Source organism: Pecten maximus, unplaced genomic scaffold, assembly GCF_902652985.1.
Source record: "Pecten maximus unplaced genomic scaffold, xPecMax1.1, whole genome shotgun sequence".
Lineage (NCBI taxonomy): Eukaryota > Metazoa > Mollusca > Bivalvia > Pectinida > Pectinidae > Pecten > Pecten maximus.
In genome coordinates, this window is record NW_022979503.1 from 140,295 (window position 1) to 211,721 (window position 71,427).

The following is a 71,427-nucleotide window of genomic DNA, read 5'->3' on the forward strand; positions in this document are numbered from 1 at the left end:
ATACTTACCGAACGTCAAAAAAGAAATGTAGCGACAGCAAATAATTTTATACATGTAAGGAGGTGAGAATTACATAGATACGGCTTTAAATCTGTCTGTATCTTTGTATAGAAAAAATAACACTCTCACAAAAAACAAGTCAAGTCACATGGTCCATCGATCTTAGTGTAATAAAAAATGGCGGGTCCTAGTAGTAGTCGACGCATTACGATGGAAACCAAGATGAAGATCGTGTTAAATAAACAATATTACCTTTACTGTGCTATAGTCTAACCTTTAAAACAGTTTCATATAATATGCACTGGTCAGGCTACATGTATAGGGTACAAATGCTCCAGACAGTATCACACAGGTAAACTAGGGTAGTTAGACTTAATTGTCAGCAATGATACAAACAACACAGCATGTTGTATACAGGTAAACTAAAGGTAAGGTATTTTGTGGACCAAGTGATATAGGTGTGAAAGGTAGAACAATAAGAGATAATTATAGCCTACAGGTAAGGCTATAGACTGATTCATAAAACGTACAACTTTAATGAGAATGTCATCGTGATCTTTGGAGTTATGCATTATTTATTTCAATTTTAAAACCCAAATGTCTAATCACAGAATTGATAACAAATTGATAAAATCAGAGACGTATATATTACATGTGTGATATATATATATATGTCTCTGATAAAGTATAACAAGAGTAAATTCATTACATAGTAAGAGCAAATACGGTATATAAAGTGCATACACATGTGAAATAGAACTGATGTCCAAAATAGAAATCATCCAGACAATCAAGTAAGTCTTGTTATGAACAGTAAACAAGAGACCTAATTCTGAAAACAAATCTTCGTTCGACATAAATCTCTCAAGTGAAACGTTAAAAAACTGTCGGGAACATGACGAAGGTAGTTAAAATTAATTAGGACTCTTTTAAGAACATTACAATTTCTTACAATAATCCAGCATTTACAGGGATAAAGCAAGGTTGAGATACTCGACCTAGTCAAAAAAAAAGATGTGGAACTAAAAAGTAGTATCTTGTAAAAGTTCGATTAAGCAGACTATGTACAGATTTGAATAAATATATATGTATTAATGCCTTCATACCAGACTAGGTAAGTTGAATTGTGTACAAATCTACATGTAATATAGACTATTATCGTTTAATTTTGATTTAAAACATAGAAATAAAAAAAATAATAAAATAAGAAATAAAACCTGTACAACTTCAATCTGGTTTACGAGTGTTTCTTGCTATGGTGACCATATTTCAGAGCAGTAATCTAACTGACTGCACTAATGTACAGAGAGCGAATAACATTTTGAAAATCCAAATATGTAGATTGGCATGACCTTACCAACCACTTATCTAACATGAAATAAAAAGTTAAGATTCGGAGTGACCCATACACCTAAGTCTTTAGCATGTGTTTCTTTCTTTAGAGATTCCTCACCCAAGCTGTCGGGATACTCAGTTGTATATCTTTTGTTGCTAAACGTTATATAACAATATATTTCTTTATATAAAACGTACATTTTAAAGTTTTACACCCGTCGTAGACTCTGTCAATATCGGATAGAAGTCTTAAATATAACGTGCTGCTTTACAAAATTTACCATCATCGGCAAAAAGGAAAGTTTTGAAAAAAAAAAATGTAAGTAAGAACAGGCTACTGCTATAGTTTAAACTCACTCAGGTGTAAAATTTGACATGTTGGCCTGGTAATACAGGTAAATTTCTATATGTTGGCTCAGTGAGAATGAGCCATAATAGGACCCCGGGGGTTAATTGGGGACAGGTCACCTGGCCAGGTATACCATGTGCCAGACACAAAAGAGCTAGACTGATCAGCATCTTACAGGTAAGGTGTGATAGGATGCATGTCCTCAAGGCTGTAGGGTTGCATATTGCGCCCAGTTGGCCATTGGCAACAGGCCTTTCCCAGATGTTTGGCTTCAATGTAATGTACATGTAGCCTGGACATGTACATTTATTTGTACATGTCTCAAGATCTGTCGACAGAACATACAATGTATAAATCATATAGATGACATGTACTGTAAAAGAAACTTTCAAGTTTCGAATCACAATGTAAAAGCCAAAACTTTAGTGAATTAACATTCAATAAAAAATTAAATATTAATATTTTGTCCGACAAAATATTTACAGTACATGTACACCTGAGTAAGCCATTATTAGGCCTCTGACACAAACTGATGTGTTTTAATAGAAGCATGTAAATGATTAAAATGATCGCATACAACATCAAATTAATTTCAAAGGTAGATTCTTCACTCTACACTGTTGAAGTCTTTATATATTGAAACAATGTATTACCTGGTTATGTCCTTTGTGACAATAAGTTAAAAAAAAAAAAAACAGTTGTGAACTAATTATCGTGCACTCCTCACTTCTCCTTGATTGCAAATGTTTACTGATTGTCAATCAACTGAAGGTTAGATCACAACACAAGTCCATTAATAAAGATTTTCAGAGTGTTATCCATTATCAAGTAAACACAGTACAGAGTCCGCTCCATTGCAGACGTGTGATATACACGTATCTGATTGCACATGTACATTGTATATTCTTAAGTATATAATTATTGATGTCTTGTTTTTATCCCTCCCTTGCCAGAGTTTCCTCTGATCCGACATCAGACTTTTAAACAAATCGTCAATGCATACACACCAGTAATATGTACCAGTGATTGTTATATATAGACTTGCCAGACATGTACATGTACTTCACTTAATTGTCCCCCTAACCTGTTGCCATGGGTACTAATCTCCCTCGCCACCACCGTCAACTTCACCTGATGGCCATGGATATACACTTGATTAGAAGTCATCGGGCTCAGGTGTATAAGTCATCACCACACCTGGTCAGTTTCTCCTTTTTACAATTTGCCCTATAGGGGGTCTATTCTTAGCCTGGTCAATCTGTATTCAGAAATCTTGATCTGTTTACCTGTACCTAAATTAACACTTTGATACAAGTTTTTCAATTCAATTAGTTGATTTCTTAAACCTTACGGTTTATCAGTACAAATGCAGTGAATAAATGCAGTGAAAATATAGTTAAATACATAAAAACAAAACAATAAAGTTCGGACACACAGAGACAACACATACGCGACCGCAGCGCTAGTGTAGAGAGTGATTTTATTTTAAAATTAAATACTATCGTCTTTTGTTGTCGAGAATAATAAATTTTCCTAAATTTGGAAGATCCTTATATGACCTTAATATTTCCGGTTTCTAAAAGTTGTGAAGTTTTTTGCATACGGAGGTTTTCTATAGTAGTACAATTTGATAAAACGTTCTTCCACTTCCCGATACAACATTCACTCCATCAAACACCATTGCACTGTCGTTTCTACGTGTTCGCTTCGTCTAGGATCCGCTTTTTATAAGAACCAGATAATTTATTCAGAAACGGTCGATTATTTGTGAGCGTCAACCGTAGCATTTCCGTAGCATTACCGTAGCATTTCCGTAGCACTTCCGTAGCATTACCGTACCATTTCCGTACCATTTCCGTAGCATTACCGTAGCATTTCCGTAGCACTTCCGTAGCATTACCGTACCATTTCCGTAGCACTTCCGTAGCGTTTGCGTTTAAGACGGAACAGCGAACGTACACGGGTCTGTAGCTCAACAGGGATTATGATGGATTTTCTGAGAAAAAGTAATCCTAAAGCTTTTTACAGTAAATTCAGGAAAAAGAAAAATATTGTTCATGGTAATCTTAACGAACAAGATTTTTACAATTATTTTAGTGAATTATCAACAACAGAACCTGTGGATAATCCAATGGTCAATGATTTTTTAAATGATTATGACATAAATGTACCAAATAATATGTTTCATGAATTAGATAATCAGATATCTGATAGTGAAGTTCTTAAAGCTATCAGAAACTTGAATAATTCTAAGGCTTGTGGGCCAGACTTCATATTAAATGAGTATTTTATTAAAGGAAAAGAGGTACTTTTGCCTTGCTTAGTCAAATTGTTCAATAATATCTTTAAATCTGGCTTTTATCCTTCATCATGGTCATCAGGCAATATTATACCTATCTTCAAGAAAGGTGATAAAAATGATACCAATAATTACAGGGGCATCACACTAGTTTGTTGTTTAGGTAAAATTTTTACATCAATCTTAAATGAGCGCCTAATGAAATTTGATAGTGATTATTCTAAATTAAATGACGCTCAGTTTGTTTTTAAGAAAAACTAACCTACTGTAGACGCCATTTTTGTTTTACAAACTTTAATAAGTAAAATTTTAAAAAAACTAGGAAAAGACTATATTGCTGTTTTATTGATTAAAAGAAAGCTTTTGATTTTATAAATAGACACAATTTGTGGTACAAACTTATTAAAGAAGGTGTTGAAGGGAAAATGTTGAATATTATAAGAGCACTGTATAAAAATGTGAAATGTTGTGTCAAATATAATAATAATATGTCCGATTTTTTAAAATGTCAAAATGTGTTATTCCAAGGTGAAATAATATCACCATTATTGTTTTCCATGTATGTCAACGACTGTGAAATGAATTTCCTAACAGAAGGATGTCCATCAATTGAGTTATATACTATTAACTTGTTTTTAATTATGTATGCTGATGATATGGTTTTACTGGCAGAAACTCCCGAGGGACTGCAAAAAATGTTAGTTACTTTATTACTTTACACAAAGAAATGGAACCTTACTGTAAACACTACCAAAACTAAAGTAATGGTTTTCCGAAACGGTGGTAAATTTAGAAAAGAAGAAAAGTGGTTATATGACGGAGGTGTATTAAAAACCGTAGATGAATTTAATTATCTGGGATACAAATGAATTTTAATGGTAAATTTAAGAAAACTCAACAAAAAATTGCTGAACAAGGAAGAAAAGCATTATTTTCAATTTCTGGAGTATCAAAGAAAACTTTTTTTAACGTTGAAACCCAACTACATTATTTTGATACATACGTCGGTAGTATATTTAACTATGGGGCTGAAATTTGGGATTTTCATAAAGCACCGGATATAGAGAAAATCCACTTACAGTTTTTAAAAAGATTATTGGGGGCTAAGAAAAGTACTTCTAATTGTATGATTTACCCAGAATTAGGGAGATTACCTTTTGTAATAGTGAGGAAATTTAGAATTTTTAAATATTGGTTGAAATTAAAACAAACCGATAACTGTGTGTTAAATGCTTGTTATCAAGATATGTTAGAAAACGGGAATGAATGGTTGAATGAAGTTAAAAAACTGTATAGAATGGGTGTTGGGTATATATGGCAAAATGGGGATATTTATACAGCTGATTATATTATGAATATTGTTAAATGTAGACCATGTGATATATTTATACAAGAATGTAAAGAAAAAATCAATTCATCTTCCAAGTGTTCACTGTACAAGTTTATTAGTGAAAAGTTCTACTTACAGCCATATTTATCAAAACCAATAGGTACTGCTAATTTAAAAATAGCTAGAATTAGATTGTCATCACATAAATTAAATATTGAAATTGGCAGATTTAATAACTTAGAAAGAAATCAAAGAATTTGTTCCTATTGTAACAGTGGAGACATTGAAGATTGAATTTCATTTTATTATTAAATGTGAATTTCATTTAGACCTAAGAAAACGTTTTATTAAGAAATATTATTATAATAAACCTAGTATGTACAAATTTATTCAACTTCTAGAAACAGTTAACAAACAAACCCTTTATCTTTATAAATTTAGCAAAATATATTAAATACAGTAATAAACAAAGAACAGATTTTTTATTAGTATAAAAAAATGTCCTTCTACACTCTACCTGTTGTACAATGTATGTGTTAGTCCGGTTGTGTGTGTGTGTATGCGAGTGTGTGGTTTTGTATTGTATCATTTCTGTACATGTATATATTTGTTGAACCGATGAGCCGTAAGGCTCAAGGAAATAAAGAACTTGAACTTGAACTCGGGTTTTGAGCCGGTGTTTCAACCGACATGCAAACCTGTGCGTGGAAGGGATTAGACCTCGCCACTGTGGCGGTGATTGGGGACCATACCACCTGACGCGTACTGTATAATTGATTTGTATCATCGTATCTTCATACACTGGTCTATCATCTTTTAAATACGTAAAGGTTGGAACACAACCATTTAAGAAATGATAGGATGGTTTCATTAGTGATGTCCGTTTACAAAAATTCTTTAAACACGTGTAAATCATTTTCATGTATATTTGTTTGTATTTCATTGGCGCCGAGACACGTTGTAAACCGGATACAGGTTTGAAGTTTTAGAAATATTTTTTTCGTTATTCAGAGTTTGTTGTTGGAAGGTGTATTAGTTAAACAGATTCCTGGGAAATATATACAGGCTCTGATGATAAACGCTAATAATGATCTTAATGATAATCGTACTGGAAAGGCTGAAAGGTAAGAATGCTTTCATTTTAATGTAGCAAACAAAGTTCTCACTTAAAACTGTTACGTAACTTGTACATGTATGTCCTGATGCTTGAATGATCAATAAAAATATTTTAAAATCTGTTCGGGAGTAATGCTATTCCGCGCACACTATGTGTATCTGTGAGTATTAGGATATGAATCTACCACATTGAGAGATACGCCCCGCTTTGAATGAAAATGTCATTAGTGATGCATATATCTACATTTTACTTCAAACATTGGGCGTTATTGTAGATTTTGTCTGGAGCTCTAAGTGTAGACTGACAATGACTCCTTTCAACGGATTAACACCTAGCCCGAGTTTCCTCTGGCCCTGACATCATGCCTTCACCAGGCATGGTGACAGGGCCAGAGAAAACTCGGGCTAATTAACACCCAGTGTCATTTCAAACCGAAATATTTTAATATTGACATCCTGTGAGACCTCCAACGTATGATGTTTTGTGTCATATCTACAATGACATAGTTTATAGCGCGCGTTTAGACTCGTGAAACCAGAAGTGTGAACGAAAAATATTTTTTCTCTGTGTCCCATGGCAAGGAAAAGCTTACTCCACTCCTTTTCCATATAATGTATAAATACCTTAAATGCTGCGAGCTTTGTTTGCTTTATATACGTACAGATGACAATGACACATAATCGTGGCAAAATATTTGGTCTCACCTCTGTGGGTGGCCTTCAATATTATTTTATTGAAATGAACTTAAAAACACATAAATATACATATAAAAAGCAAAGGTGAGCGGCAAAATTATGCCAAAATGACCGATATGTTCGCATATCGGTCATTCGCCACCCGAGATATCTAACATGCTTCAGCCCAATGTAGACAGAGTATCGCGTATCAATTGAAACATTGTTTCGTTTACATTTTGAACACATCCACAGTCAACCTGCATGCCTTTCATAAAATATCTGAAATGATGCAAGTCTAATCAAGCCAAGTCCAGTCTTTTTACCGGTCTGTATCCCAACAGGGGTCAAATGTGTTTAGTACGATGAACGTGTTATTTAAGAAAGCCATAGAACAGAGCTTCGTGAGTCGACGGTGAATAAAGAAACTGAGATAGTTTACAGCAGACCTCGGGTGGAAGAAGTATGGAAATTTACACGAAGTTCAACATTTCTAAACATACCTATTTCAAATTGTATCCACATTTTGTGAATCTGTTAAGTGTTGCGAAGTTACTACAGACTACTTTACGCGGTTGTTATGCACAGTTTCGCATACCCAATGACGATATTGGTTTAGTATTTTGTTTAACGTCCTATTAACAGCCATGGTCATTTAAGGACATGCCAGATTTTCACAGCGGGCAATGGAAATAACATATATTTGGTCAAACTCAGAGAGAAAATCAGACCAACATCGTCCGCCAGAATGGATTCCCAGGCTGAGGGAAGAAAAAACAACCGATGAAGACGTGATCTGATATTGTCTGATACATGATATATATTTAATACAAAAGGCATTTGGGCCTAAACGGTCACCTCAGTTTGGATATATTAAACACCTTTGGCCCCTGTGACCTTGAATGAAGGTCAAGGTCATCCATATGAACTAACTTGGTAGCCCATCATCATAGCATGCTGAGGACCTAATAATGGGTCTCTGAGCCTTTTGGTTATCAAGAAGTTGTTTAAAGATTTTAGCAAATGTGACCCGTGACCTTAAATGAAAGTCATGGTCATCTATTTGAACAAACTTGGAAGACCTCCATCCCAGCATGCTACAGACCTAGTATTCGTTTTCTAGACCTTTTTGTTATGAAGAAGTCGTTTAAAGATTTTAGAATATTTGACCCCTGTGACATTAAATAAAGGTCCAGGTCATCCATTTGAACAAACGTGGTAGCACTTTATACCAGCATGCTACAGACGTAATATTGGGTCTCTGGGCCTTTTGATTATCAATTAGTCATTTAAAGATTTTAGAATATATGACCCTTGTTACCTTGAATGAATGTCAAGGTCATCTATTCGAACAAACTTTGTAGCCCTTTATCCCAGCATGCTAAATACCTAATATTGGGTCTCTGGGCATTTGTTGCCTTTTGGTTATGAAGACGTCGTTGAAAGATTTTAGCATATTTATTTCCTGTGACCTTGAATGAAAATCAAGGTCATCTATCTAAACAAACTTGGAAACCCTCCATCCCAGCATGCTACGGGCCTAATATGGTTCTCTAGGCCTTTTTGCTATCAAGAAGTCGTTTAAAGATTTTAGCATATGTGACCCTGTGACATTGAATAAAGTCAAGGTCATCTATTTGAACAAACTTGGAAGCCCTCCATCCCAGCATGCTATGAACCTAGTATTGATTCTCTAGGCCTTTTTGTTAACAAGAAGAAGTAATTTAATTTGTTTACATATTTGACCCCTGTGACCTTAAATGGAGGTCAAAATCATCCATTTGAACAAACTTGGTAACCCTTCACCATAGCATGCTACGGACCTAATATTGGGTCTCTGGGCCTTTTGATTATCAATTAGTCATTTAAAGATTTTAGAATATATGACCCTTGTTACCTTGAATGAATGTCAAGGTCATCTATTCGAACAAACTTTGTAGCCCTTTATCCCAGCATGCTAAATACCTAATATTGGGTCTCTGGGCATTTGTTGCCTTTTGGTTATGAAGACGTCGTTGAAAGATTTTAGCATATTTATTTCCTGTGACCTTGAATGAAAATCAAGGTCATCTATCTAAACAAACTTGGAAGCCCTCCATCCCAGCATGCTACGGGCCTAATATGGTTCTCTAGGCCTTTTTGCTATCAAGAAGTCGTTTAAAGATTTTAGCATATGTGACCCTGTGACATTGAATAAAGTCAAGGTCATCTATTTGAACAAACTTGGAAGCCCTCCATCCCAGCATGCTATGAACCTAATATTGATTCTCTAGGCCTTTTTGTTAACAAGAAGAAGTAATTTAATTTGTTTACATATTTGACCCCTGTGACCTTAAATGGAGGTCAAAATCATCCATTTGAACAAACTTGGTAACCCTTCACCATAGCATGCTACGGACCTAATATTGGGTCTCTGGGCCTTTTGATTATCAAGAAGAAGTCATTTAAATATTTTTAGCATATGCGACCCCTGTGACCTTGAATCAAGGTCAATGTCATCCATTTGTACAAAATTTGTAGCCCTTCATCCCAGCATGTTAAATACCCATTATCATGTCTCGAGCCTGTTTGTAATTGAGAAGAAGATGAAAATGTAAATTGTTTATGACGCACGACGGACGACGCCGGACAAAAGGCGTTTGCAATAGGTCAACTGAGACTTCGTCTCAGGTGACCTAATGAAAATGCATGCAGATTCAAAATAATATGTATGGTAAGCTTGAGGTTTCCATTACCCAACAGCTAATTTTCCATTTCTAGAAAGTAACACTCCTGCATCCCATACCTACTTGTCTTTACATGTACTAGTTGATTTGATATTCAAGGGCATGTTCATGTTATCACGATTTCCATGACAGATGTCAAATACTGACTAAGTAACTAACAACAAAAGGTTTTAAGAGAAGCAGGTTGATGGCGACCGTTTGGAAGTTTTATGATCTACATCGTGATCTCATCTAGAATTGGTCTTTTTCCTTATGCGATATGAAGTCAGACGTGTTCGATGATTGTTAGTTTACCTAGTAGTCCGTTGTCACCACCCTAGTTATCATTTAGAGAATATCACGTAACTAGGATTTGACATAGATTTGTATTACGGGTGTCGTGCCAAAATCAGAAGACGCTTACTTCTCCGGAACACCTTGTCTTATTATCCTTGCAATCTTTAAAGGGTCTCTGTTAAATGTTTATATATTATTTTGCTCCCCCTTTGTCCTCAGCTTATCAATTTTAGATCGATTTATTACCCTCCGTAAAACATCTATGTCAAATCGGTGTTATGTTACAATGAGGAACTGACCAGGTGTTCCGGAAGGTAAACGTCTTCTGCTGTGTCGATGACATCCGCCGAAAAGTATTCATTTTGTCACATTGCGCAAGTGTCGCACTTCTGATAACGGGGGCGCCAATTCGTCGCTACGATATGGCCGACTTCAGCCACCATACCCTACACGCCTTTTTCGTTCGTTGACGATATGAAATAGGAAATATACGAGACGTCTCTGTTGAAAAAAATAATCTTTATTCTGTATGTTATAAACCTTCTCACATATTGATAGCTAACAGGTATATTTAGGTACAGACGTATATTACGTAATTTGTCAGACATTTGCAATTACCTGTCATTATTTATGATTTTTTCAGTTTTCAATAAAATGAATAAAGGTCCTCTTTCACGAACAATATAATTTTGCACAGGAACCAATTTAAGCAAAACCAGTCAATTGAAGCACCATTAGTGAATACTTGAAATAGCTTTGAAAAATTCAAAAGGTCCCAGGGGCCTGTGGTATGCCCAAAATAAAGTTGCCCACAAGAGGTAAGTTTTTTTATACAAAACTGTATCAAAAGATTATCTTTTGTTGTCTAATGATTTTATTTTCTAAGAAGTATGATTAACTGCAAATTATGAACAAAAATATGTAGAGAAAGTAAACGAAATGAAGAAGCAACATCAATTTTTAGTAATATTTTTAGCCGTGTCTGATTTCTACGGAAACGATATACCCACTTCCAGTTCTTGTGTACCAAAACTTATTATAATAAAATATTTGGAAAAATCTGGGACAGCTGAATTTGTCCTTTAAAGGTCAAGTTGTCAGATGGTATATCACGTGGATAGCATAACTGTAGTGTAGGAGAGCGGCGATGTATCTCAGAATTAATAAGGAAGATGACCACTTAATTATATATACAATTTATTTACTACTTTACTACAAATATACACAATATACACTCTACCCATTACAAACAAAACTCTTTCACTCACTCGGATGGTATTTACACTGAACATATATATGACCCAAGAAGGTTGATGGTTATTCCTGGCCGGCACGAATAATGTCTATTCCATAAGGTCATCATGTGATATCTCCTCGAAGACACAATGATTGAACGTGGTCGTTCCTCAGTCCATGGTTACGCTAAAACAAAAGGGCGTTCAAATCCCTGTATCATCTGATGATGACATATAAACTTTGCTGTTGGAGCCGCAGCCTGCATCCAGCGAGCCACTCCGACCTCTATGTGCTAAAGCCGCTGCACCTATACTGTAGAAGTTCCGGCGAATGCGCCGCTCTGCGGAACCAACATATTATCATCAGCTGTCTTTTCCACAAATCCATCCACCTCAGGTCATGTATGTTTGGGTCCATGTTCCAAAGTGAAAACCAGACATTTGTAACGTACAGACGTATAAAATCATAGAAACGCGCCATACGAACTTTTACACACCAAACATAAACCATTCATATTGGTATGATAATACTTACAACTCCTAACAGCATTATTTAAGCTACCATTAAACAACAAAACAATACATCTTCTGATGACCTAGTGTGTATGTCGATCATATAAAGTATATATATAATGGACAAAATAACATAGATAAATGAATCAGCATAGATCAAATAGTTACTAACTGTATACGTATGACAAATTCTGCGCAGTAGAATATATTATGATGATTTATACAACCTTTATAGTATTACATACAGTTAGACGATAGTAGTATGATCTAAAATTACTATAACGTGTGCTGGAGATCTTTGGTTTGGTTTGTTTTGTTTAACATCCTATTAACAGCCAGGGCCATTTAAGGACGTGCCATGTTTTGGAGGTGGAGGAAAGCGGGAGTACCGGGAGAAAAACCACCGGCGTACGGTCAGTGTCGAGTGACACCTTAACCACTCGGCCACCGCAGCTCCAATTTGTCTACTGCATGTACACTGTAATTGATCTACAACCTCTTATAATAGAAACATTTAGTCATTCAGGTTTGACCAACAGAAATGTGTTCGGTTTATTTTTGTTTAACGTCCTATTAACAGCCAGTGACATTTAAGGACGTGCCAGGTATTAAAAAGATACAGAAATGCGTAATGAACATGTGAACAAGTTACGCCTGTACCTTGTATCGTGTTTACTGTACCGTGAATCGTATATCTCGTAATCTCTATAGTGTTTACTGTACCCTGTATCTCTTACCTTGTATCGTGTTATCTGTACCCTGTATCTCGTACCTTGTATCGTATTTACTGTACCGTGAATCGTATATCTCGTAATCTGTATCGTGTTTACTGTATCTCGTACCTTGTATCGAGTTATCTGTACCCTGTATCTCGTACCTTGCATCGTGTTTACTGAACCGTGAATCGTGTATCTCGTACCTTGTATCGTGTTAACTGTACCCTGTATCTCGTACCTTGCATCGTGTTTACTGAACCGTGAATCGTTTATCTCGTACCTTGTATCTTGTTTACAATACCGCGTATCTCGTACCGTTTATTGTTTACTGAACCGTGAATCGTGCATCTCGTACCTTTTATCGTGTTTACTGAACCGTGAATCGTGTATCTCGTACCTTGTTTCGTGTTTACTGTATTGTGTATCCTGTTCCATGTATCGTGCATCCCGTATTGTATCATGTATCCAGTAACATGTATCATCTATCCCGTACCGTGTATCGTGTATCCCCTAATGTGTATACCGTACATTGTACCTTGTATCGTGTTTACTGTATCGTAAATCGTGTATCCCATACAACGTATCGTGTATCCCGTAACGTGTATTGTGTATACTGTACCGTGTATTTTATACCAAGTATCGTGTATACCGTACCGTGTATCCCGTACCGTGTACCGTGTATTTCATACCAAGTATCGTGTATACCGTACCGTGTTTTGTGTTTACTGTATCGTACATTGTGTATCCCGTAAAAATATCGTGAGTCATTTACCGTGTATCGTGTATACCTTACCGTGTATCGTGTATACCATATCGTTATCTTCGTTTTTTATGATTTAACCTTGAAACGTTTCATATATCTTCATAAGAGCATATTCTTCTATAGAGGATCAAAATAAAAAAAAATTAAAATAATATGAAATTTTCGATTTTTGACCATTTGACCTCTGTGACCTTGAACGAAGATCAAGGTAAATGAAAAACAATCAAGTTTGTAGCTCTCCGTACAAGCTATCACTGTGCCAAATATAAAATCTATATGTGTAAAGATATAGGAGTAGAATGAAATTAAGTGCATTTTTTTGTACAAATTTGAATTTTGGCGGGAAAACAAACAGTTTTCAAAGTGCCATTTCTACGTCATTTTGTAACGCAGGACCATAAAACTTGCACCGTTCTTCTTGATTAATCATGCACTTTTGAATGCATTAAAAAATAAACTCATGTTGAATTTTAAATTTTTGACTTTGATTTGACCTCGTGCTTAGACCTTGACCTTGACATATTTTGCGATAACATGTTAGAGAGGAAAGTTAGCCCCAACCATGAACTTTAAGATACACTGATAGTTCAAGGAAAAAAACGAACGGACAAAGAACCTGATTCAAAAGAATTTCTTTTTAATCTTTTTTTTTCGATTAGTGACCTTGAATGAAGGTCAAGGTCAATGAAAAGTGATAATTTGTTTAGTCATATCTCCATCATTTCTCTTCCGATAATAAAAAAGCACCCATCGACTCAGTGGATCATGATCATTCTTACGATATGAAAGAATATCTCAAGAAGAGACTTTCGTTTTTGACCTAATTTTGACCTTGTAGCGAGGCCTTGACCTTGACACATTCTCTGAAAACATGTAATGGACAAAAGTTAGCCCCGACCATGATCTACATGATACACTGAACACGAATGTAATAGAACGATTGTTTACGAAGATATGGTCGTTCAAATAAAATTCTATATTTAGATCTGTGACCTTGACCTTTGAAATTATGATTACCAAAATGTTAAGGTGAACTGCAGCTCCCATGTCTCTATCATATACTAAAATATGAACGTTCTATTTGTTTACGTTTTTGAATGAAAGTGTTTACATGAGGTGTTAAGAATAATAATTAAATAAGTATTTATATAATAATCCGAAGTAGTGACTAAACAACAACTGTTCTGAATACATAATGAAAAAATTAGATGATCTGACCACACGGGGACATTGTACGATGTTTACTTGCCGAAATATACGCATTTTAATTCCAATCCAAACCGTCTCACAGCTTCAGGTCGCCATCTTTGCTCAAATCAAAGCATCTGTGCGTTTGAAAGAGTCAGTACTGTAAAGCTTCTAAACGATCTTGTGATGCAAATTTTAAGATTACAATAGAAACGAAATATGGATTTTAAAATAATTTGATTTTAATTACTTATGCTTTAGGCAAGCAAATCGTAGCAATTTTTACAGTGAAAATTTAATGTTGCACTAAATACTGATCACAATATCTTTATTTAGACATTTTTTATTTCTTTCACTTCATTTCATTGTAAGTGTTAATTAAGATTTCCCAATAAATTCGCGGGAAATGAATTTGATGACGTAACCGGAAGCCCACATGCTATTAGAACGTGACCCGGAAAACCTGCATGACGATAATAAAAATAGAAGATCATTGAACGTTATACCGGATTATTTTCTCATTGTTTGAGACACCAATGTGCTAAAATACAACGGAAGGTAACACTGATTTTGTTTATTGCTATCGTATCAAGTAAAATGAACAGTTATAATACATATTGCGAAAATAGCAGTATTTGCTTCACCTAGTAGTTTGGCTAGACCTATTTTCGTTTTACAGTTTACAGATATGATCATATAAATAATTCATCTTCTCAACCATAATCATCTAATTACGTATCCGCTAAATTTTTCTATTAAGAATATTTGTACTTCTCATGTACAGTGCATCTTTGTTTACAAGTGACTGGTCTAGATCTGCAGATCTTATCTGACTACCCTCAGCTGACCCTGACCACAGGGTCACGTTACTACGTATTCCTTTGTAGAAACGGCATATTCATCTGTATCACTACAATTATCTACCTTCTGGCAGAGACGTGTATATGATATACACGTCTCTGCTTCTGGAACGTTTTGACTCCACTCCCCACCCACCCCCTGTATTGACTTCATACTTCTGTTTACCCACAGGGACAGGAGAATTAGTTAGAGTCTACATGTAATTTGAGACGTTTTGGGGGGGCTTGATTAAAATTTGGCAAAAATGACATCCCCGGTCGGTGGTCATATATAAAAGAATTCGAAAGGGGGGGGGGGGGGGGGACCCTATGACTCGAGAGTTCATACAATAGTAACCTGTCTTTGTACTCTTTGACTCATAACCTGTCACAGTAACAGACATACATATACATGTATCAAGTACGTGTGTCACATGTTATAACAGGCGAAAGAGAAAAGTTAGTAGCAAGACACTCTACCACTGAGCTACCTGGTCTCCGATGATCAACCCAGTCCAGTTCTGCAACATACCTCCCTCCTTTTATCAAATCTTCACCCACAAAGATAGCAGGTTCGGATATCCCGTTGCTTTAGCATCCTCCCAAAGGATCTGCAAGCTCGCTAAATATGTAACAGGAGAAAGGTAGTAGCCAGACAGGGGTTCGAACACGAGACTCTGCAAACTCTAGGCTTACACTTCACCACTGAGCTACCTGGTCACTGGTGCACTTAATACATGTTTCAAGAGTCTGCGGTATGTTCGTGTTTGTCTCCTTGTGGTATATATAACCTGTAATGTGGAAAACTTTAAAAAAAAATTAAAGATTGTCCCAGCACTGGCAACCTATGTCTTTCCCTTGGTTGTCATTTAGATGAAGAAGATATTCATCAATTTAATCTCTTTCATTTGATCATATAAAAACAAAGAATATTTCCCCAAATATTAAGTGTAATCGCTTTACACATACCTTGTACTATTGACCAGGATTGATGTTTAAATAGGAATGGACTACACATTCTTATCAAATATTTGCATGACCAAAAACACTGATTTTTTGGGGGAAAAAAGTATGCAAGAATTTTTTTTAGAGTCAGTCGGGTTAGTAGAGACAAAGTTTTTACTGTATTTGGCATATTAGCTGAAGTCATGAAAATGTGAAATTAAAAAAAAACTTTGGCTATTGAAGATCAGAGAAATGTCAACAACAAATTTTAAAAGAATGGAATTGGGTTTTTCTCAGTCAGTTCTGACGGCCCGTATTAAGATATAGAATTAAGTTCATTTTACACAATTACCAGCTTCGTTTGTCTATCTTTTTAAATTACGTTCATCTGTGTATATTTTTTTTTGTTATTTTTTTGCAGGGTTTTGTTTTGTTTTTGTTTTATAAATCCTTGCAGAGATTGTTTAAATCATGTAGATATATAAAAGAATATGAATCTTGACAACTTGACAACAGTTAGAATTTAGCTTTCAAAATACATTGCGCTCCACATCATATTGTTTGTTGACATGTTTCTGTTACATTTTCACAATTATTACATTACTTTATTAGAATACTGTGTTATATATTTCTTTAATCCACTCGAACATAGAAATATTTCCTTCATTTCCCAAATCTGTAATTGAAATAATTGTAGAATATACATGTATGTGTTTGCAGTAATAAGAAATATTTTTTAAACATTCATAGTAACATATTTGGTGTATCAATCCAAAAATACTTGTTGACATATACTGCATTACTTTTGGTCTGATTTCAATACACAGGATGTCAGATTTTATTAATCAATAGATCTGGCAACTTCACCTTCTAACAGGTCAAAAACCTTTGATGGGACTAATTAATGAGTATTCGGAGTTTCCTCTTGCCCCAACACCGGAAGTTAGACACTGACAAGCTCTCATACAGTTGTTGACTTTGGTTTAGGAACACATTCTCAAATGACAGATGATCATATTCTAAATTAAGGGTTGGATTTTCACTAATTTGAAGAGTTCTGCCCCTTTGTTTTCTTTCCGATACATCTTATTCTAGCAGATTGCCATTCATATTTGATTCCAATTGTTCTACACCTCATATACATCTGATGATATTTGAAAGTGGGTGAAAAATAGAATAGGTTATTGTATTGAGTCACATTGACTTCATTTCTCCAATTCATCCAGTTCAAGAAATCTAAAAGTTACACAAAGGTGAAACTTTACAAATCCATTTTAGTTTCCATGTAGGTAAGATTTTAACATTTTATTATTATGGTTGTTTTTACTTTCCATTGTTGGAAGGGGGGGGGGGGGGGGGGGGAGGACATAGTCATATAAATCAGATATATATCTTCTATATAACAAGGCTTACACTTGCTTATTTGTATACTTAAAACTAGTTTCCTTTCCTTTGATAATATCTCTGTGGTTATAGTCTCTCACATGGGTCTTTACACTTCCTTCTATTAAATATCTCCAAAAGTTTCTTCTCATTTCTTTGTTTCCAGTTTCCTTTTGGTTAAACAATTGACATATTTAGTTGCTTTTGATTTTCAAAATTTGCTTTTTGTTTTGCAATACATATACATCACTATTTTGCATGTCTCTGTAACATAAAATGTATATATATATAGAAATGCTCTGCTTCTTCCTTTTAACAATAATTTTGATAAAATCTTTTGTTTGGTTAAGACATTTTGAATTGGCGGATCTGTCAGATCAGCACATATTCAGCACAGTAGTCCAAGATAACATTCTGGTTCAATTGTTTTTCTTCTGTATGGATAACTTGATGATCTTTTGAAACTTGGTCTTGGGCATTATTTGGCTGGTCTGATTGTTGTTTAAGAATCTTGAGGCACTATGCTGACTCCCAAGGAGGAGGGGTGGGACACAAAAGGATAATTCAACAATTCAAATGCACATGCATTCTGAAATGATGGTCCCAAATCTTGAATGCTGCTATAAGTTTGTTTTAATGAATGACTTTTATCTTGATTAAAGACCACTGGAGTCAGACGTGCAAAAAAACTTGAAAATCTTCAACTGAATAACCTCGAGGCCAAGATACCTGGTATTGGGCCTGTAGTATGCTGGTGAAGTGATACAAAATTCAAGGTCACAGCTGTCAAATATGTTTAAATGTTAAACCCTTTTTTTCTCAATATCAAAAAGAGGTCCAGAGAAGGAGGTGATATGGCCTCTTATTTGGTTGCTGCACAATACCTTAAGTACTCTTTCACTCTCGGATGTCAAAGGTCAATGTCACTATCTCTGTCAAATGAAAACCAGTTGCTTCGAATACTACATGTAGCTTAAGATTTGAAAGACAAATGTTAAAGATAATGTAACTATAGATAGAAAAATACTGCACATATCAATGAAAGACCATGCTTTCCCTACATGAAAAAGTATTAGAACCCAATGCTACTGGTCACATAATACTTCTTTTATATATTTTTTACATAACGGCAACATTTTAAATACTTTAATATATAAATACTTATTATCGGTTATCTTGTAATAATAATAATAAGAAGAAGAAGAACAAGAGATCCCAGAGGGATCTTGGCGCCCACCATTGAATGATCTTTATAGGTTCCATGTCAGATTGATCTTTTCTCTACTTTTCCCTTCCTCTAAGTCTTACTAATCTGTGTAAATTCAGAAACAGCCCTCTAGTACTTTTCAAACAAGGGGAACCTATATATAAAATTTAAGATTTAGCGATAATGGCTGTCTGTTGTTTTCGGATTGGTCCCAAAATGCAACACCAGGGACCAAGGGGAACCTACATATGAAATTTGAGAAAGATCCCTTCAGTACCTTCTGTAAAATAGCGATAACAAACTTCAATTGGACCTAAATACGAAAATTTGAGAAGGATCCCTTCAGTACTTTCTGAGAAATAGTGATAACAACCTTCAATTGTCAAAATCTAAGATGGCTGCCTGTCGGCCATGTTGTTTTCTGATAGGTCTCAAAATGTAATATGCATAACTAGGCACCAAGGGGAACCTATATATGAAATTTGAGAAAGATCCCTTCAGTACTTTCTCAGAAATAGCGATAACAAACTTCAATTGTCAAAATCCAAGATGGCTGCCTGTCGGCCATGTTGTTTTCCGATAGGTCTCAAAATGCAATATGCATAACTAGGCACCAAGGGAAACATACATATGAAATTTGAGAAAGATCCCTTCAGTACTTTCTCAGAAATAGCGAAAACAAACTTCAATTGTCAAAATCCAAGATGGCTGCCTGTCGGCCATGTTGTTTTCCGATTGGTTTCAAAATGCAATATACATAACAAGGCACCAAGGGGAGCCTACATATGAAATTTTTGAGAAAGATCCCTTCAGTACTTTCTCAGAAATAGCGATAACAAACTTCAATTGTCAAAATCCAAGATGGCTGACTGTCGGCCATGTTGTTTTCCGATTGGTCTCAAAATGCAATATGCATAACTAGGCACCAAGGGGAACCTATATATGAAATTTGAGAAAGATCCCTTCAGTACTTTCTCAGAAATAGCGATAACAAATTTCAATTATCAAAATCCAAGATGGCTGCCTGTCGGCCATGTTGTTTTTCGATTGGTCTCAAAATGCAATATGCATAGCTAGGCACCAAGGGGAGCCTACATATGAAATTTGAGAAAGATCCCTTCAGTACTTTCTCAGAAATAGCGATAACAAACTTCAATTATCAAAATCCAAGATGGCTGCCTATCGGCCATGTTGTTTTCCCGATTGGTCTCAAAATGCAATATGCATAACTAGGCACCAAGGGGAGCCTACATATGAAATTTGAGAAAGATCCCTTCAGTACTTTCTCAGAAATAGCGATAACAAACTTCAATTGTCAAAATCCAAGATGGCTGCCTGTCGGCCATGTTGTTTTTCCGATTGGTCTTAAAATGCAATATGCATAACTAGGCACCAAGGGGAGCCTACATATGAAATTTGAGAAAGACCCCTTCAGTACTTTCTCAGAAATAGCGATAACAAACTTCAATTGTCAAAATCCAAGATGGCTGCCTGTCGGCCATGTTGTTTTCCGATTGGTTTCAAAATGCAATATGCATAACTAGGCACCAAGGGGAGCCTACATATGAAATTTGAGAAAGATCCCTTCAGTACTTTCTCAGAAATAGCGATAACAAACTTCAATTGTCAAAATCCAAGATGGCTGCCTGTCGGCCATGTTGTTTTCCGATTGGTCTCAAAATGCAATATGCATAACTACGCACCAAGGGGAACCCACATATGAAATTTGAGAAAGATCCCTTCAGTACTTTCTGAGGATTAGCGATAACAAGAATTGTTTACGGACGGACGGACGGACGGAGGGACGGACGGACGGACGACGGACCACGGACGCAGGGCGATTTGAATAGCCCACCATCTGATGATGGTGGGCTAAAAACATAACAATAACAATAGGGATTTCCATCCGAAATGGGATTTCCATCCGAAATGGAAATCCCTAATAAACATAACATATTATTTTGTGCCAGCTCAGAAATTCTGCTAGCAATCTAAATTCTGACCTCTTTTGTGATCATCTACGAGATTCTCCGGTATGTTCTTGCAACTTCGGTAGTGAAACAGCTGAACATTATTTATTTATATGTCCATTATTTAATGAACCAAGAGCAACACTCAGAATCCAAGTGAGTAATCCTATTATTCCTCATTCACATTTTAACGTTAAAACCCTATTGCATGGTTGTCATGATTGTAACGAAGAAACAAACTTATATCTGTTAAAATGTATATCAGAATACGTAAATAAAACTGGGAGATTTGCCTAGATTCTTTCTACTATGTGTGATGGGTTGGGGAGATACACTAATATAATATTTTGTTTACTGTTTATATGTTTTGTTACCATTGAACCATACCGGATTTGTTTGGATATGGCTAAAATAGGCTTTGCCTGATGCCAAATCCTTTTGCTTTTTGCAATAAAATTTGTTGAAATAAACATAACAGAAACAATAGGTCTTTTCACCACTTGGGTGAAAAGCCCTAATAAGAAACATAACAGAAACAATAAGTCTTTTCACCAGTTATGCGATATATCCAAATGCCCGATTCTTTTTATGATAGGCTTCCTCCAAAAAGGCTCAGCGAAGTATTTGTTTCTGTTATTATTCAATTTCCCTTTGTTTATGGTTTAATGTGGCATATAATTACTTTACATACGTTACGGTTATGTTTTTTGTATTATTAACCTCATATGTACAAATTTAATTTACTCTAAACTTGGATATTTCTTCATAATCCAACTAATATTATGAAAAAAGATACTTTAATTTCAAACCTTGGGCATTTAATTCGCTGTTAATTGTCATATTTGCACCATTCAATTTTGTTTACAGCACGTGCAGTTATTGTATAATTTTTTAATGCATTGCTGGGTTTATACATTCATGTTTCAATACATGATTATCCTAGTAGAATGACTTGTATTTGTCAAAATTGTGTTTAAAATGAGGAAAATCTAATGTAGCAAATTAGACATAATATCAATATTTAATATACATGTAAACAAATTAACTGTAAGCTAACAAGCACATTGACAGTGTTACCTTGTTAAGATAACTTGCCGCAAGAGAGGTTTTATGCGAAATCTCATTGGTCACGCTGTTGGTTTTTCATCGCTCAGTCCCTTACTGTGAGATATGAAATTGAACAATAGATAGATCATAAAACCTTCATGCATCGTTTAGCCATAAAACCGTCATGCATCGTTTAGCCAATCAATCTGAAATTTAGAGTTATGTTCTATGTTTAAAACATACATCAAGAGCTTTACAAATTCATTGTATGATCACTACCTCTGCATATCTGAACAGGTACTTGGTTGAGGAGATATAAAGCTATTCATATACAACGGTACCAGTGTTTAGTCACACCTTAATCTGAAGGTAAGTCATTATTTTTATGAAACGTTCATCTTCCAAATGTTTCTCTTGATACTGTCTAGCTTTTGTTTTGTAGTTTAGCGTTCGTCCCAGTAAAGGCTTTGCCTTCTGTCCCAAAGGTCGAGACATACAATAGTCGTCAAAATAGTATTTCATATTCCTGTATTATTGCTCAGCATTTAAGAACGGGACAACTGGTTTATCGATTGTCTGTATAATATGACCAGGTGTGGATTTCCGTAAGGTATCTTCGACATTATGCTTCAGTGCAATCTAATTAAAATATGGATGATGATTTTTACTACGTTAGTTCATGATACGTAGTATGAATGGACATCTAGATTGGCTTCAGTAAGGTAGCATAGTTTAAGTTATTTCATGCCTTATCAGACAGTCAAAACTCCCCAAATAGATGCGGCCTCGGGAAACAGTTCACCGGGTTGGTCCTAACACCGAGGGGAGAGAATTGACGGTTGACTGACCAGGCATGAAACAACTTTTTTTAACCTGAATAATCCTTAAGGTTCAGATATAGGCCATTTCATTTGGTTCAGCTCTGCGTAAAAATTCTTTAGTAAACTTTTAATTCCGGCTTTGTTGCGTTATCTAACTACAAAGTTGACTTTCCTTTGGCCTCGCAGTACTTCGTTATGGTTTGATTTGTTAAACGCCCTATCAACAGCTAAGGTCATTTAAGGACGGCCTCCCGTGCGTGCGATATACATGCGTGTGGTTAGTGCGTATGTGTGTTTTGGGAGGCTGCAGTATGTTCGTGTTAAGTCTCCTTGTAATAGTTCGGAACTTTTGTCGATTTATAGTGCTACCTCACTGAAGCATACTGCCGAAGACACCTAACAGGACATCCCATACGGTCACATCATACTGACAACGAGCGAACCAGTCGTCCCAATCCCAATATGCTGAGCATCTACCATTTTTAAAGACTCTGGTTTAACATACCACAGCCTCCCAAAACACACATACGCACTCACCACACGCATGCATGTCGCAATCACGGGAGGCCGTACTTAAATGACCTTAGCTGTTAATAGGACGTTAAACAAAATAAACCAAACCAAACCAATGTCTCGGCCAGAACCCATAGTCTTCCTCACAGGGGCTCAACTAAAGGCCAAAAGTGAGGCATTGTCAAGGGAAACATTAGGAAGAAGAAAGTTGTTCAGAAAAAAAAAGAGAAAAGATAGCATCCCAAATTAAGTTCATGCAGGGCAGTACAGCGACAAATATGTAGAATAAATAATGGGATTTTAATACAACTATACTAATTCAAGTTGACATACATTTCAAATTTCATGAAAATGTTGCAATTGCATGTTATTCTAATTAAATGTCAATATTACACATTTGATATCAAAATAACTGTTGACAAATTATACTATATTTTAGTTAATCTATACATTATAAACTGCTGTGAAAATTGTTTACCCATTTTGTTAGGGTACCCCTTCACTTCACTTTGTGCAAGTATGCCCTATTCCACTATTAGAAGATATAACGACTGATCATTTATGTGGCTATCGTTTACTTTCATGCCTCTGCAAATTGTGAAAAGATCAAAAAGAAATTGATATGGGAGGCCAAATGTTGACCACACCTTTCTGTTGCTAAGACTAAGATAGAAAGAATAGATATTTACTTCCTCATTACATTGTAAACGTCTTCAATAGTGAGATAGATAGTTTGGGCTTCTGCAGGATATATTTAAGCGTCATCTGAAAGCTGCCATCCTAAGGCTGCATTTGTCATAACCATGACTGTCGCTATCTTATAGTCTTCCTTGGAGCTACCAGTGAATAATGTTTGAAAGGCATTGTATTTTTACTGTAGATCCAAGCTGGATTAATTAGAAAAATGTGTGGCTCAATGTCAGTTTTAATTACTGTAAACGTGGCAATTTACGCGAGGGGGAAATTTACGCAGATTACACGGATTCCTTTTGATCGCGAAAATTCCCCCACGCATATTATTTTGATATCAATTTGCAAAATCTCGAAATTAACCCCCCGCGAAAATAACTTGAGGAATATCCACTGTTTCAATAGATGCAATTGTGTCGACATTGTTAAACATTCTGAATGACATTCGACACTATAAAGATCATTAGGACAATGGTGAGTAAATGGTATTGATGTATAGTTTAAAATGAACTTTAGATATTGTGATACAGACCAACAATTTTTTTGGGGAAAAACCCTTTCTTTTGTAGTTCGTTGATCAATGTAATCCAATAGAAAGTGTTTAACTGTATATATTTTATTGTATTGATTTTGGCTGTTTCATAAAGAGAGTGAATCCTTGTTGAGGCTGTAAACTGATGCCAACTTAGAAAGACAAAAATGTCATTACACATAGCTGTATATGAGGACGTTTCTTGCTCTCCTGGCCTTTATAAAAATAAATATGTTCTTATATTGTAGTGTTGTAGTTACAGTGCAGGCCGTAGGAATGAACACAAAGTCACCATGTGCCGGCGTTTGATTTTCTATTCAAGGGGTCAATCACCGCGACTGATCACCCTAAATCCCTATCAGGGATCATGAACACGGCGTCATCGCAATCCCCGGTGTTAATGTGTTCATCAAAATCCGCGGTGATCGTTTCTCCGCGAAAGATCAAAGCAATTTGTCCGCCGCGAATCCTGATGATGCAGCCCCGGAGGGCCACGATTACATTCAGCCCTCGGTTTTACCTGTGGTGGTGTGGCTCTCAGTTGACCATTATCGACCCTTATCGTTGTACGTGTACCGATTTTTTTACCGCTAGCAGTCGAGACGATTGGTAGATTTTGTGACTTACATGCAAGTGTCCTATCCCTAATGTAAGACTCGAATTCGAAGTGATACGGTTCTCCGTGACGATCATGGGTATAACTAAATAAAAAAAAAACATCTGGATACCGTATAGTGAGTCTACGAAATTCCCTTAACGTCTCAATTGCTGCTGTTGATAAATGATGTGGTTTAAATGATCTGCAATTCAATACTTGTATATAGGCCTATGCATTTAGTCACTTCTGATTTAGCTGACCTGTTTATAGATGGCGCTTTGTGCATGACCTCAGATGCCATGACCTCGGAGAGGCCACATAAGGGGCTCGTTATTTAGTGAAAGATCTCGTACTTATTTTTACGTGATCTAGCAAAGTCCTTAATTGCATAATTTAGTCATCACACATATCTGAAGTATCTAGCTAGTAAGATGTCTGTTTGAGAAATTGATCCATATACGTGTACGACCTGTGACGGATGAGAAGACGATAAACATTGATAAGATCATTATTTGTCCTCGCGGGGACATAATGTATGTTTTTTGTTTCGTAATTGTTTGAAGAAAACCAAATTTTATCCTGAATAATATAGCTTATAATTATTTCGTCTGACTTTTTGTAGCGGGTTTCATACATAGACTGTATAATTATTTAAACATTTCGTAGTTTAAATACACGACTTAAAGACGTTGTGTGTTTTCTTACTATCATTATTATCAGGGACGATTCCGGCGTGGCTAATAGCATAGACATACACTAGGGCGCATTCAAATTACCGGTAGATATAGAAATCCATGCTCATATTTTCCAAACTATATATACAGTAGTTAATCAACTTCATAAATGGTCAAATAGATATTGTTTGAAATACATAGACTACAGAATGATGTGTATGTATAGTCCGATGTGCTCTCTTTATTGTGAGAAAACAATACATTGGTGTATGTAATAAAGAAATCTATAAAATACATTTTAACATATTTCAATTAATTATAAGCATAACATGGGAATCTTTCCCGTCCCTTTTATTTTGGAAGCAAAACAAAATAACGTACTAACAATACAGACGTCACCATTACGATCAAGACCTAACGTCCAAACAATGTGAACTATTTCGTCCTTTCTCTATCTATAGACCAGTCTATTTTACGTCCAACGAAGCCTGATGATAGATCATGTAATTTGAAATTTTCCATTGAACTGGTAGGTAACAAAAGCGTTCCAGAAGAAAATATTTACCTTCTGTGAAGAGAATGTCGGAGATGAGTATATAATAGATATGTTATATCATTATCGTGGTTTTGTTTTACCGCAATCATTGAAAATTCGCTAGGAAATTATATATTCCAAATCATTACCGTTTAAAACCAAATGAAATCAAACTGAATGATCTATTAAACGGTCATACTTATAAATGAGTTATAAATGGTGTATCATTATTTTCTAGAAAAAAAATCTCTATATCGCGTAATATAATCATAATTGAAGTTAGTGAAAGCGATATAGATTAATTCTCTATACACAGAACAATTACATGCCGTGTAATTACCGTTATTGAAATGTTTTCACCAACTGTTAACACCTGTCAATCACATATTTTAATTACAATAGAGAGTATACCTGTTTCGCAATGACCCCATCGGACCCCTATGGTTTTTTTTACCTGAGGGGAGTATATGTTGTTATCCAGAAGGATTTGAGGCTGTAGTTGGTCGATGTCTACTACCTGTATCTCACATCTTACTGTAGGATTTTTTTTTAAAATAAATAAATGAAATTACACGTTTTAAATCGCAACAATTAGTGTTCGTGTATTATCTCAATAATTAATAACAAATACACGGGATAACAGCTACCGTAATTATTTAAGTAAATATAAACTAAATATTGTGAAATTATACCCTTATGTTTTGGGCGACACTCTCATAAATCCTAGCGTAAGACTTTTTTACAGCCAATTAATTAGACAATAGATTGCTGGGATACCTGCATCGAATGGGGTGGACAGTTTACCTGATGACACACCATAATCAGGCACAGCCTACTATAGCTCCGCCCACATACTCTCAGATTTGTTACCACAGGTGTGATTGGCATGTCTAGATGATTTTTACAAAGGACATCGTCGAAGTTTTAATCGTTTGCTGATGTCACTGCACGTTCATGAAATTAATGTAAAGGCTATAAGCAGACATATAGATTCGCTTGTTATCGTACATTGATTGATATATTTAATCAGAAGACAGTTACCTGTACAATAGCAAACTCGTAGAGACTCGGCAAAAATCAGACACCGCAGATCGTTAGTACCGACCGCAGTGTAATTTAATTAGGGTGCATGTGATTATTTATTTATTACCATATGTCGTTCAATTAACGCATTAAAATCACAGACACATTGTTGACTTGAACATTACAATAAGCAGACATCTGTCTCCGGCCGTATCTTCATCTGTGTACCATTGTCATGGTCATTTATTTGCTACATAAAATACTGTGTTATCGGACATAAACATAATATGTCGTTACTAAAACCAAAGACATATGACTGTGATCTAAAGTTTTCTGGCTGCAGTTCAAAGGAACCTTGCAACTTACCTGTGATAAAAATCACGACTTACCTGGCTGTGATCGGGTGACATGCTGACAAACGGTGATGAGTACACAACTAAATTCACACATATTCCTAATAATTTGATAGTTGTGTAATTGTCTGTAGCTAATTTCAGGTATCAAACGTCATATGCATAGTTACAGATCAAAACAAAGTTCGTGCGTAAAATCATCTTTGACATAGATACGCGATTTACACACGGGAGTCGTACAATGACAGCATGTACATGTCTGTGATATTTAAATAAGACACACTAAAAAAATCCTCATCCTTGCACATGTTTCACTTTGTATCCCTAAATGATCGTTTCTTTAAATATCGTTATTAATAATACCGAAGACGAGTTTAAGTTCTTTATACTAAGCCTTTGTTTACAAATGTATAACAAAATTATTGATCACTTTAGCCACATATTATTCATTGTTTTGTTAATTTTACGGGAGAAGTCGTTTATAAGTTGGTAAAATTTGTAGTCAATAGCGACCGCTGCCAGGTCATAGCCCCGGGTGTTTACCTGTGTTACAATGTGTAGCTTTTGTTTTTATAACGGTACATTGCTTTTTCTCTACGACCTAAATGTTACAGTATTAAAGGATTTTATAGTATAGCCTGGTCTTGTTTTTTTCAACTTGACGTACAATATCTATGATAGTTATTTTACAGACGGCAACTTTTATAAGAACACATATTGCTATTTCGTAGTTAGTAAGAATTTATGCACAAACATACAGTGCGTGATACGATAATTAATCAATCTCAAATACATGTAATAAATTTATGATCGGTAATTAACATCATTAACGCTTGTATTTGGTAAACATGGATATCGGCTTGTAACACCGTTACGTGAAACGACGACTCATTGAAAGATGCATGCTATTAATTACATACACATTTACGTATTAAGCAGTGATCACAAGAACTGGGTTGATTACACACAAATTAGTCAATAGTCGTCTGATACTTAATTAATTATATAAGCGTCACATTGTTAAGTGAATACGGGTTTAATAATTATCGGACATCTTGGGTAGTTCTCGCTGGTGTCGCGTACTTTTAAATAGATAGCTTGGGGTTTCTGGTACGTAAAAATCACAAAAAACATGTACTGATGGTAAGTTGTAAAATCCGGGTCTTTTATTGTATACATATATACCCTTGCACATAGTGATATGTGATTATATAAATGTATATAACAATTAATTTACTATTTACATCATAAACAATATCCTATCATAGATTTGTGCTGGAATTGCACATACAGACAATTCAACTACTAATAAAAGTAATACAACATATGTATGAGAAACATTACATGACTATACATAATTATTGGTTATTAAGCCCTTCTAATTTTCTCTTCCTTGCAAATTTAATATATTTAGCAAGATTTGAGATATCATTTCTATTATTTCTTGTTAACAGCTCTATTAATTTGAACATGCTAGGTTTTCATAAAATTATGAGGTTTAATGCATTTCTTTCGTAATTAATACAAATAAGGACAATTTAAGATGAGATGAAATTGAATGGAGTGAAAATAGCCTTCATAGCGTAATTGACTTGATTACGTGGTGGTCTTAAAGTGTACCCGTAACCTGTGACGTCAGAGGTTTAATGGGATCAGAGCCGTCATATAGGAAATATATATAGAAACACGTGCCTGCAATTAATGCGAATGAGACAACAATAATGAAAGTGCTGAATAAACTTTTTGACTTATATTTGTGAGTTAGTTAATAACAAATGTTACCGAAACCAGGGGCATATAATCTTCTATTATAACGTGCCATATACAACATGTAACATCTTATTAATTTTCTATTATAACGGGCCAAATACAACGTGTATCATCTTACTCATTTTCTTTTATAACAGGTCGTATATAACATGTAAAATTTGAATAATTTTCTATTTTAACGGGTCGCTGTAACATGTATGGCATTTGAATAATGGGCCGTTTATAACGACTTACATCATATAGTCTTTATTATGAGGGCATTTGCGGGTTGTTACATACCAATATTGATTTCGGTTATAATACTTCTAGTAACAGAAGTTTAAAATACAATTCATACACGATGTGACATAAAAGTTAAAAAAAATTGGAATTTTCATTAGCCAAAACAGCAATAGATATGTTGCAAATACACTTGAAGATACCGTTATTTGTGATTTTCGGAAAGATTCATAGAGTAAATTTTCAACATCGTGGGTTTATGAATGAGGCAACTTAGGTTAATCATTCTATAGACAAACCTTTAAGTTACATTTTTTTCGCTTGAAAGGAAAACGAAACCCACTGAATTCCAAAAATAATATGTTTGATTTCAACAACTTAACAAGAGGCCCATGGGCCTTAACGGTCATCTGACAAACACTTACACTTACAGCAGGGACACACACCCCAATCCAGCATTATTACCATAAATTATTTATCGCAGCCAGTTATGTTTTAGATCAAATTTGGTTTTTATCCATTTAGCTTGTCCAGGAAGAGCAGCATCATAAAGCAAAATTTTAGCCAAGTTCCCATTTTTGGGGCATGCCCCTCTGTCCCAATGGGTCAGACAAGACTCATTTATATCAATTAGGATTGCCTTTCCCCAATGATGTTTCATACTAAATATATGGTTGTAATCAATTAAGGCATTAAGGAGGAATTGCATTTTTAAGAAATGTTTAACCTAAGCACTCCTTTTGCCCCATCTTTTTTTCCCCAGGGGTCAAACCTGTCTCATTAAAAAATATGATTGCCGTCACCTAATATGTTTCACATCAAATTTGGTTGTAATGCACCAAAAGGTTAGGGAGGATTAGGATTTAACAGCAAATATTCACCAAAGTTCCCATTTTGTGGCCCTGCCCCTCAGGCCCCAGGGGTCACACTAGCCTCGTTTATATAAAATATGACCACCCTTCCCAAAGGATGTTTCACACCATATTTCGTATTAATCCACCCAAGGGTTAGAGAGAAGTAGATTTATAGCAAAAATTCACCAAAGTTCCCCTTTTGGGGCCCCGCCCCTCTGGCCCTAGGGGTCAAACCAGCCTCATTTATATAAAATATGATTGTCCTCCTCCAATGATGTTTCACACCAAATTTGGTAATAATTCACTATGGGTGTTAGGAGGAATAGGATTTTATAGCAAAATTTCACCAAAGTTCCCCTTTTGGGGCCCCGCCCCTCTGGCCCCAGGGGCCACACCAGCCTCATTTATATAAAATATGACCACCCTCCACCAATGATGTTCCACACAATATCTGGTTGAAATCCACCAAAGGGTTAAGGACGAGTAGGATTTTATAGCAAAATTTCATCAAAGTTCCCTTTTTTGGGCCCGTCACTCTGGCCCCAGGGCTCACACCAGCCTCATTTATATAAAATATGACCACCCTCCCCCAATGATGTTTCACAACATATCTGGTTGAAATCTACTAAAGGGTTAAGGAGGAGTAGGATTTTATAGCAAAATTTCATCAAAGTTCCCCTTTTGGGGCCCCACCCCTCAGGCCCCAGGGGTCACACTAGCCTCATTTATATAAAATATGACCGCCCTCCCCAAATGATGTTTCACAACATATCTGGTTGAAATCCACTAAAGGGTTAAGGAGGAGTAGGATTTTATAGCAAAATTTCATCAAAGTTCCCCTTTTGGGGCCCCACCCCTCAGGCCCTAGTGGTCACACCAGCCTCATTTATATAAAATATGATCGCCCTCCCCAAATGATGTTTCACAACATATCTGGTTGAAATCCACTAAAGGGTTAAGGAGGAGTAGGATTTTATAGCAAAATTTCATCAAAGTTCCCCTTTTGGGGCCCCGCCCCTCAGGCCCCAGGGGTCACACCAACTTCATTTATATAAAATATGACCGCCCTCCCAAAATGATGTTTCACAACATATCTGGTTGAAATCCACTAAAGGGTTAAGGAGGAGTAGGATTTTATAGCAAAATTTCATCAAAGTTCCCCTTTTGGGGCCCCGCCCCTCAGGCCCCAGGGGTCACACCAACTTCATTTATATAAAATATGACCGCCCTCCCCCAATGATGTTTCACACCAAATTTAGTTGTAATCCACCCAAGGGTAAAGGAGGAGTAGGATTTTATAGCAATATTCACCTAAGTTCCCTTTTTGGGGCCCTGCCCTTCTGGCCCCAGGGGTCAGACCAGCTTCATTTATATAAAATATGATTGCCCTCCCCCAATGATGCTTCAAACCAAATTTGGAAGTAATCCACCCAAGGGTTAAGGAGGAGTAGCGTTTTGAAAGAAAAAGTTTACGGACGGCGCACGGCGCACGGCGGACGACGACGGACGAAGCACGATGACTATAGGTCATCCTGACCCTTTGGGTCAGATGACCTAATAAACGTCAATTGTCAAAATCAAAAATACTTCCTTCTGTCGACCATCTAAATCTTATTTCCTGTACAATCCAAAAATAGAACAAGAGCTCCGCAAGCGGGTGCACGATACACCAGATACTGGAAACCCTACCACAATAGTTAAAAGATGAGCCAAAAATATGTAACAGGGTTTCATACAGGAATATTATGAAATTTAAGGCCTTTAAAAACTTTTATTACCAACAAAAGAGACAACGCAAATTGATAGATTTACATTCATGTTTAGACGTAACATTGAAAAGACATGGAAGCATACTCTCATATCATGAAATTTTAACTACATTTGTATTCACAAATTTCAACTAGTTTTTTATCAGTCCAATAGGATAAGAAACGACAAAACACAATGCGAATTAATACAGAATTGAAGTTAATGCATATTTCATCAAATTCCAGGCAAAATTTTCGAAATTCAAGTCCTGACCCTTTGGGTCAGACGACCTAAAAATACAGAAAATAGGAAGAACGCAAGTATTTTTCATCAGATACCCATTCAAATTTCATTGTCCTCACAATACTGGAAGCAGCTGCAGTTTCATTTTGGAGCAATTACAGCTTTATACCTAATGAACACATTTCTATATATGTGAAAAGATTATTCTTAAACTATTTATTGCATATTACTTTTTCTATTCAACTTCTACTAAACTTTTCCAGCAATAAACACAGTGACATTTCTCGAGGTCACACCGTCTACTCAGTAGACATGAGAAAAGGTATTATACTCAGCCATCTGAGATCTTAGGTCATTTGCTCATGATGTATAAAGTTCCTCTTTTATAACATCATGCTTATGTTCATTATAACAGGGAGCTAGTAATGATTGATTGGTACATGTCCCAGCGTTTATTTTACAGTTTTATTTCCAAGATAGTTTGAAAAGTTTTCCAAAAAATTCAAAAAATGTCTTTTGACACACATGTCCAAACTTTCACTTAACCTTAAAAATTAAAAGGGATATAACATTGAAAACCCCCAATTTTTTAACATTTCAAAAATTCAAAATGTTTATGAATCGGTTTGTTTGTAAATACAGTAATATATATTTGATGTCTACTAAAAGTAATACGAGTCTGTGACCAAAATGGTTAACAAGTGTAAATAAGTTATTTAATTATTGCTATGTTATGGTTATTGTTAAGGTGGATCAGGACACCTGGACTCCTATAGTATAAGGTGGATCAGGACACCTGGACTCCTATAGTACACCAGTATAAACTCTGATACTGCTGTATCACAAAAATATTCAATGTCTTCAAATACAATACAAAGTATAGAATTATTATATGTATGTCAAATAAGTGATATCAATAAAAGACTGGTGTTGATCAGTAATCAACAACAAAACATTGGTATGAAAATTTGAGGAATTTGTTAAAGTTAACAAGCCGACAAACGTTTGGTGTGAAAGGCTATGCACATGCGGAGGTAACCTGATTGCCTGTGTTAAGTCACACCTGTAATAAGTCAACAAAGGTACCTATGTCTGGTTAACTGCACACACCTTCTTGAAGTTCAATAAAAAACTAAAGTAAATGTAGCGAGACTGGACTGGGTTGATCATCGGTGACCAGGTAGCTCAATTGGTAAAGCATCCGGCTAGTGTTCGGAGGTCCCATGTTTGAACCCTGGTCTGGCCGTTACACTTTCTCCTCTCCTGTTACAGAATTGGCGCCCAACTAAAATACCCACGGTGGTGGTATAAGGGTCTTGGGTGTCTTCGAGGGCGAGGACTTGAAAAAAAGGAGGGAGATGTGTAGCAAGACTGGACTGGGTCGAACATCGGTGACCAGATAGCTCAATTGGTAGAGCATCCTGCTAGTGTTCGGAGGTCCCGGGTTCAAACCCCGGTCTGGCTGCTACACTTTCTCTAGCTGCGATACGTAGCTCTGGACAACGGACGGACAATTTCTGACAGATGGTCGTCGTCAGAGCTCAATTCCCTCCCATTGCTCATAATGTAGCAAAACACTGAACCTCGAAAATGCTACAAATAGCGGATATTGTTTAACTTTGGAGTAATAGTTCATATAATTAAACATTTCTCATACAATTTTGCAATGTATTAGCCTATCGTCTAATCTAGAAATCTTTAATTCGCATATTCTGATATCATTCTTCTCGGAGTTGTCTCTGTGATCCGCCATGATACTTCTCGAAGAACTCTCGCGAGGATTCTAACCCAAATATGGAACCCGTGATCCATATATGGATGAAGCTACTACGATAAATAAATACATAATCAAAGATATTTAACCACTCTTTTGTAACTCTTGTGAAGAAAGAAAATCTTACTTTGCATAATTAAATAATTTCAGAATGAAATGACCTTCCTAACCGAGATATATTACTCAGAATCTGCTGATATCTTGCGGGAGACCTCATTAGCATCAATTTATTTTGATTTCCTTTTAAGGAAATTGACCTTTACACTTGTATCAAAGATGGCGGTTATCTCTGTGTATCTTGCTCGTTTTGGATTTTACCATTTATTGTCAAACATGTGAAGTAATGTGCAGGTTTATTGCTTGAATATTCATAATAGATACCAGAATCATCAATTTACATGTGTTTTTTTATCTGAGAAAAATTTCACCACTGCTAATACTGCCCGATGTGAATCACATCGGGGCTTGCTACACTATCAACAATGGGAGGGACTTCATACCCTGCCGGAGAGCAGTGTAGGCAGGGTACGGATATTCGTTCTACACTTCCTCCTCTCCTGTTACATAAAGAATTCAGAGAGCTCAAAATCATGTTCCTGTGCTTTACACAATGCATTACTCATAATTGCAATGCATATATGTGTAAGCATTGGAAAATAAAACAGTACATTGTTGCTGTTGCATAGTTTATTTATATCAACAACTGATCATGAAGTCCATGCAATTTAATAATAATTGTTAAATTAAACAGTGATTTTCAGAACGGTAGCGGTGGGTTTATTACGACAAGAAGAGGACCTAATAAATCACTTTTGTCAAATGAAACAACCCACACATAATCAGCTTTGAATTCTGAACCATGCCTCTTACATTGTTTTTGATATACCGTACGTAAATTAAATTAAGTAGACTAAACGGGTGTGCCTAATGAGTGTCCTGTGAGGAATGAGAGTCCTGTGAGAGTTTTTTCACGCCCCGCAATTCGTTAAGTGATATTTTTAAATATTTTTTTCTGTATCATACAGATGAACATCGAACCCATTAACATACGAAATTTGACTTTGATCGGACGTGCGCATATTATGCATTTTTAACGACATAGTTACGGTGCAGTGCACATGCGAGTGTCCTGTGAGGTTTTCGCACGCCCCGCAATTCATTAAACGATATTTCAAAATTATTTTTTCTGTATCATACAGATGAATATTAAACCTAATAACATGCAAAATTTGACTTTGATTGGACGGGTGCATAACATGCTAATGTAACGGCGAAGACGAAGTAACGGTGCCATAAAACTGCGAGTGTCCTGCGAGGAATGTGACCTGTGAGGAATGAGTGTTTTTACACGCCCCGCAATTCATTAAATGATATTTTAGAATTATTTTTTCTGTATGATACAGATGAATATCTAACCTATTAACATGTAAAATTTGACTGTGATATAACGAGTGCATACTATACAAATGTACCGGCGAACACGAAGTTACGGTGCCATAAACATACGAGTGTCCTGTGAGGAATGAGTGTCCTGTGATTGTTTTTGCACGCCCCGCAACTCATTAAATTGATTGCACGAGTGCATATTATATAAATGCACCGTCAAAGTTACATTGCAGGGTGTCCCGCGAGGTGTTCGCACGCCCCGTGATTTTGTTTACCTTTCGAATACAGTGTGTACTAGGCTAACTAGTGAATGTCCTGTGGCGCCGTGCCAACCTCGGGTACCTTGCCGCAGGCATGGTCACTGGTGATTGAACTGCTCAAACTTTAAAACTATGTCCGTTATATAAGAATTACAAATACACCTATTTTCTCCCAAAGTCCGTTATAAGAATTCTACAATAAATAACTTCATTACGCCTGAAATATACGTATTTTATCCCCAAGTCCGTATATAATAATTATACAATAAATAACTTTATCATGCTCGAAATATACGTATTTTCTCCCAAAGTACGTTTATAAGAATTCTACAATAAATAACTTTATTACGCCTGCAATATACGTATTTTATCCCTAAGTCCGTTTATAAGAATTATACAATAAATAACTTTATTACGCCTGCAATATACGTATTTTCTCCCAAAGTCCGTTTATAAGAATTCTACAAGAAATAACTTTATTACGCCTGAAATATACGTATTTTATCCCCAAGTCCGTATATAATAATTCTACAAGAAATAACTTTATTACGCCTGAAATATACGTATTTTCTCCCTAAGTCCGTTTATAAGAATTATACAATAAATAACTTTATTACGCCTGCAATATACGTATTTTATCCCCAAGTCCGTTTATAATAATTATACAATAAATAACTTTATTACGCCTGCAATATACGTATTTTATCCCCAAGTCCGTTTATAATAATTATACAATAAATAACTTTATTACGCCTGCAATATACGTATTTTATCCCCAAGTCCGTATATAATAATTCTACAAGAAATAACTTTATTACGCCTGCAATATACGTATTTTCTCCCAAAGTACGTTTATAAGAATTCCACAAGAAATAACTTTATTACGCCTGCAATATACGTATTTTCTCCCTAAGTCCGTTTATAAGAATTATACAATAAATAACTTTATTACGCCTGAAATATACGTATTTTAACCCCAAGTCCGTATATAATAATTATACATGTATATGTATATAAAGTGAGTTAGTTGGCATCACTAATCAATTCATATACTGTTAATTACCTTTTGAAAAAGGAACGATGTAAACAAATAATTATGGTTAATAAAATGTAATGAAAAGTAAAATCCTTCAATATTTAACTAACGCTCACGTTCAACATGTACACCAAGAAAATGCACAGTCTTAACTTTTAATGTAATTTCTAATTAAACGTATTTATTAAAAGTGCAAATACACTGTCTACATAGTTAACGCACTTATAAAGTTTAAATACATTTAAATATATAATTGACGGCATTGAGTATATAATATACTATTAGTTAATATTCATATCACACGCCTATCAATTCAACAACACGTGCAAAAAACTGACATGACACTCACCTTAAACTTACTGTAAATTCGTCGTAGCATTTATTTTATCCAAATATATTTTATTGACAAAAAGTACAGGGGGATTTGGCACAAGTTTTTGCAACTTATCAACGCCCTTTCCCAAAACAAATACAAAATTACAATATTTGACAAAATAAAGACTAAAGGTCACCAATTCAATATTTTTGTAATATCTTTGTAACATTGCTCTCCGATTTGTCAAAAGGCAGGAAGTACAGAACAAACAAATATCATGCATTTTAAAATCTATTACTTGTTTTTCGTAGCATTTGCTAAAATGTACTTGTTGATAGTAATAGACATCGCGTATATGTACGAATTGTGGGGTGTGCAAAAACCGCACTGGACACTGCACCGAAAATGAATTAATTTTCGATGTTCATCTGTATGGTACAGAAGGAGTTAACAAAAAGTACTACTTATCGAATTGTGGGGCGTACAAAAACTCTCACAGGACACTCATTCCTCACAGGACACTCGCATATATGTATTGCACCGTAACTTTGCCGGTATATTTGCATATTATGCACTCGTCCAATCAGAGTCAAATTTGCATGCTAATAGTTTATATGTTCATCTGTATGGTAAAGAAAAAATAATTTTAAAATATCTTTTAATGAATCGCGGGGCATGAAAAAACTCTCACAGGACACTCATTCCTCACAGGACGCTCACGTGTGCACTGCACCGTAAATTTGTCGTAAAAATGCATCATATGCACACGTCCAGTCCATGTCAAATTTGGCAGATTAATTGGTTAGATGTTCATCTGTATGATACAGAAAAAAATATTTAAAAATGTCATTTAACGAATTGCGGGGCGTGCAAAAACTCTCACAGGACACTCATTCCTCACGGGACACTCATTCCTCACAGGACGCTCACATGTGTAATGCATCGTAACTTTGCCGGTACATTAGCATAATATACACTCGTTCAATCAAAGTCAAATTTGGCATATTAATCGGTTAGATGTTCATCTATATGATACAGAACAAAATATATTAAAATGTCACTGAACGAATCGCGGGGCGTGCAAAACCCTCACAGGACATTGGCATGTGCACTGCACCGTAACTTTGTCGTAAAAAATGCATCATCTGCACACGTCCAATCCATGTCAAATTTGCATGCTAATAGTTTATATGTTCATCTGTATGGTAAAGAAAAAATAATTTTAAAATATTACTTAACGAATTGCGGGGCGTGCAAAAACTCTCACAGGACACTCATTCCTCACAGGACGCTCACATGTGTAATGCATCGTAACTTTGCCGGTACATCAGCATAATAATCACTCGTCCAATCAAAGTCAAATTTAGCTGATTAATTGATTAGATGTCCATCTTTATTATACAACAAACATAATTTTAAAACATCAGATAATGAATTGCGGGGCGTGAAAAAAAAAACCGCTCAAGACATGCATTCACTTCAACAAATTTTATTAACATGACAATATCACCTGTCAACCTGTTTTTGTTTGTACATGACAAGTTTTCAGACTGAGATTAACAAATTCTATGTATTAATAACAGTTTACCATTACATTAGGTTATATATTATGTATAAGTTATATTGCTCAATTCAATATTAATACATCTAACTCAAGTATCTTAAAACAATGCATTAATTTATCACAGGTGCGTAAATTACATGTAAAAGGAGCAGCACAAACCGGCCCGCACAAACCAGGCTCCTTTCCGGGTCAAACCTTTAAGAAAAAAAGGTTTCAGCAGTTTAATTACCGGTGATCCATGCCTGCGGCAAGGATCTATAACTAACACGTCAAGGTACCCGAGGTTGGCACGGCGCCACAGGACACTCAATGGGTGGTACATGTGTATCAATGGGGCGTGCGAACAAATCGATCAGCACCGTAACTTTGTCGTAAAAAATGCATCATATGCACACGTGCAATCGAAGTCAAATTTGGCATGGTTATGGGTTAGATGTTCATCTGCATGAAACAGAAAAAAATATTTAAAAATATCACTTAACGAATTGCGGGGCGTGTAAAATCTCTCACAGGACACTCATTCCTCACAGGACACTCGCGTGTGTAGTGCACCGTAACTTCGCCGATAGATTTGCATATATTTGCATTATATGCCCTTGTCCAATCATAGTCAAATTTTGCATGCTAATATGTTCTATGTTCATCTGTATGCTAGAGAAAAAATAATTTTAAAATGTCTTTTAATGAATCGCGGGGCGTGAAAAAACTCTCGCAGGACACTCATTCCTCACAGGACGCTCACATGTGTAATGCATCGTAACTTTGCCGGTACATTAGCATAATATACACTCGTTCAATCAAAGTCAAATTTGGCAGATTAATCGGTTAGATGTTCATCTGTATGATACAGAAAAAAATATTCGAAAATGTCACTTAACGAATTGCGGGGCGTGAAAAAACCTCACAGGACACTCGCATGTGCGCTGCACCGTAACTTTGTCGTAAAAAATGCATAAAATGCACACGTCCAATCCAAGTCAAATTTGGCATGGTAATGGGTTCGACGTTCATCTGTATGATACAGAAAAATTATTTAAAATATTACTTAACGAATTGCGGGGCGTGAAAAAACTCCCACAGGACACTCATTCCTCACAGGTCACTCATTAGGTGGACCGGACTAAACCACGTGTTACAATCTGTAAACACTTTTTTGAACACTGATAACCCTACAGCGCTGACATTAGACTTTTTTACCATATAACTGTGCATCATGAACAAAACACACCAGTGTAAAAAAAAAGTATGTAAGTTTAACCTTCCAAATAACCAAGAAATCTACACAAAAACAATCACTGTTCTCTGTTGCATATTTTAACATCCTCCATCTTACCATTCGATCTCTGGAATTGTGGGATTACATCACTTCCGGTTAGTTACCTCCCTTGCGTACATGCAAGCAAAGGGTACTCGGGTTCAAAACCCACCTGTGACACATTTTAAAAAAATATTGTTTTTAATTTTTTTAATTTTTTTTTTAGCAAATATAAGTCAATAACCATTGTTTGTTCATAAAAAATAATTAGAAATTCTTTAGGAATTTCATTTTGAATCATAGTCACAGATATATCATACATCACAACTAATAAGAAATGTTCCAGAATATATAACCAGTTTTCAAAATAACACACCTATATTTGTAACATATGAATACTATTTGTTTATGATGTTTGTTGCTATCTCTTCTTTATGTTCATGTTGTCAATTGAAAATGTTTTAAAATATTTTAGTCAGCAATGGCAAATTTTAAAGGTAAAACACATTTCAAAACATGAATTATTTTATTCAATTTAAGTTTATCAAAAAGGAGTCTGACCAACTTCATTTATATAATACTGTATATTAACTCCTCCCCAATGATATTTCACATCAAATTTCATTGAAATGATCTATATCGATCAACCCAATCAAAATTTCAAAGGTGACAAATTCCCCTTTCAGGGCCTCGCCCCTCTGGCCCCAGGGCTCACACCACCCTCCCCTAATGATTCTTCACAACAAATTTAGTTTTAATCCGGGATCACCTTACGATAAAGGAGGAGTGGGATTTTATAGCAGATATTCACAAAAGTTCCCTTTTTAGGGCCCCACCCCTCTGGCCCCAGAGCTCACACCAGCCTCATTTAGATAAAATACGATTGCCCTCCCCAAATGATGTTTCACACCAAATTCAGTTTTAATCCACCCAAGGGTAAAGGAGGAGTAGGATTTTATAGCAAATATCCACCAAAGTTCCCTATTTGGGGCCCGGCCCCTCTGGCCCCAGGGGTCAGACCAGCCTCGTTTATATAAAATATGATTGTCCTCCTCCAACAATGTTCCACAACAAATTTTGTAATAATCTACTTTTGGGTTTTGGAGGAGTAGTATTTTAAAGCAAAATTTCATCAAAGTTCCCCTTTTGGGGCCCCGCACCTCTGACCCTAGGGGTCACACCAACCTCATTTATATAAAATATGATCACCCTCCCCTAATGATGTTTCACACAATATCTGGTTGAAATCCACAAAAGGGTTAAGGAGGAGTAGGATTTTATAGCACAATTTCATCAAAGTTCCCCATTTGGGGCCCCGCCCCTCAGGCCCCAGGGGTCACACTAGCCTCATTTATATAAAATATGACCGCCCTCCCAAAATGATGTTTCACACCAAATTTAGTTGTAATCCACCCAAGGGTAAAGGAGGAGTAGGATTTTATAGCAAATATTCACCTAAGTTCCCTTTTTGGGGCCCTGCCCCTCTGGCCCCAGGGGTCAGACCAGCCTCATTTATATAAAATATGATTGCCCTCCCCAGATGATGTTTCAAACCAAATTTGGAAGTAATCCACTAAAGCGTTAAGGAGGAGTAGCGTTTTGAATGAAAAAGTTTACGGACGGCGCACGGCGCACGGCGCACGACGCACGGCGCACGGCGGACGACGACGGACGAAGCACGATGGCTATAGGTCATCCTGACCCTTTGGGTAGTGCAGTGACAGGTGTGACGAGCTTGTGGATCATAATTTCACACCTGGTAATTGTTTAGCGGTTATACTAACCCACTCAATTCGTAATTCTCCGAACATGTTTCTAATCTTCTAAAGTCCTGTTTTAAGTGAAGATATGACTTGTGACCCACGAATGGAAAGTAAAACCACAATGATCTCGATCACTTCATAATAATGACACAATAACAAAACAAAAAAGAAATATAATGATAATAAAAAAGAAATAAATAAAATTTGAAATATTCATACACGAAAATTATTGCGAGTTAATAAGTTTTAGTATTAATTATGATTAATCACGATGAACTAAATTGTATGTTTTATATATAACGGAGCGAAAATGATGGTTTTAATAAGAACCTATACTATGTACCTGTACATAAAGTATCAATTATATTATAATTGTTGCGAATCACTTTTATTTAATTTCAATGACAACGATCATATACAAAATATATCTTTCTCAAGAATGTAATCGTCCGTTATCCCTGAGACCATGACATGTAAAATACCCTCGGGATAAAATCTGTATATGTAGAAGTTTGTTGCAGGCTCCAACACTGGTATTCATACGTGAGAGATTTAGTCTATTGTAGATCATGATGATTATAATATATTACTTTCTGAATTAAGTGTTCTCCATGACTTGAAGCGTGTTTTGTATAGAATATAATGCATAGATTTTATTTCGGCACTCGGCCAACCGATTTTGATGTGGTTCGCGACATCATTCTTTGGTTTTTACAAAAAAATACCATGTTTGAATATCGTTTTTTTTTTGTTCTTGGTACACTTTAACACGGAGTTTCACCACGTCAGCATTTGAACACCAAGAACTTTAACTTTGTACATGTACCACTTGTGATACATACTGAAATGACTAAAGTTTTATATACATGTATGACTAAAAACAAACACATTTTATGTTAGATATTTTATTAGAAGATGTTTTTAGATAATGCAATGAACTTTCAAAATACATGTCAAATACAATTTATATAATTCATATATATTCATAAATATATATGATCTCTAGCAATATAGTCTTTGGAAAAAACACTTGATTGTGTCACATGGATTATAAAATAGAGAAATGCTTTAACAGCTTAATATTTAAATCACACGCTTCAGAAAAAAAGACGTTGAAATTTTATTGTTATCACATGAACAAATCAGCAAATATGTTTTTTTATCTTCTAAAAAGCACCGTACTGTCTTCTTAAATAATGTTAAATAAATATAATGTTTATTATCAAAAATACCAAAGAAACTGTGGATGTAATACCATGTACTGACTTTCGTATACGTGAAGTATCACTATCGAAATGGAGATCATTTACAAATCGTGTGCTTTTAACATGCATCTTATTGCCGTACTCAACAAGACTAACACCGTAACATGAATTAAATAACTTCCACAATTCCAATGATCGATGGTAAAATTATGGATTGATATACATGTATTTAACTCGTTATGGTCATAAACGTGATAAAACTAACTTTCTGATAGCAAAACTTTAAAAGAATAGTTATCATTTATTTGCAAATATATTTATCTGTAAAAGATTGATACATAGTAATAACAAGACATTTCGTAACTGTCTTGTAAATCTTACCTGTGCACGGAGAATGACTTGTCAATCATTCTGATCAACCAATGAAATACGCGCAAAGCCTTTCCGCGGCGTTTGATTGACAGCAACAATGCTCACTGAGGTGTGACGAACTTCAGTGTCATCTGCTTTGTATAAGGTGACTTGTCAATCCAACCGATGAAATTCGTGTACGGCCAGGTATCCATTTCTATTGCGTTTGATTGACAGACAGCCAAGATGGATACTAACCACCAATGACGGCTATCATGTTGATTCATCACAAAATGAAAACGTGTTGTATTCTATAAGACGCTACGTAATAAAATGTACAAGTATTATGATTTTATAAAAATCATTGAAATCACATTTTTGATAGAAACAGTAACCATAAAATAGGCCAGAGTAAAAAAAAAAAAATACTCAGTGACATGATATTAATGTGAAGACATGAAACAGCCGGTACATTTAACACCCATATTATATGGATGCCCTAAGATACGATATATTGCAGGTTTTTGACTATGCAACCAGTATCATTACACATAATAAGTGTTATTCCCACTTTTGATCAGTTTCATATGTGGAATTAGCCAGAGTTTCTATTGGCCTCCTCTGGCACACTACGATATGAAAACGTGGAATTCTCCGACAGCTGACATGTGGCATGTCGCTAAGATTTTGGTCCTAATACAATAAAATCGGGAATGACATAACACTTACATATATGGATAAATGAGATATTTATTTACCCCAGTATACCCATTTAGTCCCATCTAGGTGTTTAATTCAGTCCTTATAGACCCTCGCTTTACGCTAGTCAATATTTCATTCTGGATTCGACGCCATGTTGCTAACTATACATTGTAGGTCGCGGTCGGCCTAATTACCTAATCCATGTGCGATGCTACAACTTTTATTTCTATAGATTTTACCGCTTATAATTAAGAAATTATGAATTTTTGAATTTAATATAACAGGTTTTGTGAAATAATAAGCTTAGTTTTCTTGATTTAAACTACGTTAGAAGAAAAAGACAATAAATTATATGTGGTATTTTCGGTCCATTGCGTTCCGATTCGGGTTGTTAGTCGTACTGTCACTTACAAAATGGCAGGTCAACAGCGTGAAATTTTGACTAGCGTAAAGCAAGGGTCTATACTGACGGAATAAAACCTCTAGGTGGGACTAAATGGGTGTTCTGGGGGTAAATACATATCTCATTTATCCATATTGGTAAGATACGTGTGATTTCACATCGGTTTTACTGTATTTACGCCTTACATCTTAGCGACACCAAACGGTGACGGAAAATTCCATGTTTTCATAGAGTAGTGCGTTCTGGCCCTACAGCAGACATGCAAATTATATCCTTACTTGGATGAAAGTTGTTCGAAATGTTCATCAATCCGTGATTCTTACATCTACTACACAAGACATAACTTCCATCAAATCTACTGTCTTTTACCGGTCAGCGACACACAGCGGAATCTTTACAGTTCTTTATATCTAAATATATTACACATTATCTATGTCCCCTCTAGACTACGACTATAGTGACAAAATAAAATAAAATATCACATATTTTCAAGCTAAGTAAAACTGATGTTTAATTCTACGGCATTTATAAGAGCTGGAAACAATTAAAACCAATGGTAAATGTAAAGTTTCAATTACGTTATACCGTACGTCCCTGGTCACATCTATCATAGCGTTGATAGGTATCAGTTATATACATGTAGTTAGCCTACTCCATTTCGATCCATATTACAGGCAAATTTTATCGCATGAGTAAGCACCGATAGTCCTGCTGATCCACTGTGATTCTCTGTGATCCTCAGTGTCTCGATCGCGGAGGTTCACCGCGGCACGCTTGGTCACCGCGATCTTTGATGATTTAACTCCGGTGATTGATTGGCATAATTGGTCTATCACTAGGAAACACGGTGATTATTTCTCCATGTACACTCGTCACCATAAATCGCGGTGTGGGGGGTAGAAGTATTAAAAGCTACGGTCCTTACTGTAAGATGTATTCGTTTAAATATGCTCCATGGTCCCATTCTCGACAAAGATTTCATTTTACAGCTGGCATTTACATTCAAAGCACTTGCCAGGATGTAGGGAATCTGGATATAATTCTACTTTACAGATGTATTCGAAATTCAACTTCAAATTTATTTTCAAAACTTTTTTTAGCAGTAAAACGATGGCGGACGACCTAAAGAGGACATTAGTGACAGGGCTGGCGTCAAGCCCAAAGTATATTCCTTGCTGGTATAACTACGATGACGTCGGATCGAGACTTCAGCAAGAAAGTGGCGAGATTAATAAGGATTACTATTTAACACGAAGTCAGATATCGTTTCTAGAACAAAGCGTACAGGTACGTAACGTGTATGTGTGTTTAGCACACTATTTATTATTGGTTTATTTCCTATATGTGTTGCATTCCTTAACAGTGGCCATAATGCTTGTGCTTACGCCCCACTTCTATATGTATGCTTATTCTTATTGGAAAGAGAAAATAATTGTAATATTTTTGATGTTGTAGGATATCATTCCGGAGGTTTCCTATGACCTGACCTTAGTTGACTTAGGCAGCGGAGACTGCTCCAAAACGCGGTTTGTTATAGACGAGCTGTTAAAAAGACACAAAACACTTACATTTTACCCACTGGACATTTCAGGAGGTAAGTTATATTAGAGGCAGTGATGGATACAGAAAATTGTGTAACTGAGGGTATGCCCCCATCAAATTGAAAAAGATGGGGGCTCTTGATCATGACTATAAAATTGGATCTGTTTTTAAAGTACTATTACATTTTAAGAATGACTTATTGCATCATTTCCTTTAAATAATTGCTATTCATAGCTGCTGAAAACAATTTATTTGGTACAATAAAACTTGGCAATAACAGTTTCTTTATATGCAGAACTTTTAAAAGAAAGACTGAATATCATATGCTAACAGATTTTTTTCATTCGGAAAATGATCAAACTAAAATTGATGTTAATGTATAATGAACATCAAACTAGATTTACATGGAAATCATGTTTTCGTTGTTTTTTTTGTTTTGTTTTGCAGAATGTTCCTTATTCGTATCTTTTCTTGTTGTGTCCGCTGCTGTGTCTTTATAATGTTCGGTGTTTTTATCAGGCATACTCTCTACATCATGATCATGATGATTCTAAAGAAACGTTATATTTTTTTTTATGTGTGGAGGTGGCTTTCGCCATGTTAAGGTTGTTAAAGGTCACATAAGCGCTTGTATTTTCGTCATATTTTTAAGCGTTCTTGCGACTCAAGGGGAGTAACTCTAATTACGACTTCCACCTAAATCATGTTTGTTGTAAAGACGACATCAAAACGGTATTGTACTTGCTATAATTTCGTTTGATTGATAGAAACATGTTAAAAAAATTTATTAAACACATCTTGTACCCGCGTTATGTTGATACATATGCGGGTCACACTAGTGTTTTTTCGTGAATTGGCCCCCACTTATTTTCTGCAAGTGGGGGCAAAACGTAAATTTTGGGGGATTTTAACGATCCCGCGCCCTGGATATTTCACTGTAGAGGCCTAGACGTATCGATCATCTGTCCAAACTGGAGGTTGCTATTACGACAGTGTTAACAGCAGCATAAATATCAACCCTCGACGAACGCTATACCATCGCGAATGCCTACCGGTCTTTTGGACTAGGCGAGCTAAAAAACGAGTCTCCCCTGGTACCACCTACGCCCTGTGTTGGAAGAATAAACTTGTTTAAAATCAAGAGAAAGGACAATATTTAAATTCGGACACTGGAATTTAGAGACTGGTGCAAATTGCAAAATGGTGTTGGTTATGAATTTGATTGTTTTGTTACCTTTTATTCTATGTGTCTATGTTTGGTTTGGTTTGGTTTATTTTGTTTAACGTCCTATTAACAGCTAAGGTCATTAAGGACGGCCTCCCGTGCTCCGGCTTTCCGGTTAAAAGTTTTTGTGCAATTTTGTTTTCGTGGTAAGTCGGATCACGTCTTATTCTCCTATTTCTTTGCGTTGAAAAATAGTTTTAATAGGACTATATGGTAACAATTTGTCATTTTTTCACCCATTTTGGACTTTTGTTTGACGATTATTACCAAGTCCAAAAATATTCTTGCGATGTCTTTTCAAGGGTCTGATTATATAAATGGTAGATGCTGAATTTGTCATACAGTTCACATTCCCGTTCAATAGATATTGTAAGCTGGGTATTATGCATTCGCTTACGGTGCTTTTGTCTATTTTTGGCAGAGTTTCTGTTGAAAGCAGCAACAAAATTGACAGAGGAGTATGGTGAATCACTTGTAGTCCGACCTATAGCTGCTGATTATGTGCAAGGAATAGAACAACTGAAGTAAGTCGTCAAAATAAAATAATTATAATGTTTATTTCATAAAAGATACCATTTGCATTTCGCGTTATACCGTTGTCATCGAGGAGAGCTTTCACTCACTATATTAAACAGAAAATGTAACAACATACATACATATATGTATATCATCTTTGTCATTTGGAAATTTCATGGTCACCATATGAAAAACATCATGCTTTTTGTTGCGGGTAGATGGAGTTTAACGTCAATGCTACATCTTATTTGGGAATTTAGTTTGTGCAAAAAGCCATAGATCCAGCAAAATAGATAAATACAGGGTTCAGACTTGATCTGTAATCCATTATGGATAAGACACATAACATTTGATGTGACAAGAAAAAAAAAACTTGCGTAAAGGACCATAGCTGCAGCAAAAACTCGAACTTTGACATATGGTTCAAACTCAGTCTGTCATCTAATATGGTAAAGCCACATACCAAGTTACCAAAATGACTTAGCAAGCGCAAAAGTCCATACAAACAGGTAATTAACAGAATTGTCATCAATCCAGCAAAAACGGATTCAAACTCGAGCTGAAACTCATTATGACAATGCCACATTAAGTTATTAACTGATGTGCAAACCTTCAGGGAAATAAATTTGGAAAACTGGTTTGACTGACGATTACGACCCATGATGACGGATTAAGTGATCATTAAGTGTCCGCCTTGCTTTGCAGGCGACACATACAAAAAAGATCCAAAATTTAGACGCTTCTTAGCTACAAGGACTTTCTGTCAAATTAAAATGCCGCCAAAATGATATTCTTACTTGCAGATCTTAACTGAAGAAGTATTAACAGATAATTTTGAAATAATCGTTTTTGGAAAAAGTCTACATATCGAGAAAATTAGCATGGAAAGACAAGTAATATTTTGAAACAAAGCTTTGGCTTGGTTTGGTTTATTTTGTTTAACGTCCTTTTAACAGCTAAGGTCATTTAAGGACGGCATGCATGCGTGTGGCGAGTGCGTTTGTGTTTTGGGAGGCTGCTGTATGTTCGTGTTAAGTCTCTTTGTGATAGGCCGGATCTTTTGCCGATTTATAGTGCTATCTCACTGAAGCATACTACCGAAGACACCCAGCAGGACACCAAACCCGGTTACATTATACTGACAACGGGCGAACCATTCGTCCCACTCCTAATATGCTGAGCGCTAAGCAGGAGTAGCAACTACCATTTTTAATGACTCTGGTATATCTCGACCAGGAGACAGAACCCAAAGCCTTCCTCACAGGTGCGAACGCTCAACTGAAGACCAATAGTGAGGCATTGTCAAGGGAGATATTAGGAAGAAGAAAGTTGTTCAGAAAGAAGAGAAATGATAAGATCCCACATTCAGTCGCCTCTTACGATCATGCAATGGGGCAGCAGGTACAATTCTTACGCCCTACCTGCAGGGCAGCAACAAAGCAAATAGAGGCACACAAAATCAATTATCATGACGATCAGTTCATTATTTCCCGACTGTGTCGTATCCTATTAGCCCGGATTGACCTATATATGTATGGCGGATGTCATTGATTACACAGAAGACGTTCAACGTTCGGAACACCTGGTCTTATTCTCTTTTTGTTTTGTTGATTTTTTGCTCTTGTTTATGAGTTAGAGCTACGGTATCGTTCTGATGTAGTGTGCTGTATATGACCATATAATTTAGAATTCCGGAAAATAAATATTTGATTTGTTTATTAGTATACACATGATTCCGGATAGTCCGGAATCAGACTCTGTATCTTAGAGAGGGGGAGAAATAAAAACAGGCTGCGGTACAGTATAGACAGAAATTGAAGTATCGTTATTTTTCCCCAAACCCTCAAATGCTGGCAAAGCGAGAACACGATAAAGTAGATATTTTTATATCTTACAGACGGGTCAAAGGTGCTAAACTGATCCTATGGATTGGCAGTATGATTAACTTATCTTATGATGACCAGATCAACACACTCAGGATGATCTCCACCATAATGACAGGTATGGTTATTGTTACTTTTTTTTCATATTGCATTCATTAGACGATTTCCGTGAAAAATATCGATTTGGTTTGGTTTTATTTATTTAACGTCCTATCAACAGCTAAGGTAATTAAAGGACGGCACCCCGTGCGTGCGATATATATGCGTGTGGTGAGTACGTATATGTGTATTTGAGAGGCTGCGGTATGATCGTGTTAAATCTCCTTGTGATAGTCCGGAACTTTTGGCTATTTATAGTGCTACTTCACTTATGCATACTGCCGAAGACACTAAATCCGATCACATTATACTGAAAAAAATACATAGGTTATGGGAACTGAGGAACACTAATAGCTGATCAGCCCCATCAAACAATTCTTTCTGTCAAAAAAACCACAGTTGAAGTTTAAAAACTTTCGATCATAATCATCCGACGATTTGAAACGGCCACAAGGTGACCTTGTGACTTCATAGATTATGCAATATTATAAAACAAGGAGAACTTACCTGTGAAGGCTGAGAAAAATTCTAACATGTCTTCTCGAGAAATAGCGAAAACAAACTTCAACTGTGAAATCAAAAATGGCCTATTGACCTTTTTAGTGTTCGGTTAGAGTTCAAAAATGATAATAATTAGAGCTTTTCAACCAATTGGTGAAAAGACCTATTGTTTCTGTTATGTTTATTATTAGGGCTTTTCACGAAAAGTGGTGAAAAGACCTATTGTTTCTGTTATGTTTATTAATATTCTTCTTCTTCTTCTTCTGCATTCGGTTTTGTGAAAGCAGTTGTGCAAATATTGTAAAAGTTATGTTTAAAGTTATGTAGGTATGTTTTATGGGAAGGTCTGAAGATGGTCATGAAACAAAATTAAGTAGGTCAGAAAATTCAAAATGGCCGCCATAACGTCATACCTAAAAAGTTTAAAATGGCCATAACTCGAAAACTGATGAATCTACAGGGTTCATTTTAGGGGCTAGCTTTCCCCCATGCCATGTTAATACAAAATATGCCTAATTAAAAAGCTCGCTAAGTGGTCAAGTTCGTCTATTTTTAGAAAATTTTCATTTTTCAAGATTTTTGAAAAATTCTTTCTCACAACGATGCAGTATACTATTCTGATGGTTTTGATGTCTTTAGTTTTTTGGTAACTTTTACCGTTAACGCGGTACTCCATTTTGAATATTTCTTTTGTTCTTTTTTTTGTATAAAGACAATTCACATTTTAAGTTTCTTCACAAATTCAACCAGTGGGATTCAGCACAAGCTTTGACAAAATGACTATGAGATTGTACTGACCAAGTTTTGATTTCATGGGGTCGGTCCGAAATCCAATATGGCTGCCATGACGTCATGTATTGAAAAGTTCACAATGGCTGTAACTCATAATTTGGTTTGGTTTGGTTTATTTTGTTTCACGTCCTATTAAAGTGATAACTAAAAATGCTGAAAATCCGACTTTCATAGCGACTTTAGTTTTAGAGTAATTGCGATTTTTCCCGAAAACACACCTGAAGCTCATAGCCGTTGATCTCGTTTCGGTGACCTCTGACCTTTGACGTCACAGGTTTAACGGATCAGAACCGCCAAATAGGATTTGGTTTGGTTTGGTTTATTTAGTTTAACGTCCTATTAACAGCTAAGGTCATTTAAGGACGGCCTCCCGTGCGTGCGACATGCATGTGTGTGGTGAGTGCGTATGTGTGTTTTGGGAGGCTGCGGTATGTTCGTGTTAAATCTCCTTGTGATAGGCCGGAACTTTTGCCGATTTAAAGTGCTACCTCACTGAAGCATACTGCCGAAGACATCCAGCAGCACACCCCACCCGGTCACATTATACTGACAACGGGCAAACCAGTCGTCCCACTCCAAATATGCTGAGCGCTAAGCAGGAGTAGCAACTACCATTTTAAAAGACTGGTATGTCTCGGCTAGGGGACAGAACCCAAAGTCTTCCGCCAAATAGGAAATATAGAGAAACAAACGTGAACACGTGCCTGCAATTAATGCGAATTAGACACTAATAATGTAAGGGCTGAATAACCTGTTTGAGTTATATTTGTGAATTAGTTAATGACAAGTGCTACCGAAACCAGGGACATAAAAGTTTCCATTATAACGGGCCATAAATAACATGTAACAGCTTACTAATTTTCTATTATTACGAGCCAAATACAACGTGTATCATCTTACTAATTTTCTATTATAACGGGTCGTTGAAACATGTATAACATTTGAATAACGGGCCGTTTATAACATGCAACGACCTTTACATCATATAGTCTTTATTATAAGGCATGGTTTGTTGCATACCAATATTAATTTCGGTTATAATACTTCTAGTAATAGAAGTTTAAAATGCAATTCATACATTATGTGAAATAAATGCAAAAAAAAAAAAAAAAAAAAAAATTTTGTGACGAGCTTGTGGACCGTAATTTCACACCTGGTAATTGTTAAGCGGTATACTTACCCACTCAAACTTGAGAATTCGTACTTCTCCGTATATTTCTTAAATCCCCTTTTAAGAGAAGACATGACTTGCGACACAAGAATGGAAGGTAAAATCACAAGGATCTCAATCACTTCACGATAATTACAATTAAAAAAGAATTGGAAAAAATGAAATAAAATTTAAAAAATGATACACTTTAATCATTGCGAGTTTAATAAGTTTTGGTATAAAGTATGATAAGAACTAAACTGTATGTTTTTATCATAAAAAACGGAGCTAAAATTATGGTTTTAATAATACCTATGATATGTACCTGTACGTAAACTATCAATTTTATATAATTTCACTGACAACGTTCGTATATAAACTATATCTTTCTCATTGAAGCATTTAATCGTCGGTAATCCCTGAGACCTTGACATAAAATAAGGGATAAAATATGTATATGTAGAAGTACGTTGTAGGCTCCAACATGATGAATCTATACTGAAACGAAAAAGAAACGCAACATGGAAAATTGTGATTAATTTTGTATTAAATATACATATCTGTATAAAAATCGCGGAAATAAACATGCACCCTGCCTAACACCCATACCAATCTTCAAAATCACCCAAGTGTGACTAGAGACCTATGCACTTCCGGCGCGGTAAAAACATCAAAAACCGTGCCTGTACAAACATATGCGTTCTTTTTTCATTCAAACCAGTATCAATTCATCACTAACATTGAGCCACATCATCGCCAATACTTTTGCAAACAATAATTCCTTTTACAATTATGCCACGGTTATCAAAGGTTGATAGAGGACGTGCTATAGCGATGCTTCTGGCAGGGAACACGCAACTTCACGTCGCTCGACAATTCAGAGTTCACAAATCGACTATTAGTCGATTAGTTTCACGTCTTAACGCAACAGGAAGAGTCGATGACCAGCCGAGATCAGGACGTCCACGCGTAACGTCGCGACGTCAAGACCGGGTTCTTAGGTTGGCACACCTGCGTAACAGGAGATTAACGGCCGCTGAAACGGCAAGGAATACGATTGGTAATCATAACCGTCGAATTCATCCCCAAACAGTGATCAACAGACTGCGTGAGGCTAATTTGCGTGCAAGGCGACAGTACGTTGGTTTACCACTAACACCGCAACGTCGAGCACGTCGTATGCAATGGGCAACGGCACATATGCCCAGACGTTTTCCTATGAGACGTTGGAGGTCTATGCTCTTCACCGATGAATCTCGATTCACGTTATTTCGAGCAGATGGCCGTCAACGTGTGTACCGGCGTCGAGGCGAACGTTTTGCTGACGCCTGTGTTTTGGAACACGACCGATTTGGGGGTGGATCAGTTATGGTTTGGGCGGGAATCTCCCATGGTTTGAAGACGCCTTTGGTGATAGTCAATGGGAATTTAACGGCCGTACGCTATCGGGATGAGATCCTTAGGCCCCATGTTGTGCCGTTTGTTAGGCAGCATCATCTAACCTTTCAGCAAGATAACGCGAGACCACACGTTGCAAGAGTCTGTAGAGACTTTCTTGCGACACAGAACATTGTTCCTATAGATTGGCCTCCATATAGCCCCGACCTGTCCCCAATCGAGCATTTGTGGGATGAATTAGACAGAAGAATTCGAAATCGTCGTAACCCCCCAAATACCCTCCCTCAGTTAGCAAATGCACTCGTCCAAGAATGGAATAACATTCCAATACGGAAAGTCAATGCCCTGATGAACTCAATGCAACAAAGAATTAGAGATGTGATAACTGTTCGAGGAGGACACACACGATATTAGGGCACGGTTTCAAAACTGCTGCCATTTCAACTTGGATTCACGTAGGGTACTACCAATCATGACCTTCTAGCAAAGTGACCTGTTCTTAAAAATCTCTAAACATTTAAAGGATGTTACATCAATATTCAATATTAACTATTACATATGAAATTTAAACATAATGCTCACAAGTATTATTTTATTAAACCTACAATTTGAAGTTGCGTTTCTTTTTCGTTTCAGTATATATAATATATTACTTTCTGAATTAAATGTCCTTCATGACTAAAAGCAGGTTTTGTATAGAATGCAATGCATCAGTTTACTGTACGTGTGTATCATCCTGTCTCACAAACCAATGTATCTTGCAGATTTGTTGCATTGTTGGTATGCTTATTTGAATATTAATTTGCGAATAAAATGACACATTATTTAATTTTTTGAAAATGTTGATGCCGTGTTCCTCTTTATAGTAATGCGTAAGAAATGGTAAACACATAACTAATAAACATTTATTGGTAATTGACCGATTATTGGATCGTATATAACATGTATGAGCTGTATGAGTCCATTTCACTATTTTTTTTTTATTTTTTAAAGCTCAAACTAATATTGTTGGATTTCGACTTCTTGTCAGCAATATTCGCCAAAGTCATCAACCTCAAATCTGATGTCCAGATCGTATTCAGACATGTCTATACTGCTTGCCACCATTTCATTTACTCCGTTAAACCTGTGACGTCATAGACTGAAAAGTTCCAAATCAGCGTGACTGACCGATACGCTAATTAGCAGTCAACCGACAGGTGCAAATCGCGTACTTCGATGTGCGATATCTTGGCACTCGGCCAACAGATTTTGGATGAAACTAAAAATGCTATGACTTTCATAGCGACTTTAGATTTTGAATATCGTTTTTCGTTCCGGGTAAACTTTAACAGCTAAGGTCATTTAAGGATAGCCTCCTGTGCGTGCGACATGCATGCGTGAGGTGAGTGCGATGTGTGTTTTGGAAGGCTGCGGTATGTTCGTGTTAAGTCTCCTTGTGAAAGGCCGGAACTTACAGAGGTCTTGTAATTTTATTATTTAAGAAATAATTAACGATGATTCGTGTATTATTGCAGGATATACAACGAGGACGAGGATATTTTGCAATTAAATTAATAACGAAGGCCGCAATTAAAATTGCAAAACATCCGAGTCCGAGTTGTATATCCTGCAACAATACACGAGTCAAAGTTGATTATTTCTATTCTACCATGTACTGTTTAGTTCTGAGATCGACCTCTTTCTAATAGAAAAACAGCAAAGAAACCCCCGGAAAACCTTATTTCTTGAGTATTGTATTATTTGTTGATGAAATATACAGGCAATACAGTACTACGATCAAGAGCATCTATCATATGGCATTGATTTTGAAAATTAAAAAAAAAGAAAAGAAAAAGAAAAAAAAAGAAGGGCCTCCGTAGGATTCGAACTCGCGTCGTGATAAAAATATATTGAAAGACTAACCCATTAGCCCACTCGGCTATAGTAACCTTTTATGAAACGGGTGAATATTAGATATTTAAAATTGTGGCAGCCGTGAATCACGACCGTGTATTATTGGCACGAGCGTGGGTTATTGGAAAATAATACATGGTTTTAAACCAATCAAAACCGGCGTTACATAGCAAACATGGTAGAATTGTAGATAATGCCTGGCGCTAACTTTTACTAACCAGACGTTTTCAGGCCAGAGGTCAAATAAAAAAAGTTCACTATTGGGTCAAAGGTCACTAAATGTTCAACTTTTTCGGTTTTTGATTTGTTTTTATATTGATCGATGCAGTATGTCATTCTGGTGATTTTGGTACATTCCGTTTTTCTTTAGCACTTCCGGTACAGGTGGTACGTCATTTTGAAAATTTTCATGATTGCGCAATCATTGAAAAATCTTTAAACGACATCTTCTCAAAAACCAAGAGGCCCAGGGACTTGATATTTGGCCTGTAACATGCTTGGATAAAGGGCTACCAAGATTGTTCTAATGAATGACCTTGCCCTAAATTCAACGTCACTTGGGGTCAAATAGTCGCATGCCTGGGTAAAGGGCTACCAAGTTTGTTTAAACGAATGACTTTGACTTACATTCAAAGTAATAAGGGGTCAAATAGTCTAAAAAAATTAAACTACATCTTCTCAATAACCAAGAGAACTTAGGGACTTGATATTTGACCTGTAGCATGTTTGGATGAAGAGCTACCAAGTTTGTCCAAATAAATGACTTTGACCTACATTCAAGGTTATAAAGGTAAGCGGTTCTTTATGTTTGTCAAATGAAAAGCCAAAGAAAAGCCCGTCAAATTGTTAGCCAACAATTTCTAGTTATTATTATTTTTCTTCTTCTGCATTTGATTTTGTGAAAGCATTTCAGCAAATATGGTATAACTTATGTTTAAAGTGATGTAGGTATGTTTTAAGGGAAGGTCTGAAGATGGTCATCAAACAAAATTAAGAAAGTCAGAAAATTCAAAATGGCCGCCATGAGGCCATACCTAAGAAATCATAAATATCCATAACTCAAAAACCGTTTAAGTTACAGATATTCTAAAGGTATATTATAGTAGAATTTATTTGGGGGTCAAAGTTTTTCTATTTTTAGAAATTTTTAATTTTTCATTTTTGTTTTTTTTTAATCTTTCAAATATCAATGCAGTATGTTATTCGAATGATTTTGGTACTTTCTGTGTTTTGATAGCACTTGCGGTAAAGGAGATACGCCATTGCGAAAATTTTTGACATGAAATACCATCAATATGACTGAATAACACTTTGTATCATTGTGATAGAAGAAGTTTCCCAAAGTGCCCTCTAACATTTGGCGTGATTTTCATCTTCATTGTAAAAACAAAATGGCCGCTATGACGTCACTTCCGTTTTTTTACTCTGATTGCTATATCTCATTAACGGTTGAATATATTTCTACAAGGCCCAGAGAGCTGATATTTGGTCTGTAGCACGCTGGGAGAAGGGGCTACAAAGTATGTTAAGGAACTTGACCACCATTCAAGGCCACAGGGGTCAAATGGGTTATTTTTTCGATTTTGACCCTGATTGCTATATCTCATTACCGGCTGTATGGATTTCGTTAATTTTTGGATATGTCGTGTAGAATGGAAAATACATAATTTTTTATCTGAACGTTATTATGTAAAACATCAAATTCCGGTTTTATGGAGGGGTCAAAGTGCAGAAATGCTATTTTTCGATTTTTTCATTAAACAAAATACTCCTCAAATTCTACAAGGCCCAGATACCTGATTATTGGTGTGTAACATGCTGGAAAAATTGGCTACAAAGCATGTCGAGGAAATTGACCTTGACCTTCATTCAAGGTCACAGGGGTCGAATGTGTTATTTTTTCAATTTTCATTAAACAAACCACTTCTCAAATTCTACAAGGGCCCAGATACCTGATATTTGGTCTGTGGCATGCTGGGAGAAGGAGCTACAAAGTATGTAAAGAAAATTGACATCGACCTTCATTCATGGTCACAGGGGTCAATTATAATATTTTTAACGATTTTTACCCTTATGGCTATATCTCATTAACGGTTGAATAGATTTCTACAAGGCCCAGAGACCTGATATTTAGTCTGTAGCATACTGGAAGAAGGTGCTACAAAGTATGTTAAGGAAATTGACCTTGAACTTCATTCAACGTCATAGGGGTCAAATGTGTTATTTTTTCGATTTTCATTAAATAAACTTCTCTAGCCTAGAGACATGATATTTCGTCTGTAGAAAGCTTGGAAAAAGGGCACCAAAGTATATATGTTGACGAAAATATCATTGACCCTCATTCAAGGTCACAAAGGTAAAATATTTCCAAAAACTTTTAAACAACATTTTCTCAATTACCAAGAGGCCCAGAGACCTTATATGGGCTACCAGGTTCGTTTATATGAGTGACCTTCAGTTAAGGTCATCAAGGTCATTTATGTTAAAATGACAATGGTGTGAAAAGCCCGTCAAATTGTTCAGAAACAATTTCTGGTTATAATTGATACGGACGGACGATTTGAAAAGCCCACAGCAAACATAACAGATTTTATTTGGAGTCCATTGACATAAATGAAATTCTAGACTTCCAGAAACATTTACTGGTTTTAATGATAACTGAATTTTGTGATTATCCGATGACTCGTTTAGTAAATGCAACGCCAGTGGGAAGGTTCAGATTATTAAGTAGTTTTGTCAATTTTTTTCAGATAAATGTCGACTGGTTTTTACAGCTGACATCACCCAGAACAGAGATGCTATTATAAAAGCCTACAGTGATGATGCAGGTATTTTTGATATTTTATGTTCTATAACTATACATTCGATATAGTGCCAATTATTTAGATAATGTGTATAATGTCTTTATGCAAATTTGGTCAGTTTGATGTATGCCTAATTATGTTGTCATTACCAATTTATTCTGATGAGGTATATTGTGTTGAATCAGTGCAGACACCATACAAATATCAGGAAATTACATTTTTGAACGATTGGTTTGTAAAGTAATATCAACAGCTGTGGTCATTTCAGGCTGTATTTCAGTGTTGGAGATAGATGCGTGTTTTGGGAAGTTTTTGAACAATTAATAAGATGACAACTTAACATTTAAAACAAATGATGGTAGAAATATGTCAAATATTTGTCTTTTAAATGTATTGTTTAAAAATGTTTTAATGCATTTCATTGTTAGCTGTACTCTTAAATAATCTCTATTCGTCGTAGACGTAGCACAATTTTACTAATACCATTTTTGTTTACCTTCATTCTTTTATGATGTATTCCTTCAGGTGTTAAACAAACATTCTACCAATATGGAGTCACAAGGATGAACAAGGAGAACGGTAGTAAGATCGACCTTGACAAGTTCACTTATCAGTTAGATTTTGTCCATAACACAAGTCCTGAGAACATGAGTTACGTGAGGTCTTACATGGAGGCTAGGGAGGACATCCGGTACTCTATACGTAAGCTGATCTTTAAATGTGTTTACTACTGATAAAGCAAAAGAACATCGATGATATCAGGGGTCGAACAATAAAGCTGTTCAGTGTTTAATGCTCAGAAAAACTCATGTATCGATGAAGATTTCAATTTCCTATCTTAGTTGTTAAATAAATTGCGATCCAGGTATTCATATAATCTAATAGACGACTTCCACTATAATCATGTCAAGATTTTGGGCCCACCATCACTGCACCATTGAAACGTTCTTTTTTAGAAGCGTTATAAGCTGCGGGTATTTCTAGCTAGGCGATTGGGTGTCGTAGAGTTTGAGGCCCGGTCAGGGCACGAGTCATAAAGTTGTCTTACTTCGTCAATTGCGTTACTATGTTATATATATATATAATAGTTTACCAGAAGAAATTACAACATAAATCATTTGGGCTCACCGAAAATTTTAGTCATTCAGGGGAAAACATCTGTTGGCAGAACACATTTTATTGCACGCAAATAGTCAAGTTCAAATGATGCAGACATCGTATCAAACAATCATTTCATAGACGTAACGTTATAAAAGGTCCCACGCGCGTCCATGAATAAAACATGCTCCACAGTAAACGGTTGATCACAGCAATGACAAAAGTTAAGATCCTCCATAAAGAAGTAGATAATGTTAGCATGGCCAATACGCAATCGGAGAAGACGACTTCCTTTCCACGATTTGCTCTACTTTTATCACATACGCCAATTATGTTTAACGTTTGTTCACACCTTGATAGCAGAAATATAATAAAATTCACAAAGAAAATATAACACAATGACATGAAAAGTAAACTAGCACTACTATCATATTATTAAGATATATATTTATATATTTATCATTTCAAACTGGCATTGAACTAGCGGTAAATATTTAAGTATTACTGGAATAATTTTAAATGATATTAATTCCCTCAGCTGGATTGAATACTGACTTGGTGATGGAAAAGGGAGAACGACTTTACTTCCACGAAGGTGCTGGACTTAGCTGTAAATATACCCTGGAACAGTTACAAACCATTGTCCAGAAAGCTGGACTCCGCCTGGTGGACACTTTTATGGACGAAGGGAAACACGTTGCTTTTTGTCAGTGTGTAACTATATAAAGAACAAAGTGTACATTATCATAATCAGTGAGCAACATCAAACAATTTAACATATTCAGTCAAGGGAATGAAGGTCCATGTAAGAATGTTTAGCCATTGGCGCTGAACAAATCGTATTTGCTTATCAATTAAATACTTACACTGTGTGCACGGATTTCTTTGAATTCAAATTATTATCTTAATGTATAACATATATTAAATTTTTTAGAGTTTTTTTAAATGTGTGTTGTGTGTTTCTTAACCACAATTAGTATACAATGTCTCGAATTGTAGAGCACATAGTCTTTTGTGTTTTGGGAGACTGCGGTATGTCTCCTTGTGACAGAACCGGACTGAAGCTAATATTTAAGTGCTACTTCACTTAAGCATACTACCTACGACACCCAGCAGACAACCCACCGAGTAACATACCGACAACTTGTAATACAAGTCGTCTTGCGCCCAAAATGCCAGTGACAGCAACTAGTCTTCCTCACATTTTCTCTATCATATTGTACTCACGTAAGGGTATCTAATAACTTCTACTAGAACAAATGAATGCTGCTGTTCTGTTAGTTAATGTGACTTTAGATACCACATTGCTGGAGTCTTGCTGAACTAACATATCGGTTAAGTTAGTGTGTTTGTGTTTGCGATATTCGGTGAAAAATTCTTTGTAAATTGCACTGAATGCTTGGTATATTTGGATATTTTACGTGCATAATATCATGAACCATACGGTAATATTTTATTTACATATTTATGTGAAGAATTATTATTTATTTCGTTTACTCACCCAACTTAATTTAGTGTACTTCTATGTTAAACCATTAAAATGTCCTCTGTATATTTTTAAAGTCACTTTTGGTTTGGTTTGGTTTTCTTTGCTTAACGTCCTATTTACAGCTAAGGTCATTTAAAGCTGACAGTTCATTTTAAAAAGCATCTAATGGAGATTTAAAAAAAATAATACCTGTACAGATTTCCAAAAATCGTTTCCGAGACATTCCCCAGTTATGGTAATGTCGTATATAAAGACCGGCAGACATTTTTCTTTTTTTTGTTATGCGTGGATACGATTTCCTTATATAGACAAGTTAAGGGAACCTCCTCCAAAGGGACAAACATGAGAACCCAGGGCCATGAAATTCACAATTTTGGTAAAACACCTTGAGTCCCTTCCAAGTTAGAATGAATTCCAATAGAAATGAAACGAATGCTAGTCCAAAATGTGATTTTCCTATATAAACTATAGTAAAGTTTGTCTTCGTCTCGGGTGCCCTGCAGGTAGGGCATCAGAATTGTTTGGTTTGGTTTATTTTGTTTAACGTCCTATTAACAGCTAAGGTCATTTAAGGACGGCCTCCCATGCTTGCGACATGCATGCGTGTGGTGAGTGCGTATGCGTGTTTTGGGAGGCTGCGGTATGTTCGTGTTAAGTCTCCTTCTATCACAAGGAGACTTAATACGAACATACCGCAGCCTCCCAAAATACACATACGCACTCACCACACGCATGCAGGTCGCACGCACGGGAGACCTTCCTAAATGACCTTAGCTGTTAATAGGACGTTAAACAAAATAATCCAAACCAAACTCCTTGTGATTGGCCGGAACTTTTGCCGATTTATAGTGCTACCTCACTGAAACATACTGCCGAAGACACCCAGCAGCACGTGAGGTAGCACTATAAATCGGCAAAAGATACCACAGCCTCCCACGTATGCACTGCGCACGCACGGGCGCCGTCCTTAAATGACCTCAGTTGTTAGTAGAACGTTAAACAAAATAAACTTAACCAAACCAATCTCAGATGGCCTAATAAGGGGTCACGTCGGGTGACCTTTTGGATTAGCCATTCAAATGACTACTTGGAAGTGAATTTTGTATGTCCAAATAGACAATATTCCGGTTTCCCAATGATATAAGCATTTTGTTCGAGGTCACCTGACAATCGGATATAACAACGTAACGCCAAAATGGTGAAACACTGCGTATGGCCAATGTCGGTCTGATAGTCGGCACAGTGACCGCCCCCACATGCAGGGAGTATTTTTTGTGCCATTTCCAAAGCCGAAATCGGACATTTACAGGTGCAGGTTATGGATCAAACGTTGTGATCGTCCTCATACCAAATTGAACATTAATAGAATTATCAAAAATGTTTATATATGCAGTAAACATTTTTTTCGGCGGTGACGGACCAACGGCGGAATACCCGGATATCATGCCGTCAGAGAGTTAAACCTCCAGAACTGGATTTTATTAACCACATTCCCAGTTGCACCAAAACAGAGAAAGGTAGGCCTTACATTAATAATTCAGTATGATATAAACCCCTCATCCCCTTTAGTTTTCGGGTTGTAGATTTCATACACAGGGACTGCTTAGCGCTCAGCAAATTAGGAGTGGGACGACTGGTTCGCCCGTTGTCAGTATAATGTGACCGGGTGGGGTGTGCTGCTGGGTGTCTTCGGCAGTATGCTTCAGTGAGGTAGCACTATAAATCGGCAAAAGATCCGGCCTATCACAAGGAGGTTTAACACGAACATACCTCAACCGCATGTTAGCTATACCTTCTACTAGGCGACACCGTTGGGTTGTACACTATGGGCAGCCTTACTTTTTTCTCCCTTATCAACCACAATTAGGAACATACGCAATGCGCCAGCTCAAATAGTGCTACACTCACCACACGCATGCATGTCGCACGCACGGGAGGCCGTTCTTTAATGACCTCAGAAGATCATCAACTCTGGAATCCGGAATCCTCTATGCCAATGGATCCATGAATGCTAGGACGCCCACCAATTCTTCCCAAGGAGTGTACAGAAAATCAGGGGAGTTGTCTCCCTTGGTTGAAACTCGTTCCGCACGTGAGCTAGTAATTAATCCCGCGGGGTTTCAGAGAGTGGTCTCTTTGATCCTGAACCCTGCTATGTTAACGTGAAGCCACAAAACGTGAGTACTTGTCACCAGCTTGTCGGTTTTTTGGGATACGGGAGCAATCATTAGTGATAACCTTGAATGACCTTAGCTGTTAATAGGACGTTAAACAGAATAAACCAAACCAAACCAAACCAAACCAAACAAATCACCCCAGCATGCTACAGACCCGAAATCGACTCCCTGGGACTCTTGAGAAGAAGTCGTTTAAAGCTTTCAGCCTATTTCATCCCTGTGACCTTGAATGAAGGCCAAGGTCATTCATTCGAACAAAGTTGGGAGCCCTTCATCCCAGCATGCTACAGACCCAATAAACTCCCTTTGAATCATGGTTATTGAGAAGTCGTTTAAAAGATTTTAACGTATTTGACACCTGTGACCTTGAATGAAGGTCAAGGTCATTTATTTGAACAAACGTTGTAGCTCTTCACCCAAACATGCTACAGACCCAATATTAAGTCCCTGTGTCTTTTGGTTATTGAGAAGAAGTCGTTTAAAGATTTCAGCCTATTTGATCCTTGTGACCTTGAATGAAGATCAAGGTCATTCATTTGAGCAAACGTGGGAGCCCTTCACGCCAGCATGTTACAGGCCAAATATTAGGTCTCTGGGACTCTTGGTTATTGAGAAGTCGTTTAAAGATTTTAGCCTTTTTGACTCCTGTGACCTTGAATGAGGGCAAGGTCATTCATTTGAACAAACTAGGTAGCCCTTCACCACAGCATGCTACAGGCCCAATATCAAGTCACTGAGCCGTTTGTTATTAAGAAGTCGTTTGAAGATTATAGTTTATTTGACCAATGTGACCTTGAATGAAGGTCAAGGTCATTTATTTGAACAAACTTTGTAGCCCTTCACCCCGGCATGCTACAGGCCAAATATCAAGTCCCTGGGCTTCTTGGTTATTGAAAAGAAGTAGTGAAAGTTTATAGCCTATTTGACCCATGTGACCTTGAATGAAGGTCAAGGTCATTTATTTGAACAAAATTTGTAGCCCTTCACCCCAGAATGCTACAGGCCAAATATCAAGTCCCTGGGCCTCTTGGTTATTGAAAAGAAGTCGTTTGAAGATTATAGATTATACATTGGATCTCTTAGGCCAAAAGTGGTCCAGACCAAATATGATCAAATTAAATTAAGTCAGTGTGGACTACTTGCAATTTAAAGACTTAATATGTATTTTCCCTATTGACCCCGTTTCTTTGGCCAAAGGGCAGCTACAACACTGAATCTCGTTTTCCAAGCTATGCCTCAGTTACGTCAGTCAGGACTTCTAGTGATTTAAAGGTGTTGGTTGCCGACGGATGCTACGCCTGCCTCACAGACGAGTAAAACAATTTTAGACATTAAATTGTATTGAAATATCCCTAGTTTTCCTTATATCGCAGGATATAATTCCGGATAATAACGTACACTTCTCAAAATAGCCGCCTGTCACTCATCTTATTTTCTGTATATGTCTTCAGTTTCGAAAAGAAGTTATGAACTTGTAATGCTCTATAGGTTTCAGACACTCCAATCCAATGCTACATGTTTAACGGTTATTTATGGTGGCTGATTTGTGCCATTTTCGCTTTTTAGCCATGGAAAAACCGCGAAAATCTAATGTTAAAATTTCGCTTTTTCGCGTTAAACTAACACGAAAAAGCGAAATAGCGAAAAAGCGATAAAATGCACGCGAAAAAGAGAAAACATTTTCGTCCTACAATCCGTCGTATTTTTTCGCTTTTTCGCTTTTTCGCCTTCCGGTTGACATGTGCAGCAAATGCAAAGCTCATGGAGGACATAATAATAAAGCTGCGTTAATATTGTGAAATATCAAGAAGTTGTTTCAAAGGACCTGGGGTGGTAAGGGTCTATTTCTGCATCGAAAAAATGCCAAAAATAAACTTTTAATACTAGATAATTGCTTTATGACATATGAATGTGGAGTATTTGGAAAGACGTCTGCGCTACTTTAAAATTTATTCTGCTGATCAAAATGACGTCATCGGCAAGTCAAGTGTCCTAAAGATCCGGAAGTTGCGAAAAATGTTACTTTCGTGATATTATTTATAAAATTTGATATCTCTCCATTCTTAAAACAAAAAGATATAAATAGCATCCGTTTATTTTCTAAATATCTATATCTGATGCAAATTTCAAAGTGTTTTACGAATGCAGAGGTAGTTAAAACGACAGGTTTTTATACAGCGTTAGTAGCACAATCGAACACGCCCGCCAGCAGCAGACGACATCCGGTGTTTCAGATGCAAAGAAAATGCTTCCATCCGATTTTAACCATTTTTCGACGCTATAGCAAATAATCACCAATCATGTGGTCAGTAAAATACTCGTCTGCGTACATTTTTTAATTTATAAAGCTAGCTTTTTACATGGAAATAAAATTTCGGCATGTTTTAGGCTTGTTAGCAATGTTACGTCCGATGTTTACTGTACATTATATTATCGAAGTTGTAATACTAATAATGCGAACACGGCCCATTACATTAAAAAGTATCGATCCAGGTAGAGTACATAATGGTCCGAGATTGAAATAGTCCGACTTCGGTGTTACAGACCAAAGTTCCTCTGTTCACCGCCCGTTTACATTCGCTTTGCTTGCGGTCACTTCATGTTTCAAGTTAAACGATTTAGCAATTACTATAGTCGGGTCTTCTAATAAGCAAGCATATTTGCTCATTGACCACCTGTTTAGATATCTTATCTTAACATTGGTGTTATTTATTTGGTGATGGATTGATTTTCAATCATGCAAGTTAGTATATACAGTAACACACACACAAAAAATCACACACACACACACACACATATATATGCGTGTCCCTCTGACAGGACTAGTACTGTACACTACTATGCACTTTATTAATTTCATACATTTTTTTCAGATCTTAAAGCTAGTAGCAAGACGGGCTGAATTTGATATCAATGTTGTTCCAGTGCCTGTTGAGGTTGCTCTTAAATGAGTTAACTGATGGTGAGTTGATGAATGATCACTGCTGACGATAGACTGTTTCAATCACCAATAACTAACTGATATTAATTCTTGTATGTGGTTTTACTGATTTTACTGTGCCCCCTTGTTATGTTTGATCCAGCTACGTGAAACATTTCTTCAGTATTTATATATATGTCAAGCCCATTAAGGATTATATATCATGGATCATATTGTATCTTTTTCTCCTATACTGAAGTGATTGTATGCCTAGATGTGGGGAGTCTTTCAGGAAGGGTACATCTATGTCCGATATGTTCTGAACTAATTTGGTAGCTCTTCATTGGACATTCTCAAGAGTGACAATATCTTTGACTGTCAGTTGTTTGTTCTTAACGCTGGAACTTCTTTAGTCACCAGGCAACATTAATTTATTTACTTGTAAACATAATAAAACTAAAAAGGTATGGATATTTCATCAAAGCAGTAAATCATATATGAATGGTCCATTTTTATGTTAATTATTTGTGTAATGATAGATCACACAGGGTATCCAATTACGATCAAATTGCCACAATTTAAAATCCTTTATTTCAATTTGGGGGGGGGGGGGGGGGGGGGGGGGCACTCACGGTGCTTGCTGATCAAATCCGTCGTCAGCTACGTATACGTGCCTGGAAATTTGTATATGGTCTTGCACAAACATTATTGTTGATCCATTGTTTAATAAGTAGTAGCAACAGGCCATGTCTGACAAGAAGTAGTATAGAAGTATAGTATTTAACACCTGTCATCAGATCCTCTGAAAAAATCAATATATATCTAGAACAGTGACGGTGCATGATGTAACAAAATGCTAACAATAACTTTTAAAAATCATTATACAAATACATTATACATTGTACAAATTGTATATGTATGAATTCATTTTGTAAAACTCTATCGAGTTTTCATAATCTAAAGCATATATGAATGCTTATACATTTATTGTGGTTGTTAGAAATTGAGTTCAAACATACATTTGGGCCAAATCGATCAATAATTTATGAACCAATTTTAAGCCTATTCGCCTGTGGTGATTGACCACTGATCCTTCTATAATTTTTCAACACATTATTCATCAATTTGCCTCCTTTTCCTCTCAACAACTGTCTGGCACAAACTTCTAACATACTTTTTAACAAGGATTATGTTCATGATCTTTCCATAGAGTAAATTTTCATATACAGTGTATGTTGAATTTTTTCCACATTTCAGTTATGGATACACTGTCTGCAGTGAAGTCAGTCATTTGGAATGATTTGATGTTTCTCCGGAGTACAAGAAGCTGCATGTAGATCACAGAGCTGTAGGTATTACAATATCATTTAACTTAAATATACCTGTGATACATAATACCATGTACACTATAACTTATACCTGTGATACAGTACACCATATAAACTGTATAACTTATACCTGTGATACAGTATACCATATACATTGTATAACTTATACATGTGTACAGTACACCGTATACACTGTATAAATTATACCTGTGATACAGTACACCATGTACACTGTATATCTTATACCTGTGATACAGTATACCATATACACTGTATAACTTATACCTGTATCACAGGTATACCATATAAACTGTATAACTTATACCTGTGATACAGTATACCATATACACTGTATAACTTATAATTTTCATTTGTTGATTTTTTTTTCTCATTTCAGTTATGGATACACAGTCTGAAGTGAATTGATTTGATGTTTCTCCTGAGTACAAGAAGCTGCATGTAGATCACAGAGCATATAGGTATTACAAAATCATTTAACTTAAATATACCTGTGATACATAATACCATGTACACTATAACTTATACCTGTGATACAGTACACCGTATACACTGTATAACTGATACCTGTGATACAGTACACCGTATACACTGTATAACTTATACCTGTGATACAGTACACCGTATACACTGTATAACTTATACCTGTGATACAGTATACCATATACACTGTATAACTTATACATGTGATACAGTACACAATGTACACTGTATAACCTATACCTGTGATACAGTACACCGTATACACTGCCTAATGTATACCAGTGATTTTCTACATCTTCTACACTATATAATTGATCTGATATCATCCAATGCTTTCAGGTAATATTTTAAGTACGTTTTCTGTATCTTGATACACCTATATTTCATGGATAAAGTTAGCTTCTGCAAGTTTTTAGCTCACCTTAAGTGAGCTTATGCCGTGGCGCGGCGTCCGTCGTCCGTCCGTCGTCCGTCCGGCCGTCCGGCCGTCCGTCCGGCGTCAACTTTCCATTCAAGCAACTTCTTCTCAATAACCAAAAGGCCTAGAGACCTAATATTGGGCCTGTAGCATGCTGGGGTGAAGGGCTACCAAGTTTGTTCAAATGAATGCCCTTGACCTTCATTCAAGGTCACAGGAGTCAAAAAGGCTAAAATCTTCAAACGACTTCTTCTCAACAACCAACAGTCCCAGGGAGTTGATATTGGGTCTGTAGCATGCTGGGGTAAAGGGCTACCAAGTTTGTTCAAATGAATGACCTTGACTTTCATTCAAGGTCACAGGAGTCAAAAAGGCTAAAAAAAAATTAGACGACTTCTTCTAAATAGCCAAAAGACCCAGGGACTTGATATTGGGTCTGTAGCATGCTGGGGTGAAGGGCTACCAAGTTTGTTCAAATGAATGACCTTGACCTTCATTCAAGGTCACAGGAGTCAAAAAGGCTAAAATCTTTAAACGACTTCTTCTCAATAACCAAGAGTCCCAGGGACTTGATATTGGGTCTGTAGCATGCTGGGGTGAAGGGCTACCAAGTTTGTTCAAATGAATGACCTTGACTTTCATTCAAGGTCACAGGAGTCAAAAAGGCTTAAATCTTTAAACGACTTCTTCTCAATAACCAAGAGTCCCAGGGAGTTGATATTGGGTCTGTAGCATGCTCGGGTGAAGGGCTACCAAGTTTGTTCAAATGAATGACCTTGACTTTCATTCAAGGTCACAGGAGTCAAAAAGGCTAAAATCTTTAAACGACTTCTTCTCAATAACCAAGAGTCCCAGAGGCCTAATATTTGGCCTGTAGCATGCTGGGGTGAAGGGCTCCCAGGTTTGTTCAAATGAATGACCTTGACTTTCATTCAAGGTCACAGGAGTCAAAAAGGCTAAAATCTTTAAACGACTTCTTCTCAATAACCAAGAGTCTCAGGGAGTTGATATTGGGTCTGTAGCATGCTGCGGTAAAGGGCTACCAATTTTGTTCAAATGAATGACCTTGACCTTCATTCAAGGTCACAGGGGTCAAAAAGGCTAAAATCTTCAAACGACTTCTTCTCAATAACCAACAGTCCCAGGGAGTTGATATTGGGTCTGTAGCATGCTGGGATGAAGGGCTACCTAGTTTGTTCAAATGAATGGCCTTGACCTTCATTCAAGGTCACAGGGGCCAAAAAGGCTAAAATCTTTAAACGACTTCTTCTCGATATAACCAACAGTCCCAGAGACCTAATATTTGGCCTGTAGCATGCTGGGGTAAAGAGCTACCAAGTTTGTTCAAATGAATGACCTTGACTTTCATTCAAGGTCACAGGAGTCAAAAAGGCTAAAATCTTTAAACGACTTCTTCTCAATAACCAAGAGTCCCAGAGACCTAATATTTGGCCTGTAGCATGCTGGGGTGAAGGGCTACCAAGTTTGTTCAAATGAATGACCTTGACTTTCATTCAAGGTCACAGGAGTCAAAAAGGCTAAAATCTTTAAACGACTTCTTCTCAATAACCAAGAGTCCCAGAGAGTTGATATTGGGTCTGTAGCATGCTGGGGTGAAGGGCTACCAAGTTTGTTCAAATGAATGACCTTGACCTTCATTCAAGGTCACAGGAGTCAAAAAGGCTAAAATCTTTAAACGACTTCTTCTCAATAACCAAGAGTCCCAGGGACTTGATATTGGGTCTGTAGCATGCTGGGGTGAAGGGCTACCAAGTTTGTTCAAATGAATGACCTTGACTTTCATTCAAGGTCACAGGAGTCAAAAAGGCTAAAATCTTTAAACGACTTCTTCTCAATAACCAAGAGTCCCAGGGAGTTGATATTGGGTCTGTAGCATGCTCGGGTGAAGGGCTACCAAGTTTGTTCAAATGAATGACCTTGACTTTCATTCAAGGTCACAGGAGTCAAAAAGGCTTAAATCTTTAAACGACTTCTTCTCAATAACCAAGAGTCCCAGAGGCCTAATATTTGGCCTGTAGCATGCTGGGGTGAAGGGCTCCCAAGTTTGTTCAAATGAATGACCTTGACTTTCATTCAAGGTCACAGGAGTCAAAAAGGCTAAAATCTTTAAACGACTTCTTCTCAATAACCAAGAGTCTCAGGGAGTTGATATTGGGTCTGTAGCATGCTGCGGTAAAGGGCTACCAATTTTGTTCAAATAAATGACCTTGACCTTCATTCAAGGTCACAGGGGTCAAAAAGGCTAAAATCTTTAAACAACTTCTTCTCAATAACCAAGAGTCCCAGGGAGTTGATATTGGGTCTGTAGCATGCTGGGGTGAAGGGCTACCAAGTTTGTTCAAATGAATGACCTTGACCTTCATTCAAGGTCACGTCGATCAAGTATGCTTAAATCTTTAAATGTCTTTTAGTGAAAAGCCAAAGTGCAGAGAGACATTATATTGGTCCTGTAGCATGCTTTCAAATAACTGCAGGATCCATATATGAAAAGATCACTGCATTGCAGGTGAGCGATTTGGGCCCATTGGGCCCTTGTCTTTTTGTTAAATTAGATTAACATTATGTCATTGAATAAGCATCTTAGCAAGTATCAACTTTTATTCAAGTCATTGCTTTACATGTTTTTTGATTTTGAATAAAAAAAGGGACTGAATAACTTGAAATAAGTAACTTAAAGCAATTATTTGTAATTATATTTAGCTATTTAAAGTTGAATTTAAGATAGCTTAAATTACCTATTTCTTTGTTTAAGGTACAATGGAATCTGCAACAAAGCCTTATTGCTGTGTTGTGTGCTCAAAGAGGACTAAGGCCAAGGACAGAAGACCTGTAGGAGGCATAACCAACAAAGCATTTAGAAAATACCTAGAAAAAATGTTTCGTGATCAAAGCGGTTGATGGTGATATTACTTGTGGAAAGTGTCGCATGAAATTTTATAATAAGAAGACATCTCAACATATTGTTGCCAATAATTCTATTTCAGATGTCCCCAAAGAGGTTGATGTTCTAGGCAAAGTAAAGTCTCCTCGCAACATTTCTCTAAAGTTGTCGTCTGTGGCAGGATCGTCAAACAACACTTGTTGTGTATGTCGAAAAGGGATGAGAAAGTCCATTGTAGTGTCAACATTTACAAGATTTAACACTTTTGTAGATCATAACATTAAAAC

The 71,427-nt window shown here is 36.4% G+C and overlaps 1 protein-coding gene across 1 annotated transcript; it reads left to right on the forward strand.

Moving 5' to 3' along the window:
* Positions 1-22,186: 22,186 nt before the first annotated feature.
* LOC117318758 (histidine N-alpha-methyltransferase-like) lies at positions 22,187-60,351 on the forward strand. The gene is made up of 8 exons (XM_033873708.1): positions 22,187-22,281; positions 45,602-45,788; positions 45,957-46,095; positions 47,690-47,792; positions 49,682-49,785; positions 58,254-58,331; positions 58,833-59,009; positions 59,944-60,351. The coding sequence occupies exons 2-8, from the start codon at positions 45,612-45,614 to the stop codon at positions 60,129-60,131; spliced, it is 966 nt and encodes a 321-aa protein (XP_033729599.1). The 5' UTR covers positions 22,187-22,281; positions 45,602-45,611; the 3' UTR covers positions 60,132-60,351.
* Positions 60,352-71,427: the final 11,076 nt, after the last annotated feature.

Excerpts from the sequence above, each read along its gene's own strand:
- LOC117318758 (XM_033873708.1), top strand. The coding sequence starts at position 45,612 with ATGGCGGACGACCTAAAGAGGACATTAGTGACAGGGCTGGCGTCAAGC. Across the intron at positions 47,793-49,681 it reads CAAGGAATAGAACAACTGAA|ACGGGTCAAAGGTGCTAAAC; the intron begins GTAAGTCGTCAA and ends TATATCTTACAG. Across the intron at positions 58,332-58,832 it reads AGCCTACAGTGATGATGCAG|GTGTTAAACAAACATTCTAC; the intron begins GTATTTTTGATA and ends GTATTCCTTCAG.